Source organism: Lipotes vexillifer, unplaced genomic scaffold (assembly GCF_000442215.2).
Source record: "Lipotes vexillifer unplaced genomic scaffold, Lipotes_vexillifer_v1.1 scaffold1485, whole genome shotgun sequence".
In the NCBI taxonomy this organism is placed as follows: domain Eukaryota; kingdom Metazoa; phylum Chordata; class Mammalia; order Artiodactyla; family Lipotidae; genus Lipotes; species Lipotes vexillifer.
The window spans coordinates 30,477-84,341 of record NW_006783080.1 but is presented as its reverse complement, the minus strand read 5'-3'; the positions used below and the strand labels follow the sequence as shown (position 1 = coordinate 84,341).

Here is a 53,865-nt window from a genome sequence, read left to right as displayed (position 1 = left end):
GGAATGTCAGCCTGTGTCTTTTTGATTCTCGGCTTCTCAGGTGATAGGGCCAGTAGTGGGCCTACCAGATCATACGGTAGATCAATTTTTACCTTTAAACACACCTCCTTTCTGTTCTCACTACTGGCTGTTACCAGTGGACATCCCCCCAGCAGCTAGAGGGTACACAGTTCTCTAAAACCCCTTGAGCACTTATTGGTTAGAGATTTTTGCTTGTGATCCTTCTGACTGTTTTTAGGTAAATGTTTTTGTAGATTGCATTTGCATGTCTTTATTAATTCCTGATGTTGAGCTTTCTCCATGGCCTTTATTGTTAAACCAAAAAAAAGGAAGAAAAAAAATGTAAGCTACATACGCCTCTTGAAATTGTCTTCTTTAAAGATTGCCCTCCTTTGAATTTTTTCATCGATATTCAAACCCCAGATTTTTCTTGAGGGTAGGTGGCATTTACGGAGCTGGAATTCTTGTGAATATTAAGTGACCCATAGCACTGTGTTTAAAGCTGCTTTTGCAGGAAACGGTCACAAGTCTGCGGCATTTCTCCATTCCCACATCTAGTTACTGGGGTAAAAGAGCCTTCCTGGGTGTAATGTTCCAACTTGTAAATTAGAATGGTGTGTGGCAGGTAAAACCCCCATAAGATTATGTCTCATTACTTCTTCTTGGTTTTCATATTTTAATTTTTATTTGTTATCACAGCAAATTTGATTACAGTGTTTTGTTTGTTCTAGGTGTGTAAGATATGCTTCTTTTACACATATACATATATCTTTTCATCTTTGGATCCATGTCCCACGTGGGTTATGACACACTGTTGAGTTGTCTTCTCTTGGTATTCCGTAGTTCTTTGGTGCTTATATATTTCATATTCATTGGTATATCTCTGTTTACCCCTATATCATAGTTCATCCCATTCTCACACTTTTCCATTTGGTTAACCGTACGTTTGTTGATCAAACCTTTGATAGCCTTTCTCTGTGAAAAATCTTCATTGGTATCCATTTTTAGGTAACACCATTAAGTGATATCATAGGATATGGTTCCTTCGCTTTCTGACTTACTTCAAGTTGTGATGACCTCTAGACTCAACTATGGTGCTGCAGACGGCATTGTTCCATTTTATTCCTCGTCCAATATTCCACCTGTACGTGGACCAGTTCTTCTTTTCCATTTATCTCTTGATGGACTTTTTGGTAGCTTCCCTGTCTTGGCTATTGTAAAAGTGCTGCAGTGCAGTTTTGCCTGCCTGTGTCTTTCTAATTCTGTCCTCTTAGGTCATAGTCCCAGGAGTGGGCCTGATGAAATCACATGGTAGCTCAATGTGTACCCTTTAAAAGCGCCTCCATTCTGTATTCATTAGTGGCTCTTACCAGTTTAGTCCCACTTAGAGCTGAGGGCAGGCATTTCTCCACAGCCCCTTCAGCATTTATTGTTTGCAGAAGTTTTGCTGACGATCATTCTCACGGGTGAGAGCTGATACATTTTTGTAGATTGGATTTGCATGTCTTTAATAATTCCTAATGATGAGCATTTTTCCACGCCTTTTTGTTGTTGTTAAAAAAAAAAGTGCAAGTGAATGAAATATACCTGTTGAAATTGTCTTCTTAAAACCTTGCCCTCTTTTGAATTGTTTGGTCGATTTTTCGACTCCAGGATTTTTTTTGAGGGCGCCTGTCACTTACAGGCTTGCAATTCCTGTTAATATTTTGTTAATAATTAGCACTGGGTTGAAAGCTGCTGTTGTGGGAAACGGCCACACGGCGGCAGCGTTTCTCCATTCCCAAGTCTGGTTACTAGGGCAGCAGAGCTTTCCTGGAAGTCGTGTTCCTGGGTTGTCAATTAGAATGGAATGTGCCAGGAAAACCCCCTTAAGTTTATATCTCAGTACATCTTCTTCGTTCTTTGAATTTAATTATTTTAATCAGGGTAATGATTAGAATACTCTTCGTTCTAGGTGTACACAACCTGGTTCATTTCTACATTATATGTATCTATTCATGTATAGAGCCTCTTCCCATGTAAATTAATACAGAGTGTTCAGTAGACCTCCCTTGGTATATGGTCAGTCTTTTTTTTTTCTTTTTTGCAGTATGCAGGCCTCTCACTGCTGTGGCCTCTTCCGTTGTGGAGCACAGGCTCCGGACACGCAGGCACACCGGCCATGGCTCAGGGGCCCAGCCGCTCTGCGGCATGTGGGATCCTCCTGGACCGGGGCACGTACCCGCGTCCCCTGCATCGGCAGACGGACTCTCACCCACCCTGCCACCAGGAAAGCCCTAGTCTTTTTGCTATATGTATTGGTATACATATGCAACCCTAATCTTAATTTGTCTATTGCTCCCACCTTTCCTTTTAGATAACCATAGTTGTTTTCTAAGTCTGGGAGTGTCTTTCTCTGTGGAAATAAGTTCATTTGTGTCAGTTGTTAGATAACACCTAGAAGTGATATATCTGTCTTTTGCTTTCGGACTTACCTTATGTTCTGTGATTATCTCTAGGATCATCTATGGTGCTGCAAAGGGCAGTGTTTCATTGTTTCCCACGGCTAATATTCCATTGTGTACATGGACCACTTCTTCTTTGTCCATTCGTCTCTTGATGGACTTTTTGGTTGCTTCCTTGCCTTGGCTATTGTAATTCTGCAGTGCAGTTTTGCCTGCCTGTGTCTTTCCATTTCTGTCTTCCTAGGTTATAGGCCAAGGAATGGGCCTGTGGGATCATATGGTATCTCAATGTTTACCTTTTAAAGGGAGCGCCATTGTGTTTTTATTAGTGGCACTTACCAGTTTTCGAGCCACTTAAAGGTGAGGGTATCCGTTTCTTCACAGGATCTTCAGCATTTATTGTTTGTATTTTTTTGCTGATGGTCATTCTGACCGGTGCGAGCTGATACCTTTTTGTGGCTGGATTTGCATATGTCTTATAATTCCTTATATTGAGCTTATAGCCATGTACTTCTTTTTTGTTTTTTAAAGAGTGCTCGTCATTTCTCCATTTCCAGAAAGTTTTGATTGGAATTAGCGTATGTGACAAATTTTGCAACTCCATTACTGGGGTCATGGCCCTTCCCACAATGAAATTTTACCCCACAGGGTAAGTGGAAGCTTCTAAAACTGCCTCTGCCAACGACCAAATCAAAAACTAATATCACATCTTGGGAGAGGGATAGTGGCTAGTAGTATTACCTTTAAAGATTTCAAGTATGCAAGGATGGTGGTTCCCATTTATCCTATCTGGTCCTACGAAAACCAGAGAGAATTTGGGGTGACTATAGATTAACAAAACCTCAACCAAGTAATAGCTCCAGTCAAAGCCATTTACCCTAACTCAGTGACTTATTGGGAGCCCTTAATTTATGCTTCTGTTTTCTGCAACTCCTGGCAAATCACAGCATGGAAAGGTCCTGGGGCCCAAAGGACTAACACTTACACAGAAGACATACCAAGCATCCCATCAAATTGTAAATTGGCTCACGGGCCTTTCCCTGTATCCAGGGGCTAGCAAGAAAGGAAAGAGTCACAATCATGACAGAGAAAACTGACCTTGATCATCAGGAGGAGATAGGACTACTTTTACACAATGTGACCCTCTTGGGCACTAAGCATTCTGTTACCCAACTTTGACAATGAATGGACAGATACTACAACCCTAGCCTGAGAACAGTATGGTAACCATGGGCTCAGACAATTCAGAGGTAAATCTATGAATAATTTAATACTTAATAATAGCCATGTCAGACTTAAATCATTGATATGATTACTATATATTCTATAACCTAGACCATAATATTGTATTGACTTCGTTTTGCTAAATTTTAGATTATTTTTATTTCCCATGAAGTTAGTTGTGAAAGTATAAACATGAATTTATTTATTTGTAAATTTTTATGACTTTTCACATCACAGCACCTCAGTTAAAGGTAGCCCATAGGGTTTTATTGTTCAGAAATATTGTCCCTCTTAAGTAGGAGGTACCACAAAAATGAGCTTGTGTTCTCACCTATTTTGTCTCTTCTCTTTGAGTTTCCGATTGTATCTATAGTGACCTTCATACTGTGACATCTGTATAAACACTGACCGGCTGTTTATCTTTTCTCTAGGGTCAGAAGATGGGGGAGGACATAGAATGAGGGAGAAGGGGCATTAGATACACATCATACTTCAATTGAGGTCCCCTAGTGGCTGAGGAAATGTTAGCCAAGTTCTTTTTTATTATTATTTATTTATTTAGGCTTTGTCGGGTCTTAGTTGCGGTGAGCAGGAGCTATTCTTCGTTGTGGTGCGCGGGCTTCTCTTGTTGCAGAGCATGGGCTCTAGGCATGCGGGCTTCAGCAGTTGTGGCACACAGCCTCAGTAGTTGTGGCACACCAGCTTAGTTGCTCCATGGGATCTTCCCAGACCAGGGCTTGAACCCGGGTACCCCGCATTGGCAGGTGGATTCTCAACCACTGCACCACCAGGGAAGCCCTTGCCAAGTTCTTCTACAGCCCAATTTCTCCAAATTTTATTAGAAGTTTGGTGGAGGTGCAGCTGTCTCCACTTCATATTTCATTTCATGGATCCTCTCACCATTTGCTTTCATTGCAGTACAAATCTTCTGCACATTCTTGGGGCATCTTGAAACTTCCATCGCAGACCCACTGATTATTTACAGACTAGGGTCATCTCCCCTCCTTACCAGAAATACACAAGTAGTGCTCTCTCTAGGGTTATTTTCCCAGGCCCTTTATCTAGGTTTAATAGTTGAGGATAATATACACATTTACTGTTACTTCAAAGTCATCTCCTGACCAAGCTTTCATGTCCTTGAAAATGGATTTTCAACTTCTTTTCCTTGGCTTCTATCTAATTTTCCTCATTCTGGGCTCAGTATATCCCATACATTGACTAGAGAATTATAATACAGTAGTTTTATCTTTGGTATACTGCTTTTGACTTTAATAGCTTTCTGTTTCAAACAAGAATTCAACAAAACCCATGGTTCATGTTGAATGGAGTTTGATTGAACAACCCTAATGCACAGTACTGTAAAAATATTGATTACTGTACCTTCAAACGATAACATATTCAAACAATGAGCTCTTCTTGGGCAAATGACCTATCTTCAAAACTTCACCAACTTCTGCTTAAGAGAAAACTTCAAGGGGCAAAGTAATTTCCAAGATACTGATCTTTAAGAAGAACTTCCTGTATTCTAATCAAACCAAAGATATAGTCTAAAACATCAAAGATGCATATCCTTTGAATACCAGCATGATTAAAGACTCATTCATTGTTACTGATTTCTGTACCTTGCCGTGACAGAAAGAGCCTTCGAAGGGACATGTGGCAAGCAGTAATCAGCAGTAAGGACACCCTGACAGTGTTACCATGGCAACCTGGGGACCAGATAAGATGGAAATGGAAGAGATTCAACACTGATAAGAGGTCAGCTATTACTCCTACAACTCCCGCTTGATCAATAAACCAGTAACCTCACATCTTTACCAAATTTTCAGCTTACTGGCTAGTACGGGTGAATATTAGTTATGATCCTTCTAAGTAGCCTTCAACCAGCTAAGAGCAATACTATAACAGTTCAAAGTTAGATGTTTTTGAGAATGAAGGAATAAAATTTCAACGTGGTGTTATTTAGTTAGAACAGGTTAAGCTGCACAGATACTGTAGGTTCACTGAGAATTCACATTTTTCTCTTACTGTAAAGAACCACCTGACAAGTTTTTCATGCCCTTTCCCCACCATTTAAAACTGGATCCTTATTGTTGTAAGTGGTTAATAGCAGAAAAAGAGAACTCATTTATTATATTCATAATTAGTTAATGAGTCAGAATCATTCTGAGCATCAGTAGATGATCCATTATATTCATAATTAGTTAATGAGTCAGAATCATTCTGAGCATCAGTAGATGATCCTTCCTGAGCTGTAGGTATTTATCCAGTCAACATTCAAATGTTGTAAACTCCCAGTACCTATCACAGTTCGTCTCAAAACTTCCCAACCCACCATAGCCCCTGGGGACTCATGCCTCCCCTAAACTATCAGTTAAATTGCCAGGACAGAGTGGCTGGTACAGCTGAGGTTCCTTGTGAATCCTAGCATCTAGCCAACAAAAAGCATCAAATGTTTGAGCGAAATTTGGCACTTGATGATATCTTTCTACTCACAGAATCGTGTAATGTTAAACTTGAGTGGACCTGAGTTCATCTAATCTACTTACCCTCTTTGCATAAAAGCTTATTTACACATAAAGTGAATGACTTCCCTTAGGTCAAAAGATCATTGCATAGCAAACATATACTAAAAACATAGACTCAGTCCTGAGACAGGTGGCAAGTACTTTGTCATTTCTGAATCAGATCTTCTGAAATCCTCCAAGAAGTAGTCCTCTATTACCTGATGATGATTTTTGTAATCCATGACTGTATCAACATGCTACAGACCTGCAAAACAAATTTGCTTTGACTCTATACACTATTTGTGGCACAAAAACTATTTGCCTGCTTCTTCCAGCCCAGGCTGTAGTGCCAGATTTATGGTGCTTTTAGATTCTGCCTCTCATCCCTTGCTACTCTGCTTTTCCAAATCAAATTTAGTCAGACTTATCTATCTCTGTCTGAATGTGTCCCTTGATTGAGTGATGTTAGTTCAAGAAAAAACACTCAAATCAATTTAATGCAAATTCCCATTCACAGCCTGGTTGACCCATCAGGATACTGACAATAATAGATTGGAGTACTTAATTCCTAAGGCATGTGACTCATCGAAGGCTCAGTAATCAATTTCTATTGCAGTGACTGCATAATTCATCTTCGGCGCTCTTAAGCTCTGGAATACCAAGTGCTTGTTCATTTTTTTTAAGGCTTACACATTCTTTTCCAAAAAGCGAAGACCTTTCCATGTCTCTGCAATCATTCCCTTATCTAAATTTCCATATGCTGCCCTGGCGAAGTGTCCCACCTATGAAGGCTTTAGATCAATAAAAAATAATTGGCATGTTTTGCCTTCAGTTGCAGATGCCTGGAATAGATTACATGCTACTCTGGCAGACAATGGAAAGGTGAAATGGAGGCTGGCCTCCATCCACGTAGCCATTAACTGTATATAGGACAGCCAGCAGGGGTTCTTATAGCCTGAACCCCATTTCCCAAAGGTCCCCAATCTGTTTTGTACTCTAAACATTGAAGTAAAGGGAAGCACATACAAATAGGCAACTTAGCAGATGTCCTTTCCATTTTAAGAAAAGCATGCTATGTTTCATCCAGACTGCATTTGCCACGTTTTGTGTCTATTTCTCTGACAAAAGCAATATGTTGAGAGCTGATTATGCCCTGAGAGTTCTCTCTGGCAACCAAATTTTTGCCTCAATTCTTGAATCTACAAATAAGAAAATCCATAAGAAATTAGGTCAAATAAATCTGTAGAAGAGAAGGAATTTTTGTACTGACTTTTTTTCTATAGGAGCCAAGTTCTTACCCATAACTTTGTTCTTGCTGAAGTAGGAGAAAAAAGCAGGCATATTTCCTCTACGCACTGGTGTTCTCTAAGTCCAGAAAACAATATGCACTGTCAAGTCATCCATGGGAGCTGCAATGGATATTGCACTAGGATATTTCTGTACTTTTCTAAATAACCAATGCAAATAACCTCTGAGAACATTTCTTTCATACCCTTGGCCCTATCTCTTCTGATATGAATCTATATCTTCTCATTTTATCAATGAGGAAATTTTGCCTAGAAGAAGAATTAGAGTAAGACAAGGATGTTAGTGAATCTTTAAGGTTCTTCTCTACTGAGTCAGTAGGGAAAACATGAGAAGTTTGAAGAAAGCACTTGTGGAAGTATAAGGAATAAACATGCTTCTCAAACTTCAGAGGACTCCATTAATGGGAAACATTCTTGTAGTCACCCAGAGTTAACTTAAATTTATGTATTGATATATGTACATATACACATTTTATATGCTAAATGTATGCATCATATATATAACATCCTAAGAATTTAGCTAAGAATAAATCCCTTCCTCATAAAACTTACTGTCTTAGTTCAGGCTGCTATAAGAGAACACCATAGACTGACTAGCTTACTAACACAACAGTTATTTGTTTCTCACCGTTTTGGAGGCTGGAAAGTCCAAGATCAAGGAAGTGGCAGATTCAGTGTCTGGTAAGGACTCACGTCCTGGTATAAATGGCTGTCTTCTTGCTATGTCCTCACATGCAGAAGGGGTCAGACACTTCTGTGGGGTCTTTTTATTGGGAGCACTAATTCCATTTATGATCTAATCACCTCCCAAAATCCCCACCTCCAAATACTCTCTCATTTGGGGATTGGGCTTCAATATATGAATTTGGGGAGGACACATTCAGTCTATAGCACTTACAATATAGTGAATATAAGCTTAAAGAGATTTCTGTGCTATATATTTGGTATTTAGTGACACACAAAGCAGTGTCCTACACATTATAGAAATGTAGCAAATATTGGAATCAAGACTTCTTATGTAATTGTAAAACCAAAGCAGATTTACAAGTTGATTTTAAAACCTACTAAATAATAACATGCTAATTAACAATATTAATGTAATGTGATTTGGGCTTAAAAGTTGTTCTATCATTAACCGCGTTGAAGATTTTTCACTTGCCAAGTTGAATCTTTGGAATTTGAGCATAATGGACCATTATTTTTCATTGTTAGGGAAAATTAACTAATAGTAAATTTATTTTAATTCTTAGGTATGGGGTACATTATAAACTCAATGCTTTTGAACGTCACAAGTTTGTACATGCTTGTTGAGATATGAGTGTGGTATTGACTGTATACTCAGATTCATTCTTTAGTTTTTATACATCAAAATTGATATGCCATCCTTGAAGATGTTAGTTCTAATACCAGCAAGAGAAAAAAATGAACATAGTCAGCTACCCTTTAAAAGCACACAAAATACAGAAGATCTACACAAAGTTACATCACTAAACAACACAGATGTTTACTTACATCACTAATCAACACAGATGTTTAGTTACATCACTAAACACCACAGAGAGTAAGATCCTAAAATTTTCCAGAGGGGAGAATAAGTTACAAAAAAGGAATGAGAATCATAGTGTCTTCAGAACTTTCAACAGAAACACTAGATGCCTGAAGGCAATAGAACAATGCCCTTAAAATTCTGAGGATAAAAACAAGTATTGTTCTACCCTCACACTTGATGGGTGGTTTGTATAGGCAGAGAAATACAGGTTGAAAAAGACATTTTCAGGTCTAAAACTAAAATATACCTTTCCTGTACCTTTTCTCAGATGCTACTGGAATATGGAGTCCATCAATCAAGGTTATAAACAATGATGGCAACAACAACAAAAATGGTAAGATATATGATTTAGGAAATGGGAGCTCAAACACGAGAGCAGGAAAGGAAAGTCGCAGATGAGTCATACGTCATGCTCAGAGAATAATCAATCCCAATTGGTGCCAGAGCACACAGGCTGCAAGAGGAATTTATTTAGGAAATAAAGGGAACTGATGGATTTGTATTTTGGCATTTAAAAAACTCTGTTGGTATTTGACAGCTCACTTGAACTTTTTAAACAACAGATACATAGAAAACTAAACATTTTATGGGAAGAGAGTATGGTACCCTACCTGGCTCAGCAGAGAACAATATTTTTATAGTTATATTGTAAATGCTGTCTTGACCTGACTGATAATTTTGTTGAGAAAATCATGGGAATGGGCAGACTAAGGCCAGGGGTAGGAGGTTGAAGTAAATAACCAACATCCATAATAAGATACAATATCCCAACTGATAAAGAAATAGAAGGAAATCATCAATGCATAGGTAAATTCCAGATAAAACAGCTAAGAATTAACAGTGGTTCCCTCTAGAGAACACTAGTGGAATAGGAGGTATGGGTAGAGAAAGGGATCATTGTTTTTAAGTCTTTTAGCACTATCTGACTTTTTTTTAACTCCATAAATGCATTACTTCAAATAATGCTTTATAAATTAAAGACATTCTGATTGAAAGGATCCCCCACGTACTGAATAGGATGAACAAAATATGACTCATACCTAAACACACAGAACTTCCATCACCCTTGGAATTTCTAAATTATACCAGCTTTTAGAAAGAAACGCCTTTGTAAGTAACAGTTCTACAGATATTTTAGTGACAACAATGTTGTTTTGTTGTTTTGCATCAAAGTTCTGAGTGAAAATTTTGGATTTACACCTTTACACATAGATTGACTGTGACTAGACTTAAAAGGATCCTAATAAGAACAAGCTGACCCACCCAATCAGGTATTCTATTGATAGTCCCTCTATTAAGAGTTCCTCAGAGTATGGACAGGGTACAGAGAGACCAAAAAAAAAAAAAAAAAGGATATGCAATATTTCCTGGGTCTAGCAACAGAAGGAGACATTCCAACACTAGGTCTGAGGGAGAGAATAGTTATAAGAACCCAGGAAAGTTAGATAAAAGGAAATTAATGGATCTATTAGACCTTAACACATGGAAAAGTCTCCTAAAAACAGCAATGTTTCAGTATTCTAGGACTGCCTACTTCAGAAAGAATCCATTCATAATAACTTGTTTTAAAAGAACATTTACATAATATGGTAAATGCCATTCATTATCTATGGATGGAATCTATAAACCAGAGCATGGAAGACTTAGTTATAATTTATTTTTAAATCAAGCTTTGACATTTACAATCTTTTATGTAACTATAATTAACAGATTTGGTAGAAGAGACAAGAGGTTGGGTAAATGTAGTAAGTTCTTCATCTTTCCCAGCAGAGACAATAAGTCCTGTCTAAACAGGAAGGAACCCAGTGGACAATGTAGGAGGCCAGGAAGAAAAGATGGGTGACTGACCTTCATAAGGAAGCAACATAGTACCATGATGCACTGAATGAGAAAAAACCTGATAAACATGAGCAGGTTCCCTCTTATCATATAAGCCCCAACAAGCCTGTGAAGCCAGCACAGGGAATAGCCTCATCATTTAAATGATGTATATATAAGTCTTCACATATACCTCATGAATACAAGGTCCTTTGAGAGCTGAGTAGTAAAAATAGTGTAGATGCCTACTGCTGTGGATTGAAGTGTGCCCCTCGCTCCAAACACATGTGTTGAAGCCCTAACCTCCAATGTGATGGTATTTGGAGATGAGAACTTTGGGACATAATTATGTTTAGATGAGGTCATAGCAGTGGGGTCCTCATGGAGGGATTAGTGCCCTTGAAAAAGAAAAGTAGTGGTACCAAAGCTCTCTGTGTGACATATGAGGCGCAAGAAGGTGGCCATCTGTAAGCCAGGAGGAGCACACGACCACACTGACACACTGATCTCAGACTTGCAGCCTTCAGAAACGTGAGAAAATAAATCTCTGTTGTTTAAGCCACACAGTGAATGATAATTTACAACGGCAGCCTGAGCTGACTAATATGATTTAGACAAAGTTTGACTGCTGTCTAATGATACCCAGCCACGGTGGAAAACACTAGTTCTAAAAAATACTGTTCTGGCTATGGAGAATAAGATGTGGCCTGAGAATGCTAATGCCTATCAGCTACTGTATTACCTAGGAATGTTTCCTGCTACAAGAAAACCCAGCTTAGAGGTACTTTTAAAATGTAGGTTTATTTTTCTCACATAGTAAGAATTGTAAACTCAATATTGATGTCATGGGCCCAGACTCTTTATTCCTCCATCTTTAAAATGTTGGATTTTTGTCCACAAGCTTTTTAATTTGTGATAGATGACCTCCATGCATCTCATTTGACTTCTAGGCAGAAATGATGAGGAAGGAGCAAAAGCCTGTCCCTCCCAAGGCTTTGTTGAGCCTTTCTGAATAAAAATGAAAATGTTCCCCTATAGTTCATTTGCCAAAACTGAGTCATGTTCCCTGCCCTTCCTCATACTTACATCAATCTTAGAAAATAGATATCCATGAGTGGTTTAGACAAATCATGATCTATCAGTGGGGATAAGAGCCTAACCTCCATGAGATCACAGATAGAACCCTAGCTGCTCCCTGAAAATTAGGAGTTCTTTAGGAGGCAAAAAGACATGGGTAGGAAAGCAATATATCTTGCAAACCCACCTTCTCTGCCTGATGTACTTGGAATAACTTGAGAGAGGAACACATAGCTCATATACTATCAAAGTATTTAGCTTAAATTTCTATGTAGGATTTTCCCCCATTCAGTCGCCTTACAAGTAGAGCTCCCACATCAATTTCTAGATAACTTATATTAAGTTATCTATTAAAACAGAGTGACATTTGAGAAGGGCAATAGTGTAGATGACAGCTCACTGGGGGTGCTGTAGGCTCCCAGGCTGAGCTGGGAGGGTTGTTAGTAGTACAGGAAGTAAGTAGAGTCAATATAGGTGAATGCTAGTGAAACTTTTTCACTTCGTCCTGAAAAGGAGTAGGCGGCTATTAAACCCTATCAATGTTGACTTATAACCTCTACAGGAAGGAGGGGTAACAGTTACACCTACTGTGCAAAGTACTTGGAACTAATATTGCTTCAGCAAAGTTATACAAGATTAAAAAAAAAAAGCAAAATATGGCTATTGATATAACTGCCCAGTAAGTATATCGAGATCTAGACCAATAGCATTTGCTGACAGTGAATCTAATAGCCACCTGCTGTAACTTTATATGCGAAGTCAGTGAGCTTCAGGATTTGAATTGTGAGCTTTCAGAAACCCCATATGTAATATTTTCCATTAGATAGAGTTGCATGCAGAGAGATACAGAGATTTTTATAGTGCTGGGTAAGTTCAGTCTTGCTTTTTGATGGAGTTTCAGCAATAGAACTAGTTTATTACACCCTCGAGCCACATCCCTATCTGATATGGTACAGTAATGAGATTTTTAATACTTATTAACCTCATGAATTCTGCAAACTGATAAAATTGAAAGAAGGAACATCTGTTGCATCACTGAGACTTTATTCAATGACTCTGTGTCTAATATGTTAAGGATATTACCGTTGCCTCCTTTCTAAAGCTTAAAGGATAATTTTGATATATTCCTTTTTTTTTTTTTTTAACACAAATCCTTCTGACCATAAAGTATCATCCTTTGTATCCAACTTGGATACAAGTCTTAAAACAAAGCCTGATTTAAGTTCAAGCTAGAAATATACCTCCCTTTTTTCATTACTAATAAATTCTTGTTTTGAACATCAAAATAATATTTTTAAAAGTATTTTGTATAAAATGTTAATTTTATTTCCTTCCCAATATCCCAATAAAACCTTTTTTACAATTAAGGATGCAAAACTTAGATTAAATGATACCCAACATTACATACTTATGTGCCAGGCACAGTGCTAAGTGATTAAACCAATGCTCACAGCAACCCTAAGGACCCTAAGGCAGGTATTTTTAACTCCTAAGCCTCAGTTTCAGTATCTGTAAAATGGAGATATGTAATTTTGCCAATATCTATGACATCAGATAATAAGTGAAAGAGCCAAGGATTTGTACTTTATCTAAAGGTTCAGCTTTCCCAAACTCACAAGACACTTTGCACTCATGCTATGGAGACAAGACCCTTCACTCCATCTGCTTATTCCTGCAGATTTAGAAATGGACTCTGCTTCTTAGGTTTCAGATTTACAGACAGAAAACCAAAAAAAAAAAAAAAAAAATTCAGCTTTCCCAAACTCACAAGACACTTTGCACTCATGCTATGGAGACAAGACCCTTCACTCCATCTGCTTATTCCTGCAGATTTAGAAATGGACTCTGCTTCTTAGGTTTCAGATTTACAGACAGAAAACCCAAAAAAAAAAAAAAAAAACCGAACTGTATAAGCAACAGAAGCAGACGTTGATTAAACTTGTGCTGGGAGAACCAAGAAAAGATTCACAGAGTGTGCCATAAAAATGGCATTAAAAATGCCATTAAAAATGAATGAGTAAAAGTTGGTGAAATATTGAAAAATTCTCCATACTGTATGCTGTTGTAAGCCTGGCTATGAGAATTGTCTATACTTTTTGTTCTGGCAAGTCTGAATTATATAGATCAGTGCTGTTCTACAGAGTTTTCTAATAATGATGGATAACGGAAATCCTCTCTATCTATCTGTGCTGTCAAATACGGTAGCCACTAGCCACAGCTGAATACTGAACACTGGAAATGTGGCTACTGTGACTGAGGCAGTTTTAACTTTATTTAATTTTAATTAATTTAAATGTAAATAGCCATTTTTGACTAGTGGTTCCCATGTTGGGTGGCACATATCTAGAGTCTTTTTAAATACAGCCTGTTTGCATGCCTTGGATCTTTAGATGAAAGTTGAAATAGAGGAACAGCTGGGTGGAAAGTAAGGGGCTTGGAGGAAAAGGCCTAAACAAGATTTTCTACCCATGCTAACAAATCAGAATTTTTACCCTGAAGGTAAGGTAGTAATAGATAATAGAGTATTTAACATTATTTCTTTTGACGTTCTTTTAGAAATATTCTAATATACATATGTGTGTGTCTGATACATATAAGTATATATACATATATTACACACACACACACACACCACAGAGAGAGAATTTGGTTTAAGCAAGATGTGGAACACGTTTCATTTATTCAACTGCTTTTTATTAGAAAAGGGCACCTCTTTATTCCTGTCAAGCATTAAAGGCAAAAATTATTCTGATACTTAAAATGGTAAGGAAGACTTTATTCAGGACTCTTGCAACAGGTGTCAAGACTGTTGCCACGGGAGAGAGAGAGGTGGGACACAATTCAGAATACTGTAAAGATAACTGGGGATTTATGGCCATGGGGGCTGGGGTGCAGGGTACAATGGATGGAAACTTACCAAGAGGAGAAATCAAGGGTAGGGGATTCTTTCTAAACTGACTTAACAGGATTCTTGCTGAAGGCAGGCCAGGTGATCAGATATCACCTGGGGGATGGTAGGGGACGAGGAATTTGATCAGGTATGAGGGTGACCAGATATCGAGGGGTGACAGTATTCTCTCTAAACTGACTTAGTGGGATTCTTGCTACAATCAGGCTGGGAAGGCAAAGAGCTAGTCACAAAGATTGCTCAGAGGAACCTGACTAAATTTTGATCAAGGGGAGAGTCTTTGTCATAAGAAACCACAAAAGAAGATTAATGCTAAGACCTTCACTGGAATAGTAGATGACAGGTGAATGAGTAGTTCTCAGAGACCCTTATTTTCCCTAAATAATGTGAATCGTGTTGTAATCTGAAATTCCTTTACTCTAGTCACTCTTCTTAGCCCTCCCCAGAAGCAGCAGTAGGCTTAACATTTACTTAAGAAGAAACAGTCCTGAGAAAAAGGTAATCAGGAAAAACCTAAAAGGGTGGTATATATGTTCTGTTGTGAAGGGATGTCCATCATTACTTAATCCTGAGGACCAGAATTCCTGTCTGCTGCCAGGGTGCTTGCCCTCCCCACTACTTTCTTTACCACGTTCTTTGATTCTTTTCTGGTTACAATAGATTAGTTTGCCTCTGACTTGCAAATTTGGGGTATGACTTCTTTTCAAAAGAAAGAAAAAGGAATTGAGGGTTCTCACAGTGAGCAGGAAAGGAGTTGACAAGACCATGATGAACCCAGCCCAGGAGTCAGGTGGAAAATGTACTTTCATGATTCCTCCTCCAAGAACTCAACCAAATGAGCACTACAGCTGTTCTGGCTGCCTTGACATTCCAATCTCTTAGTCCTGCCGGTTTTCCTGGGGCCTTGTCTTCCTGAAGCATCCTACTTCTTCCTCAAGGACTTGTAGCATGCTCACTATGGTATCATTAGCGCACTTATCACATCGTGCTAACGAAAGCTATGAGTAGTGAAAAACTTATTTACATAAAAAGTTGAAAGAAAGGAGCCATGATTCTCCACTCCATGCAGCTTTGGTGTACCTGCCTTTTAGGGTTGCCTTGTGCATAAAAAGCATTTAAGATGACTAACAGAGACCTGCCTTCTCTTTCCCCAGCCTCTGAGAAAACCTCTCATTCCCAATGCCTCCCCCATCACTAGCTCAGCAGCTTTTAGCTGCAAAAGTGACTACTCTTCCCACCTGCTTTGCCACCTGTAATACTAAGCTCCTAAGAGCTTCCTGAGGACTAGTACTGGTTCATTTTAAAGAAGGAGACAGGCTACTTTTGTTTTACATTCCCTTGCAGAATGAGCCTGACTGCACAAGGTTAGGGATTAAGGGATGGTACATTCATTTCCTGTAGCAGATATTAGATATGCAGTTTACACTGAAGCCAAGCCGGTGAAAATAAATGAAATATTTGAGGCTGCATTGAAACCTAAAATCTTTAGAGGGTGATACATAAACTTACAGTGGATAAAAAATTAGTTTAATTGTTAATAATGACTTGGTAGCATTGTAATTTGGGATAAGGGTGAAAGAGGTTGTAGTTTAGAACCAGACCTCAAATGAAATATATTCGTACGCTTGTTCTGTTCAAACACGAAAGCAGGCGGTCAGAAAAAAATGCAGAAGCCCTGAGCAGATAATGGGATTTCTCTTAATTTGATTTGCTGTGGAGAACGCTGGCCTATTTAATACATCCATGTGGAGTTGTTGTTTATATTTTGGTTTCTAATTAGCATAGTCATTCTGAAGCCTCTAGCTGACTTCCCCTTCCATATAAATCTAATCTGGCCTTGAGGAGGGTTATTAGAGCAGCACAAGGCCCACAGATAAAGGGAAATGTCTGCCAAACAGCAGGCAGGCTCAATGCATCTGGGGCAGGCATCGAGGCTGGCAACTGGGCTGGTGTGCGGAGCTGCAGGAGGGAAATCAACCACCAGCCTCCCTCCAACCCTCCCCAGGCCCACCCTGCCCCGGCCTGAGTTGCCTGGCCAAGGCAATTGCATGAAAAAGAAAAAAAAAAAGGATGATATTGAGGGGATGTGAAAGCTATAAAGAAAAGATTTAAAATTGATTTTGAAAGTTTCTCAACTAGGCCCTAGAATGGATGGTCTGTATTGAAGTAAATGCTTAGTCTCCCTCTTAAAACTCCTTGTAAAGAGTGACATTTCAATTTTCCCTGGCTTTGGGGAGCTTGATTTTTTTTTTTTTTTTTTTTACAGCTCTATACCTCGGTCTTTGAGGAGCACCTTCTAGCAGCAATAATAAAGTATACTGAGTGGGAATATGGACAACATTGATAAAGGAGCACTAATCCTTATTCTGTGTGAAAAATAGTCTGAAGGCAGATTCTACCCCAAAGGGGAAGAAAGAAGAATGCTAAACATGACTAGCAGTGACCTGTTTTTTCACCAAGTGATTGGAGCTCAAGTACCTTTTGACTAAAATGACTTTTGTGGGGAAGAGCAAGGGACGTAAACTCTTTGTAAAGGGCATTGAAGTACTAACTTATAATTCTGTGGTGACTCTAAAGAAGAGAGATAACAAGGTTCTTTTGAGGAGATTTAGGTACTCTACTAACATTGATCTGGTGGGTCCCTTATAGGGTCTACTTTCATGGTTAGCAGTTTGTCTTAACTAGGTCCTATGTCCCTTACAAAGCTGGTAGAAGCAGCTTTCAGTGGCTCAGCGAGCCTTATTCTTAAGGGTCTGTGGGAGCTCTGATGAGCATAACTTATTGCAAAACTTTCTCCTACTGTGAGGAGAAGAATGCTAATGATCTGAATCTATTCTTTATCCAGAGCAGTGAGAATTACAGCTCCCCTTAGCACATACTGAAAAGTCTGTAGGATTAAACTTTTAAAAATGCACTTTTGTCACATTCTGCATATTCTATTTAAATACATGTCTATCAACAATTTATTGTATACTGACAGTGTTAAGAGTAGCAGACACACAAATATACATCCCTATCTAAGAAAAGGAGAAATCAGAGAGACGGAGGGAGGGAGGGAGAATGAATTTAAAAATGAAAAGAGCCTAATAACTCATAGTAATTTTTTAATGTCACAAGGATAGGGAGGGGAGGTTTCTGAAAAAGATAAATGGAAGTACCTTTTCTAGATGCTTCTAAATGGGGGTGGACATAGATTGCAAATGGAAGAAGCTAGGGACATATCCAAGACCCTTTGTCCAAGGAGATAGTGGTAATAAGATCTAAGCACTCTGCTAAAAGTTCAAAAACCTCTTATTTTGGCTTATTTACTTTCTACCCTACCCCAATCCAGAAAGACTGCTTAATCTCACTGCCCAGCTACCCATGAGATCAGGCAAGTTGCCTCCCTGCTCTTGGCATCTGTTTCTTCATCTGTCAAAACCTGACCGGAGTGAATCTTCTGGGGATTTTTCTTTTCCACCTGATTTCTGTTACAAGTTAGAATGTTTCAGGGGTCAGTCCCAGGCTCTCGTGTGTTTACTTCTCACACTTCTCCTTAGAAGATCTTTTCCACAAGTTCAAACACCATGTCCAGACTACATGCTAAGCTTTGAGCTGCCTATAAATATGTGAGTAGAAATGTTAACGAAGTGATAAATGGGTCTGGCTGTGAGAAGAGTTCTGGTATAAAGACAATGTATCTATCAGTAAAATAGAATTCATGGTCTGCTCTTACAGCCCCTAGTGTCAATGCCCATAAACCTACTCTGTCTCAAGATCCCAGGCTCAGCAAGAGCCAGCCTACCACCCTTGTTCCCTTAGAGGAAGTCTTGATAGTTTCCCCAAATGTCTCCTACCTTGTCCACCATCCCTCTGCCTCTACACCCCCATGCCCACATTATGATCTAAGACACATCACCTTCCATCCAGATCACTGTAATGGGCTGCTGCAAACTTGTCATTTCCCAAACACTCTCTACATACCATCAGCAATGGTCTTTGTAGTATGTACATGTATCATCAGTCACCCATTTAAAACTTTCAGTGGCTACCCATTTCTCTTAGGATTTGGGCCCTCATCCTAATCTGCCCTCTGTAGCCCACCTGATTTGGCCCTGCCTGCCCCTCTTTTTCCTTTGCCATTTGCGCTTGGCTCAGTGCTCTCCCTTCACAGTGGCCTTTCAACTCCTTCAACAAGTGAAGTTTCTTTCCACATTGTACGGCTGCCTGTACAGTATGATCCCAGTCACCCCTATCCTACCACCCCCCTTTCATCATGCAACAAAGTGAAAGTTTATCAGTTGGTGCCAAATTCTATAGAAGAAAATAAGACAAGGTAAGAGGGGCAGGGAATGACTGAGGGAAAGGAGGAAGTTGTCATTTTTTACTGAATGACCAAGGGAAGACCTTCTAAAAAGGTCACAAATGACAGAGACATGAAATGCATGAGTGAGCCAATCAGCTGTCTTGGTAACAGCGTTCCAGGCAAAAAAAAAAAAAAGGCCAGCAAAATCGAACCTCTCAGTGGCTATTGAGCTACAGCAAGGAGGCCAGTGTGGCTGAAGCGGAGTGAGGGGGGGCAGAGGGCAGTAGGCAACAGGTTCAGAAAGGTGGCTTATCGACCATCAGCCACCATAAAGCATTCTGGATTTTACTCCAGCTGGGAAATCATAGGAGTTGTTGGAGAGATGACTGACATGATCTGAATCATAGTTTTAAAGAATATTCTTACCACAACAGCCAGAGTCAGAGTGTAAGGGGACAAGGATGGAAGCAAGAGACAGTTAGGAGCACATTAAAATAGTCCAGGTGCTGAGGTGGTGGTATTGGAACGGCCATCACAGTATTAGCAATACAGGCAATGAAATAACTGGATTAAAGCTATTGTTTGAAGGAGAGCTCACAGGATTTACTGATGGATGGGATGAGGGCTGTGAGCCTCCTACTCATTCTTCAGAAACAGAGTTTGTGTCAATTCCTCAGATGCCTTTCTGACTGTCTTTCTCCCCCAACAAACTCAGGTTATATGTAACCCCCCACCCCAACTTGTGCTTATCCTCATAGCATTCATCACCATTGTAATTAAACAGAAATTATTCTAATGATGAACCTACTTCCCAGGTTAAGTCATAAACTTACAGGGAAGGCAATGTCTGTGCTATTCCCCACTCTACTGTGAACACAGAAGCACGGGAGACACTCATTAGATAAACTGAGTTAAACTGCAGTTGGCTTCACTACATTGGAGTCCACCTGGCCAGTCATACAAAGGTACACCTTTTATAATCATTTTGTTATATTGCTATTAAAATAGAAGTGGAGACTTAACTCCAACAAGAGTCATGATAATTATAGAAGAGTACTTCCTCGTTGGCAGCTCTTAGAGTGTGAACAATAGTGAAATGCATGGCTATTAGGCAATCTGGAGTAATCAGACCTTTTCAGACATTGAGCCAATATGTATACCCACCAAGCTGTGTCCATATTTTATTGTAATCCAATAGAATTCATTATATAAGCACTTAAAAATATGTATTAATATTACTAAGAGGCTAAAAATCTCTAACATGAAGATTTCAGAGGTACAGTTTATGAAAGCACCAGACCTTCTGGTTCAACCAATTAAACCCAACACTAATTCCAAATTACCTGCTGTCTATAGTGCTGAAATCTGGCTACCAGCTCTGGCATAAACATGGCACATTCATACAAGGCCACAAAATTAATTTTTACATGCTGTATTAGTTTCCTAGGGCTGCTGTAACAAAGCACCACATGCTTAAAACAACAGAAATTAACTCTCTCGCCATTCTGGAGGCTAGAAATCTGGTATCAAGGTGTTGGCAGGGCCACGCTCCTTCTAAAAGGTCCTTTCCTCATCCAGCTACTGGGAGCCTCAGGTGTTCCTTGGCTTGCAGCAGCATAACTCTAATCTCTGCCTCTGTCTTCATATGGCTATCTTCCCTCTGTGTTTATGTCCAACTTTCCTTCTTCTTATAAGGATAACAGTCATATGGTTAAGGATCCACCCTATATTCGTATGATCTCGTCTTAAGTAATTACATCTTCAATGACTCTATTCCCAAATAAGGTCACATTCATAGGTGCAAGGAGTTATGAATTCAAAATTTGAGGGGACACAATTCAACACATAACAGATGTGGTACAAAGTGGAGCTGGGAGCAATTTTATCCAGGGCAGAGAAATGGGCTAGAAATCAGGAAAACCTTGATCGAAGGTTCAGTTCATTAAAGGCAAAAATAGGTTGCTTTAACAAGTTAACCTCATTTCTTCTTTCCCACTCTTTAAAGAGGGTGTTAGAAGAGATGACCTCTGGTCGCTCAGGTAATTCAGATCAGATCAAGATGAAACTAAGTTAAGCATTGAGCCTGCTCAGATCATACAGAATCAACCATATGGTGAACATTGCTGGTCCTTCCATTGTTTCCTTAGAAGTTTAACAAACCATTTTTATTCCTTAAATGCCACAGGAAGTGGTAAGACTTACATCTGACATCACTTCTAGTTGAGTTGTATCAGTGTCATAGGCTCAGACTTGTAACTGGTTACTAGTTGTATCTCCTGTGCTCAATAAATCCTGTAGCCATAGCACAGAGGGTATTTCAAAACACTTTTGCAGAATTGAAATCACAATCTAAGTACTCAGTCCCCTCAGAAATTGCCTTTGTTGATAGACCCTTTACTGCACAAAACTTCAGTATTCTCTTGTATGGATGGGTAGTTTATTCTTCCATTATGCTTTGTCAGACTGATGCTAACTTGAGACTGTAAATATCTATGTCTTTCAGTTATCTCTCTATGTTCCATTAAGAAACCAATTAAATTGCCGTATCACAGTTTAAAGAGGAGTTGGTCTATCTCTGGGGATGGAAAGCCCAGAGATAAACCCACGCACATATGGTCACCTTATCTTTGATAAAGGAGGCAGGAATGTACAGTGGAGAAAGGACAGCCTCTTCGATAAGTGGTGCTGGGAAAACTGGACAGGTACATGTAAAAGTATGAGATTAGATCACTCCCTAACACCATACACAAAAATAAGCTCAAAATGGATTAAAGACCTAAATGTAAGGCCAGAAACTATCAAACTCTTAAGAGGAAAACATGGGCAGAACACTCTGTGACATAAATCACAGCAAGATCCTTTTTGACCCACCTCCTAGAGAAATGGAAATAAAATCAAAAATAAACAAATGGGACCTAATGAAACTTCAAAGCTTTTGCATAGCAAAGGAAATCATAAACAAGCCCAAAAGACAACCCTCAGAATGGGAGAAAATATTTGCAAATGAAGCAACTGACAAAGGATTAATCTCCAAAATTTACAAGCAGCTCATGCAGCTCAATAACAAAAAAACAAACAACCCAATCCAAAAATGGGCAGAAGACCTAAATAGACATTTCTCCAAAGAAGATATACAGACTGCCAACAAACACATGAAAGAATGCTCAACAACATTAATCATTAGAGAAATGTAAATCAAAACTATAATGAGATATCATCTCACACCGGTCAGAATGGCCATCATCAAAAAATCTAGAAATAATAAATGCTGGAGAGGGTGTGGAGAAAAGGGAACACACTTGCACTGCTGGTGGGAATGTGAATTGGTACAGCCACTCTGGAGAACAGTGTGGAGTTTCCTTAAAAAACTACAAACAGAACTACCATATGACCCAGCAATCCCACTACTGGGCATATACCCTGAGAAAACCATAATTCAAAAAGAGTCATGCACCAAAATGTTCATTGCAGCTCTATTTACAATAGCCCGGAGATGGAAACAACCTAAGTGTCCATCATCAGATGAATGGATAAAGAAGATGTGGCACATATATACAATGGAATATTACTCAGCCATAAAAAGAAACAAAATTGAGCTATTTGTAATGAGGTGGATGGACCTAGAGTCTGTCATACAGAGTGAAGTCAGAAAGAGAAAGACAAATACCATATGCTAACACATATATATGGAATTTAAGGAAAAAAATGTCAAGAAGAACCTAGGGGTAAGACAGGAATAAAGACACAAACCTACTAGAGAAAGGACTTGAGGATATGGGGAGGGGGAAGGGTAAACTGTGACAAAGTGAGAGAGTGGCATGGACATATATACACTACCAAATGTAAAACAGATAGCTAGTGGGAAGCAGCCGCATAGCACAGGGAGATCAGCTCAGTGCTTTGTGACCATCTAGAGGGGTGGGATAGGGAGGGTGGGAGGGACGGAGATGCAACAGGGAAGAGATATGGGAACATATGTATAACTGATTCACTTTGTTATAAAGCAGAAACTAACACACCATTGTAAAGCAATTATACTCCAATAAAGATGTAAAAAAAAAAAAAAAAAAAGATGGTTTACCAGACGCCACAAAAAACATAATCAGACAAGAAGTAGCTTTAGAGAATGGTATTGGAGAATATCATTAATGATCTAGTCCAGACTTACATCCATTCTCTTTTGATAAGAGCTAGGTGAAAGCTAAAAGCAAATAATTTAATGTGATGTCTGAAGGTGGTCTAAAAAGGCAGGGTGATGTAATGGCAAACACAGTTCTCCCTAATATCCAAGTCACTGTTCTATTTGGTATAACTGACATGGGCAGTGGTCCTTTTACCTAGGTATTAATTGGATGCAAGGTAATCCTGGAAAATTTCCATCATTTAAAATCATAATTTTTACTATCTCTGAATATTCTGATCATTAACATCTTGAGAGTATATTAAAGTCTAAAAATACTTGAATATAAAACTCTCCAATGGAGACTAGATATCAATTATAGGAAAAGATCTGTAAAAAATACAAACACATGGAGGCTAAACAATACACTACTTAATAATGAAGTGATCACTGAAGAAATCAAAGAGGAAATTAAAAAATACCTAAAAACAAATGACAATGGAGACACGATGACCCAAAACCTATGGGATGCAGCAAAAGCAGTTCTAAGAGGGAAGTTTATAACAATACAAGCCCACCTTAAGAAGCAGGAAACATCTCGAATAAACAACCTAACCTTGCACCTCAAGCAATTAGAGAAAGAAGAACAAAAAAACCCCAGAGTTAGCAGAAGGAAAGAAATCATAAAAATCAGATCAGAAATAAATGAAAAAGAAATGAAGGAAACAATAGCAAAGATCAATAAAACTAAAAGCTGGTTCTTTGAGAAGATCTAAGACTGTATTCATCACCCACCCCTTGAACTAGGTCTTCCGCCTAGCTCAGTGAATAATGGCTTATCACTTCAACTGCCTGGACAGAAACTGTTACTTATCCTTGACTCTTCCTTCACCCTCATTTCTACAACCATATCCAATCATTTCCCAAGTTAAATCGATTCTCTCTGCAGTAGCTCTCAAATCTACCCCTTCTACTCACTGCTACCACCTCTTCAAGGTCACTACCCTCTCTCCTCCAGACCACTCCAACACCACTCTCTCTCTCTCTTTTTTTTTTAATTATATGTTTGGACACGTTGGGTCTTTGTTGCTACATGCGGGTGTTTTCTTTAGTTGCAGCGAGCAGGGGCCACTCTTCATTGCGGTGCGTGGGCTTCTCATTGTGGTGGCTTCTCTTGTTGTGGAGCATGGGCACTAGGAGTGCAGGCTTCAGTAGTTGCAGCACACACGGGCTCAATAGTTGTGGCATGTGAGCCCTAGAGCGCGTGGGCTCAGTAGCTGTGGCACATAGGCTTAGTTGCTCCACGGCATGTGCGATCTTCCCGGACCAGGGATAGAACCTGTGTCCCCTGCCTTGGCAGGCAGATTCTTAACCACTACGCCACCAGGGAAGTCCCTCTGGTGTTCTCTTAATAAGTCATTCTATCTCTGGTTTTACTCCCTCTTAATCCACTGCAGAGCATTCTTCTAAAAACCCAAATCTGATCATTCCATTTTCCTGCTTAAAGCCATTCTGTGGCAGTGTGGACAGTGTGGACACCATAACAATTGTGGAAATGACCTGATGTCGGTTGTTTAGCTGTCCCCGTGTCCCCTGAGGCAGAAACTTGCAGTTGTATTTAGATTGTGGCTTAAATCACAGCAGAGCTGCCTAAGCAGCTGCCTCTGCCAGTTCTTGACTTGTACTCCTCCCAAGTGACAAATGTATATACTAACTGCATTAACTGTACCCTGGCACGCTCATCTGCTCATTTATTTATTTCTGCTCATGAACAAGGCATAAGTATTTTGTGAACTGATGCATAGGCTTATGGTTTGAAAGCCAATTCCCAAATGAGAAGATACTTGCAGACCATTGGCAGTGGCAAGTCAATTGGCTCCCAGATTAAAAGTTGGCTTGCCCATCCATTTGGCATATAGCTTTCATTGTATAAATTACTGTGTACTTTGCTTTTCCTCTCCTACACCATAAGAAAAAGAGGGCAGGCATTGTGCCTTCTTATCTTCCTTACACTTAGCAAAGGGCTAGGTATATAGTAGACATCAATAACTTTAATAACAGAATTAGGCCAATAGCCTCAGGTCTTCTGAATTGGCTTTTGACAGTAATGAATTATGAGGCCACCTTATTAATATTTTGTCAAGTCTGTCAATCAAGAAACTCACCAGGACCATTTGGAAGGGAATGTATTCCAAGAGATTCTACCAGGGAAGAATTTGTAAGTAAGGGTTTCTACAGTCAGTAGGGAGTATTTTGCAAGATTTTCAGAGCAATAGTGACATTGCAAGAGGGTAGCACTTATGCTGCAAGGTACCTAGGGATCTTAGTACCTTTTTGTGCACCTCTATATGGGTAAATACCCTGGTACAAATTACAAGGAAATTAAGGCTTTGGGGGAAGAAGAGACAAAAGCTCAACTAGAAGAAAGTCAATGTGAAGCCTTAAAGAAAAGCAAACGGTGATTCAAAGCAAGCTCAACATACAAAAATCCAGAATTAGAAAACAAATTAGAATCAGTTACTTATTTTAGCAAGAAGTTATTATTTCAAGCATAAACACTCCCACTGCATCTAAAATATGATTTTAAAATACCATTACATTATTTGTATGTGTTTTAAGAATAGTATATTTGCTATTATAAAAAGTAAAATAGTAGTGTGGCCTTTTTTTAAATTGAAGTATAGTTGATTTACAATATTGGGTAAGTTGCAAGTGTACAGCATAGTGATTATTTTTTTTGCAGATTATATTCCGTTACAAGTTATTGAATATAATTCCCTTTGCTGTACAGTAAATCCTTGTTGCTTATCTATTTTATGTATAGTAGTTTGTTAATCCCATACTCCTAATTTGTCCCTCTACCCCTCTCTCTCCTCTTTATAACCATAAGTTTGTTTTCTATGTCTGTGAGCCTATTTCTGTTTTATATATAGATTCATTTGTATTATTTGTTAGATTCCACATATGAGTGATATCATATCTGGAGGGGTGGGATAGGGAGGGTGGGAGGGAGGGAGACAAAGAGGGAAGAGATATGGGAACATATGTATATGTATAACTGATTCACTCTGTTATAAAGCAGAAACTAACACACCATTGTAAAGCAATTATACCCCAATAAAGATGTTAAAAAAAAAAAAGTCGCAATCTTTAAGGCCAAGAAAATAATAGAAGACAAAATGGAAGTGTTGGAACCAATCATAAAACTATAATCCCAGCATTTGCCACCAGCTGGGTTCCTTAACCTCTCTTGCCTGCAATGTTCCCATAGAGATGGTATTCCTCTAGAATATATTAAATATAAAATATTCTAGAACCATGCAGTGATGATAGAATAAGACTACTATAACTAATGAACTGAGGTAAAGAAAAATCCTGAAACACTAGTAATTGTTGGGGAGTCAAGCAAGATGGCTCCATTCCAGCTGTAGCTCTGAAAAGGGGATTGGAATGGGGCTGAGTGCAATTTACACAACATATTTAAGCACATCTTTAGTCACAAAAGGTCTCATATTGGTTTTCTTCTGTCTAACCAGTGAAAAGTGTATTAAAAATAAAAAAGACATATCATTATAAACTCAAGGAACAAACTTACTAAAAATTACTTTCTATAAAACTTAGAAAATTTAGGAAACCATAAACAAGATGAAAAGACAACCCTCAGAATGGGAGAAAACATTTGCAAATGAAGCAACTGACAAAGGATTAATCTCCAAGATACACAAGCAGCTCAATATCAAAAAAACAAACAACCCAATACAAAAATGGGCAGAGGACCTAAATAGACATTTCTCCAAAGAAGATATACAGATTGCCAACAAACACATGAAAGGATGCTCAACATCACCAATCATTAGAGAAATGCAAATCAAAACTACAGTGAGGTATCACCTCCCACCAGTTAGAATGGCCATCATTAAAAAGTCTACAAACAATAAATGCTGGAGAGGGTGTGGAGAAAAGGGAACCCTCTTGCACTGTTGCTGGGAATGTAAACTGTTGCTGGGAATTGCACTGTTGCTGGGAATGTAAATTGATACAGCCACTATGGAGAACAGTATGGAGGTTCCTAAAAAACTTAAAATAGAATTACCATATGACCCAGCAATCCCACTACTAGGCATATAACCCTGAGAAAGCCATAATTCAAAAAGAGTCATGTACCACAAAATTCATTGCAGCTCTATTTATAATAGCCAGGACATGGAAGCAATCTAAGTGTCCATTGACAGATGAATGGATAAAGAAGATGTGGCACATATATACAATGGAATATTACTTAGCCATAAAAAGAAACGAAATTGAGTTATTTGTAGTGAGGTGGATGGACCTAGAGTCTGTCATACACAGTGAAGTAAGTCAGAAAGAGAAAACAAATACTATATGCTAATACATATATATGGAATCAAAAAAAAAAAAAAAAAAAAAGGTTCTGATGAACCCGGGGGCAGGACAGGAATAATGATGCAGATGTAGAGAATGGACTTGAGGACACGGGGAGGGGGAAGGGTAAGCTGGGATGAAGTGAGAGAGTAGTGCTGATATATATACACTACCAAATGTAAAATAGATAGCTGGGGGAAACAGCTGCATCACATGGGAAGATCAGCTCAGTGCTTTGTGACCACCTAGAGGGGTTGGATAGGTAGGGTAGGAGGGAGATGCAAGAGGGAGGGGATTTGGGGATATATGTATACATATAGCTGAAACTTTGTTATACTTCGTTGTACAGCAGAAACTAACACAACATTGTAAAGCAATTATACTCCAATAAAGATCTTAAAAAAAAAAATCTTAGAAAATTATTTTAAACAAAATTTCATCCTCACTAAAATGCATGAAAATGTGGTTCCTAAGGAATGTAAACAACAAGTTTATAAGAAATTCTATAGGTGACAGGGGAAAAAATAATTGAAAGAAAAAACCCCTAAAAATGTAGTAGAATAATTTGAAGCCATATTGGAAGGAAAACCAAACAGCATTCAAACTGCAGATAACAGAATCAGTGACAAAGAAGACACACTTGGTGAATTCTCTTTGAATAAAGAGGAAATGGGTCAAAGTAAATGTCAACTTGAGGTGAAAGTGTCACCACCCATTTTCCCCCATTTCTATAATTATAGATCTTCAGGAATAATGAAACAGGAGCAGCAGGAAACTAACATACATGAATAAAAGTTTCCAGAGATGAAAATCTTCATATGGAATTAAAAGCATTCTCCAGGAGGAGCTTCAAGATGGCGGAAGAGTAAGACGCAGAGATCACCTTCCTCCCCACAGATACATCAGAAATACATCTACACGTGGAACTGCTCCTATAGAACACCTACTGAATGCTGGCAGAAGACCTCAGATCTCCCAAAAGGCAAGAACCACCCCCCTCCACGTACCTGGGTAGGGCAAAAGAAAAAAGAATAAACAGAGACAAAAGAATAGGGACAGGACCGCACCAGTGGGAGGGAGCTGTGAAGGAGGAAAGGTTTCCGCACACTAGGAAGCCCTTTTGCGGGTGGAGACTGCAGGTGGCGGAGGGGGAAGCTTCGGAGCCACAGAGGAGAGCGCAGCAACAGGGGTGCGGAGAGCAAAGCGGAGAGATTCCCACACAGAGGATTGGTGACGACCAGCATTCACCAGCCCGAGAAGCTTGTCTGCTCACCAGCCAGGGCAGGTGGGGGCTGGGAGCTGAGGCTCGGGCTTCGGTCTGATAGCAGGGAGAGGACTGGGGTTGGCAGCGTGAACACAGCCTGAGAGGGGCTAGGGCACCACAGGTAGCCAGGAGGGAGTCCGGGAAAAAGTCCGGAGCTGCTGAAGAGGCAAGAAAAATTTTCTTGCCTCCTTGTTTCCTGGCGCGCGAGAAGAGGGGATTAAGAATGCCACTTAAAGGAGCTCCAGAGATGAGTGCGAGCCTCGGCTATCAGCGTGGACCCCAGGGACGGGCATGAGACGCTAAGGCTGCTGCTGCCACCACCAACAAGCCTGTGTGCTATCCACACTTCCCCTCCCGGGAGCCTGTGCAGCCTGCCACTGCCAGGGTCCTATGATCCAGGGACAACTTCCCCGGGAGAACACACGCACGCCTCAGGCTGGTGCAATGTCACGCTGGCCTCTTCCAATGCAGGCTCGCCCCGCATCCGTACCCCTCCCTCCCCCCCGGCCTGAGTGAGCCAGAGCCCCCGAATCAGCTGCTCCTTTAACCCTGACCTGTCTGAGCGAAGAACAGACGCCCTCAGGTGACCAACACACAGAAGTGGGTCCAAATTCAAAGCTGAACCCTGGGAGCTGTGCAAACACAGAAGAGAAACAGAAATCTCTCCCAGCAGCCTCAGGAGCAGTGGATTAAACCTCCACAATCAACTTGATGTACCCTGCATCTGTGGAATACCTGAATAGACAACAAATCATCCCAAATTGAGGAGGTGGACTTTGGGAGCAAAGATATATTTTTTCCCCTTTTTCTCTTCTTGTGAGTGTCTGTGTGTATGCTTCTGTGTGTGATTTTGTCTGTATAGCTTTGCTTTCACCATTTGTCCTAGGGTTCTGTCCATCCATTTTCTTGTTTTGTTTCGGTTTTTTTACTTTTAAAAAGATTTTTTCTTAATAATTTTTTATTTTAATAACTTTATTTTATTTTATCCTCTTTCTTTCCTACTTGCTATTTTTTCTCACTTTTATTCTGAGCCCTGTGGATGAAAGTTTCTTTGTGTGCCATCCAGGAGTCAGTGCTGTGCCTCTGACGTGGGGGAGCCAACTTCAGGACACTGGTACACAAGAGACCTCCCAGCTCCACATAATATCAAATGGCGAAAATCTCCCAGAGATCTCCATCTCAACACCAGCACCCAGCTTCACTCAAAGACCAGCAAGCTACAGTGCTGGACAACCTATGCCAAACAACTAGCAAAACAGGAACACAGCCCCATCCATTAGCAGAGAGGCTGCCTAAAATCATAATAAGGCCACAGACACCCCAAAACACACAACCAGACATGGACCTGCCAACCAGAAAGACAAGATCCAGCCTCATTCACTAGAACACAGGCACTAGTCCCCTCCACCAAGAAGCCTACACAACCCACTGAACCAACCTAGCCACTGGGGACAGACACCAAAAACAATGGGAGCTACAAACCTGCAGCCTGTGAAAAGGAGACCCGAAACACAGTAAGTTAAGCAAAATGAGAAGACAGAAAAACACACAGCAGATGAAGGAGCAAGGTAAAAACCCACCAGATCTAATAAAGGAAGAGGAAATAGGCAGACTACCTAAAAAAGAATTCAGAATAATGATTGTAAAGATGACCCAAAATCGTGGAAACAGAATAGAGAAAATGCAAGAAACATTTAACAAGGAACTAAAAGAACTAAATAGGAAACAAACAATGATGAACAACACAATAAATGAAATTTAAAATTCTCTAGAAGGGATCAATAGCAGAATAACTGAGGCAGAAGATGGCATAAGTGACCTGGAAGATAAAATAGTGGAAATAAATACTGCAGACCAGAATAAAGAAAAAAGAATGAAAAGAACTGAGGACAGTCACAGAGACCTCTGGGACAATATCAAATGCACCAACATTCCAATTATAGGCGTCCCAGAAGAAGAAGGGAAAAAGAAAGGGACTGAGAAAATATTTGAAGAGATTATAGTTGAAAACTTCCCTAATATGGGAAAGGAAATAGTTAATCAAGTCCAGGAAGCACAGAGAGTCCCATACAGGATAAATCCAAGGAGAAACACGCCAAGACACATATTAATCAAACTATCAAAAATTAATTACAAAGAAAACATAGTAAAAGCAGCAAGGGAAAAACAACAAATAACACACAAGGGAATCCCCATAAAGTTAACAGCTGATCTTTCAGCAGAAACTCTGCAAGCCAGAACGGAGTGGCAGGACATATTTAAAGTGATAAAGGAGACCTTACCCGCGGCCGCACCCGCCAGCGGGTGGGAGGGAGCCGAGGGCGACATGGCAGAGCCGTGGCCCTGCGCTGAAGGCCCCTGCTGCTCCCGCCCCAGTGCGGCTCCCGGCGTGCAGCAGATGCTGGACGAGATGGACTTCGAGAGAGGAATCTGGTCTGCAGCCCTGAATGGGGACCTGGGCCGAGTGAAGTATTTAATCCAGAAGGTAGCAGACCCCAGCCAGCCTGACTGCCGGCTACATGGCTCTGCACTATGCCAGCTGCAATGGGCACTATGCTGTGTGCCAGTTCCTGCTGGAGAGTGGGGCCAAGTGTGATGCCCAGACCCAAGGGGGAGCCACCGCTCTGCACCGGGCCAGCTACTGTGGGCACATGGACATCGCCCGGCTCCTGCTGTCGCACGGCTCCAATCCCAGGCTGGTGGACGATGACGGCATGACCAGTCTGCACAAGGCCACCGAGAAGGGTCACATGGACATTTGCTCCCTCCTCTTGCAACACAGCCCAGCCCTGAAGGCTGTCCGGGACCGGAAGGCACGACTCGCCTGTGACCTGCTGCCCTGCAACAGCGACCTGCGGGACCTGCTGGCCAGCTGAGTCTCTCCACTCCTGTCATAGGCTGCATGTGAGGTACACAGACTAGCCCTCCAAGCCCCTGCCTCGGTCAGTGCCCGAGCCACAGGGTGGGATCCTGAGGCTGGAGGACCCCGGAAGAGCCCCATTCTGGCCACTGGGGAGGTGAGGGCGGCGATTTGGTGGGGCTGCAAGTACTCCAGCCTGGACAGATGACCGTATTCTAAATTAGTTCATGTGGAAACATCTCTCCGTTTGGAAAAAACCAAGTTATATCCTTACCTCATCCCACGCACAAAAATAAATTTCGAGAAAAGACCCAAATCTGAAGATACAAAAGTATGTAAGCATGAGAAGAAACTGTGGAATATGTGACAAATGAACAGCTGCTTTCTAGCCGAGTGACCTTGGTACAAGTCACTTTACCCATCTGTCCTGTGTCCTCATTTTTATTTTTTTGCCTCGCGGCATGCAGGATCTTAGTCCCCCTGACCAGGGATCAAACCCATGCCCCCTGCAGTGGAAGCGCAGTCTTAACCACTGGACCACCAGGGAAGTCCCCTGCGTCCTCATCTCTAAGGTGGGAGTGACTACAGTGGGGCTACCTCAGAGCCCACATGGGGGTGAGACGAGTGAATATCTGGGGAGTGCTGTGGAGGGTGCCCGGCACCATGCGGGCAGTGTATGGGAGCTCCCACCTCCCCAGACCCTGACCAACACTTGCGTTTATAGTAATTTCATTCATTTTAACCGTCTGATAGACTACAAAGTGCTGCTGTTTTGTTGCATCGCTAATTGCTAGTGAGGTTGAACGCCTGTCTTCTGTGACCTTCCCGTCCATACCCTTCGTCCATCTAAAATTTTTCTCTTTTTTGACTCATAGGAGTTATTTATGTATTCTGGATATTGATCCTTTGTTATGTATATACGTACATAATTATCTTTTATCTTTTCTCTTTGATGCTGTTCCTTGTCTTAACTGTGTTTATCTGTTCATGGAAATTGGTTACCCCTGGTGTGGACGGCAGTTTGGCAATATCTATTAAAATTTAAGTGAACAGGGAAAAAATTAAAAAAATAAAGTGATAAAGGAGAAAAACTTACAACCAAGATTACTCTACCAAGCAAGGATCTCATTCAGATTTGATGGACGAATTAAAACCTTTACAGAGAAGCAGAAGCTGAGAGAGTTCAGCACAACCAAACCAGCTACACAACAAATGCTAAAGGATCTTCTCTAGGCAGGAAACACAAGAGAAGGAAAAGACCTACAATAAAAACCCCAGGGCTTCCCTGGTGGCGCAGTGGTTGAGAGTCCGCCTGCTGATGCAGTGGACACGGGTTCGTGCCCTGGACCGGGATGATCCCACATGTCGCGGGGCGGCTGGGCCCATGATCCATGGCCGCTGAGCCTGTGTGTCCAGAGCCTGTGCTCTGCAACGGAAGAGGCCACAATAGTGAGAGGCCCGCGTACCGCAAAAAAAAAAAAAAAACCCAAACAATTAAGAAAATGGGAATAGGAACATACATATTGATAATTACCTTACATGAAAATGGAGTATATTTTCCAACTAAAAGACATAAACTGGATAAATGGATACTAAATAAGACCCATATATATGCTGTCTACAAGAGACCCACTTCAGACCTAAGGAAACATACAGACTGAAAGTGAAGAGATGGAAAAAGATATTCCATGCAAATGGAAATCAACAGAAAGCTGGAGTAGCAATTCTCATATCAGACAAAATAGACTTTAAAATAAAGACTATTAGAAGAGACAAAGAAGGACACTACATAATGATCAAGGGATCGATCCAAGAAGAAATTATAACAATTGTAAATATTTATGCACCCAACATAGGAGCACCTCAATACATAAGGCAAAAACTAGCAGCCATAAAAGGGGAAATCGACAGTAACACATTCATAGTAGGGGACTTCAACACCCCACTTTCACCAATGGACAGATCATCCAAAATGAAAATAAATAAGGAAACACAAGCTTTAAATGATACATTAAACAAGATGGACTTAATTTATATTTATAGGACATTCCATCCAAAAACAACAGAATACACATTTTTCTCAAGTGCTCATGGAACATTCTCCAGGATAGATCATATCTTGGGTCACAAATCAAGCCTTGGTAAATTTAAGAAAATTGAAATCATATCAAGTACCTATTCCGAACACAACGCTATGAGAGTAGATATCAATTACAGGAAGAGATCTGTAAAAAATACAAACACATGGAGGCTAAACAATACACTACTTAATAACGAAGTGATCACTGAAGAAATCAAAGAGGAAATCAAAAAATACCTAGAAACAAATGACAATGGAGACACAACGACCCAAAACCTATGGGATGCAGCAAAAGCAGTTCTAAGAGGGAAGTTTATAGCAATACAATCCTACCTTAAGAAACAGGAAATACCACAAATAAACAACTTAACCTTACACCTAAAGCAATTAGAGAAAGAAGAACAAAAGACCCCCAAAGTTATCAGAAGGAAATAAATCATAAAGATCAGATCAGAAATAAATGAAAAAGAAATGAAGGAAACGATAGCAAAGATCAATAAAACTAAAAACTTGTTCTTTGAGAAGATAAATAAAATTGATAAACCATTAGCCATACACATCAGGAAGAAAAGGGAGAAGACTCAAATCAATAGAATTAGAAATGAAAAAGGAGCAGGAACAACTGACACTGCAGAAATACAAAGGAACATGAGAGATTACTACAAGCAACTCTAGGCCAATAAAATGGACAACTGGAAGAAATGGACAAATTCGTAGAAAGGCACAACCTGCCGAGACTGAACCAGGAAGAAATAGAAAATATGAAGAGACCAATCACAGGCACTGAAATTGAAACTGTGATTAAAAATCTTCCAACAAACAAAAGCCCAGGACCACATTGCTTCAAGGGGAATTATACCAAACATTTAGAGAAAAGCTAACACCTATCCTTCTCAAACTCTTCCAAATTATAGCAGAGGGAGGAACACTCCCAAACTCATTCTACGAGGCCACCATCACTCTGATACCAAAACCAGACAATGATGTCACAAAGAAAGAAAACTACAGGCCAATATCACTGATGAACATAGATGCAAAAATCCTCAACAAAATACTAGCAAACAGAATCCAACAGCACATTAAAAGGATCATACAACCATGGTCAAGTGGGGTTTATTCCAGGAATGCAAGGATTATTCAATATATGCAAATCAATCAATGTGATACACTATATTAACAAATTGAAGAATAAAAACTCTATGATCATCTCAATAGATGCAGAAAAAGCTTTTGACAAAATTCAACACCCATTTATGATAAAAACCCTGCAGAAAGTAGGCATAGAGGGAACTTTCCTCAACATAATAAAGGCCATATATGACAAACCCACAACCAACATCGTCCTCAATGGTGAAAAACTGAAACCATTTCCACTAAGATCAGGAACAAGACAAAGTTGCCCACTCTCACCACTACTATTTAACATAGTTTTGGAAGTTTTAGCCACGGCAATCAGAGAAGAAAAAGAAATAAAAGGAATCCAAATCGGAAAAGAAGAAGTAAAGCTGTCACTGTTTGCAGATGACATGATACTATACATAGAGAATCCTAAAGATGCTACCAGAAAACTACTAGAGCTAATCAATGAATTTGGTAAAGGAGCAGGATACAAAATTAATGCACAGAAATCTCTGGCATTCCTATATACTACTTATGGAAAATGTGAAAGTGAAATTAAGAAAACACTCCCATTTACCATTGCAACAAAAAGAATAAAATATCTAGGAATAAACCTACCTAAGGAGACAAAAGACCTGTATGCAGAAAATAATAAGACACTGATGAAAAAAATTAAAGATGATATAAATAGATGAAGAGATATACCATATTCTTGGATTGGAAGAATCAACATTGTGAAAATGACTCTACCACTCAAAACAATCTACAGATTCAATGCAATCCCTATCAAACTACCACTGGCATTTTTCATAGAACAAGAACAAAAAATTTCACAATTTGTATGGAAACACAAAAGACCCCGAATAGCCAAAGCAATCTTGAGAACGAAAAACGGAGCTGGAGGAATCAGGCTCCCTGACTTCAGACTATACTACAAAGCTACAGTAATCAAGACAGTATGGTACTGGCACAAAATCAGAAATATAGATCAATGGAACATGATAGAAAGCCCAGAGGTAAACCCACACACCTATGGTTACCTTATATTTGATAAAGGAGGCAAGAATATACAGTGGAGAAAAGACAGCCTGTTCAACAAGTGGTGCTGGGAAAACTGAAGAGGTACATGTAAAAGTATGAAATTAGAACACTCCCTAACACCATAAACAAAAATAAACTCAAAATGTATTAGAGACTGAAATGTAAGACTGAACACTATAAAAGTCTTAGAGGAAAACATAGGAAGAATACTCTTTGGCATTAATCCCAGCAAGATCCTTTTTGACCTACCTCCTAGAGAAATGGAAATGAAAACAAAAATAAACAAATAGGACCTAATGAAACTTAAAAGCTTTTGCACAGCAAAGGAAACCATAAACAAGAGCAAAAGACAGCCCTCAAAATGGGAGAAAATATTTGCAAATGAAGCAACTGACAAAGGATTAATCTCCAAAATTTACAAGCAGCTCATGCACCTCAATAACTATAAAACAAACAACCCAATCCAAAAATAGGCAGAAGACCTAAATAGACATTTCTCCAAAGAAGATATACAGATTGCCAACAAACACATGAAAGAATGCTCAACATCATTAATCATTAGAGAAATGCAAATCAAAACTACAATGAGATATCATCTCACACCATTCAGAATGGCCATCATCAAAAAATCTAGAAACAATAAATGCTGGAGAGGGTGTGGAGAAAAGGGAACCCTCTTGCACTGTTGGTGGGAATGTAAATTGATACAGCCACTATGGAGAACAGTATGGAGGTTCCTTAAAAAACTACAAATAGAACTACCATACAACCCAGCAATCCCACTACTGGGCATATACCCTGAGAAAACCATAATTCAAAAAGAGTCATGTACCACAATGTTCATTGCACCTCTATTTACAATAGCCAGGACATGGAAGCAACCTAAGTGTCCATCAACAGATGAATGGATAAAGAAGATGTGGCACATATATACAATGGAATATTACTCAGCCATAAAAAGAAATGAAATTGAGTTATCTGTAGTGAGGTGGGTGGACCTAGAGTCTGTCATACAGAGTGAAGTAAGTCAGAAAGGGAAAAACAAATACCGTATGCTAACACATATATATGGAATCTAAGGGAAAAAAAGTCACAAGAACCTTGGCGTAAGACAGGAATAAAGACACAGACCTACTAGAGAATGGACTTGAGGATATGGGGAGGGGGAAGGGTAAGCTGTGACAAAGTGAGAGAGGGGCACGGACATACATACACTACCAAACGTAAAATAGCTAGTGGGAAGTAGCCACATAGCACAGGGAGATCAGCTCAGTGCTTTGTGACCATCTAGAGGGGTGGGATAGGGAGGGTGGGAGGGAGGGAGACACAAGAGGGAAGAGATAATGGGAACATATGTATATATATAACTGATTCACTTTGTTATAAAGCAGAAACTAACACACCATTGTAAAGCAACTATGCTCCAATAAATATGTTAAAAAAAATAAAAAATAAAAAAATAAAAGCATTCTCCAAATTCTGAGTAAAATTAAAACATCAATGCTTAGACATATTTTAGCAGGGTTTTAAAATTACAATGGCAAGAAAATATTATTTAAAAACTGATCACATCTACTTCTTACTGGTATCATTCAACTTAAATTGGGGGATTTTTGTGACAGGTAATGAGTTTTTTTATTATTACTTTGTAATTTTGTCTGAGAAATGGCCTTGACAGGTCTCTCTGAGTCTATCTCAAAGTGACACATATGAGATAATTCCTGATATACGAGAGTTGAACAAAGAATTAATCTTGAGAAATGCCCCCAGAGAGCAGCCCAGAAATAATACAGAAAGTATGGGACAGAGGGACTTCCCTGGTGGCACAGTGGTTAAGAATCTGCCTGCCAATGCAGAGGACCTGGGTTCGAGCCCTGATCCGGAAGATCCCACGTGCCGTGGAGCAACTAAGCCCATGTGCCACAACTACTGAGCCTGTGCTCTAGAGCCCACATGCCTAGAGCCCGCGCTCTGCAACAAGAGAAGCCACCACAATGAGAAGCCCACATGCCACAATGAAGAGTAGCCCCTGCTCGCTGCAACTAGAGAAACCTATGCACAGTAATGAAGACCCAATGCAGCCAGAAAAAAATTAAATAAATTTATAAAAGAAAAAGAAAAGAAAACATGTGACAGAGAACTGGGAACATAAAAGAAGCCCCAACATGTGTTTAACAGAAGTTTCAGGAGAGAAGAATTGAAGTAATAGTCAAAAATAATCACATGCACTTTGAATACATGTGTTTTTCTTCCTCTCTAGAAAAGTTTGAACCAAAATCTAATTAAAACTAATAGAAATAAATCCACATCTAGAAAAACTATAGACTTCACTATAGTTTGTAATTATCTTACTCTATTTGCTATCCTTTTATGCATATTCTGTCTCATGTATCTCATAGATAAACAGAAGTAATCTCACCAACATAAGTAAATTACAGGTGAAAATAGACTAAAATTCCCAAAATTCTTGGGGAAAATATAAAATGTGGAGATTTTTAAACCAACCAGATTACTACTCAAGGGAACTAGGTGTTTTCAGATGGAAAAGGACTAAGCTCTTTCTTTCAGCAGGGATCTGTGGATGGTAAACACTGTTAAATAATTGCCACAGCAAGAAGACAGGAAGGAATGGAATGTAAAACAAATGGTGAGCAGAAAACTAAGTAAAATATTGGTAAATATAACTAATAACTGAAATCTTATTTCAAAGGTAGAACTAAGTTTATAAACATTAATAGAAAAAACAGAAAGGGTGACCTTGGTATCTTCAGTCTCATCCCAAGGAGAAAACACCAGCACACTCATGACACACTGTATAATTACAGACCTTATTATAAAATATAAATTTTAAATGTCTTTTTAAAATTTAAATCAGTGAGGGGGAAGAAAGAATTTTATCAAGCCAAGAGAAGGCAAGGAAGGAAAAATAATAATAAAGACAGTACAAAATAAGTTGTTAGAAATGTCTGAATATACCAGTAATTATAATAAAAATGGACAGATTAAACTCACCCCTTAAGACTATCAGATGAAAAGCAGGCAAGGAAACAAACAAAACCAACAGTTATGCTTCAAATAAGATATGTGTCAAATGAATCAAATAAAATATTTCATCTGTTAAGGTCCTTTTATTTCCCACCTAACTATATCCCCTCCACAAAAAAAAAGCAAGTTTAAGGATACTATCTTTTTAAATTGCATTTCAAAAAATTTCCCAGTATTTACACCTAATGCATGGAAAACATAAGATGAGGCATGAGTGTTGAATCTGTAGGATTATTCCTCTAGATAAGAGGAGTTTCAGAAAAGATAAGCAAAAAAGGATAAAGTTATCAAAAACTCTAGAAAAGATTTTTCCACAACTGAAGACTTTGATAGGAAAGTTATCCGCATTGAAACATCATTGTTTAAGGTTAGATACAAAACTCTACAAGCTGCTAGAAAAGAAGAGAAAAGGCCATCTACAGGGTGAACTTTAGATCTAGTTTAAGAGTTCGTTAGCACAACTCCCAAGAAGTACTAGGACACTAACTCTTATTTCAATTTTGCAGCACTGAGTTCAGGAGTGTTTTTGAATTAGGTGCTACTGTCCCAGAGAATCTGAGGACGATAAATGAATCTTAAGTGAACTGTTGTAACTGCAGTCACATTATACATTAAATTACTTAGCCTAACGTGGATATATGCTGAGACCACCTCATCCGGGCTTGGAGCCCTTCACTCTAAGTAAAATATTCGTAAATATAATTAACTATACTTCAACTTTATATGTGGAAGTCTGAACGTAGAGGGGGACAATTGTGGCTTCAAAATTTCTGATATGGCCTTCCCATCAAAGATACCTCTGCCTAAAATTAAGCCCCTGATAGCATGGGGGTCAGGAAGTACTTCTTTGTTGGAGGAAATTACTGATATTATACCTTCGGGGTATTATCTACATTGACATAGAGAAGGAGGGGAAGTCAATACAAGGATGCATTATGAAGTGGACTTACTGATGTAGGTGGTGGATGTTAAATGTTGTGGGAACCTTCCTAAGAGTATGTGGAGCACATCTCAGAACAGCTTCCCAAGGGGTGAAAGGCATTTATTGACTTCCATCCCCCATTTGGCTGAGCTTGGCTCCTTAAAGCTTTATCTCCCCCCACTTCTTAGTTGAATATGGGAATGCCCACTGGGATCTCAAGGTCCCACATGAGTGATATCAGAAGATTCAGGCAGGAAGCAAGAGACTCAGTGCAAGCCTGGGGAGAGGTGATGTTGGTACAATGCAGATCAGAATCGGTGTGAAATTCCTGGCCATGGACATTGCTAGAATCAGGTGGGGCAGAGACGATGTAAGACTTCATGCAAGAGGACTCTGATACAGGAACCCTAGCACATTCCTTGCTCTGTGTCCATAATATTTATATTAAATGAAGTCGACTAGACCTACACAAAGGAGTGAAAACATTGTAATGAGTTGGCTCTTACTGAGCCCTGGATTGCTCCAATAGCCCTTCTGGTTCTCTACCATATATTTGCAAATAGTTCCTTTGTAAATAAACCTTCCTTGAATTATCTTATTTTGTGTGTGCCATATGATCTTTGTTGGGACCCTGGCTCAAAAATGTAGAACATTATTCTAATGAAGCAAGCAGAGAATACCCTTCACATATCATACTGACCCACAACTATTTCCTATGAATAAAGTAGTGTGTGGATCTGATTTAAGTGCAATTTCATTCATGTAGCAATGCTCTTCGTTGTACTCACAAGTGGTGTTCTGACAATACTGATCCCAGTGCATCATTTTTCTCAGTTATTATTGAAAAGATTCCTCCTTGATAATACAGCTCAAAAAATGAGTTCTAGTGACAAATGAGACAAAAAAACAGTGCCTGGCATTTCTTTATGCGCTACACATCTGCTGGAATTGGTTTTATACAACAATAAAAGCAAATTATCTGCCAGGACATAAGTGACAGTAATTGCTTTTCCATGTTGTATGCCATTGATATAAGGCAATGCCCAAAATGACTTTTTAGTAAAGAAATTGTGCCTATAGTTTGTGCTTTCTGTATGAGCTTTATTTGTCCACTTTATGGGTGGTTTTACAAGATCCTTAGCTAGAGCAGGGATTGTATTTCTATAAGTATTATAACTTTACACAATGCTTCTAATGTTTTGGTCTCTTTTCTATCTTGGTGACAATCAATTTTGTAATATAAGCATTATTTTATACTTCTCCTGAAAAAAAATTTTTGTTTTGCCCTAGAGGTCGCTGTGCTTTGCTGGAAAGCCACGTAAACACTTTAAGGGTTTCATGACAATTTCATAAGACTGTATTGTGGTTCCATCCAATTCAGATTCTTCCTCATCTTTCCTTGGTTGTTTATGGAAAAATCATCACACTAGCCACATCATGGTTTTCAGTAGTCATTTTTTTATATTCACTGTAGTACTATACCATATTTACATATTAAACATTATTTTGGGTTGCAGTAATTACACCTAGTTTATCACTACTTCATTTGCTTCCATTTCTTTTTTTTTTTTTTTTGCACTATGCGGGCCTCTCACTGTTGTGGCCTCTCCCGTTGCGGAGCACAGGCGGAGGCTCAGCGGCCATGGCTCGCGGGCCCAGCCGCTCCGCGGCATGTGAGATCCTCCCGGACCAGGGCACGAACCCATGTCCCTTGCATTGGCAGGCGGACTCTCAACCACTGCGCCACCAGGGAAGCCCTGCTTCCATTTCTTAATGAACTACTTTTACACTATTGTGGAATTGAAAATGTTATATCTAACAGTAAAGATAAATTACTATTTATTTCCACAGATATCTCATGTTCTTCACAATTGTGTTTATTTTTATTGAAATACAGTTGATTTACAATGCTGTGTTATTTTCAGGTATACAGCAAGGTGATTCAGTTATACATATATATGCATGTATATATAAACACATGCATACATATATATGTATATGTATATTCTTTTTCAGATTCTTATCCATTATAGGTTATTACAAGATATTGAATATAGTTCCCTGTGCTATGCAGTAGGTCCTTGTTGGTTATCTATTTTATAAGTAGTAGTGTATATATTTTAATCCCAAACTCCTAATTTATTGCTCCCTCTCCCCTTTCTCCTTTGGTAACCATAAGTTTGTTTTCTATGTCTGTAAGTCTATTTCTGTTTTGTAAATAAGTTCATTTGTATCATTTTTTTAGATTCCACATGTAAGCCATATCATATAATATTTGTCTTTCTTGTCTGTCTGACTTACTTCACTTAGTATGATAATCTCCAGGTCCATCCATATTGCTGCAAATGGAATTATTTCATTCTTTTTAATGCCTGAGTAATATTCCACTGTATATATGTACCACATCTTCTTTATCTATTCCTCTGTTGATGGACATTTAGGTTGCTTCCATGTCTTGGCTATTGTAGTTAGTGCCACAATGAACACTGGGGTGCATGTATCTTTTCAAATATAGTTTCCTCTGGATACATGCCCAGGAGTGGGATTGCTGGATCAAGGTTTTGCACAGCAAAAGGAAACCATAAACAAAGTGAAAAGACAACCCACAGAATGAAAGAAATTATTTGCAAATGATGTGACTGACAAGGGATTAATTTCCAGAATATGTGAACAGCTCATACAGCTCAATATCAAGAAAAAAAGCCCCAAACAACCCAATCAAAAAATGAGCAGAAGACTTAAACAGACATTTCTCCAAAGAAGACATACAGATGGCCAACAGGAACATGAAAAGATGCTCCACATTGCTAATAATTAGAGAAATGCAAATTGAAACTACAATGAGATATTACCTCACATCAGTCAGAATGGCCATTATCAAAAAGTCTACAAATAAATGTTGGAGAGGGTGTGGAGGAAAAGGAACCCTTCATAATTGTGTTTTTAAATGCAGTCCATCTTAGCACATATGCAATTTATTAGTTAATATCAGCTATACCTGTTAACGAGGTCCATTTTGTATAATTTATATAACTAATACAATTAATAATCTTAAATGTAAAATTTGTAAAATATGTGAGAGAAATCATTAAAAATACAAAACTCACATGTGAACTACTTGAAAGACCACCAGGGATCATCAGCAATCTATATCCACACCAAGAAACACTGGTGTAGGTGTCAGAAATAGGGTTCTGAAGTTTGAATCCTGGCTTTTTGACTCACTAGCAGGGTGATCTTCAACAGGTTGTTACACATGAACTTTAGACACAATTACAATTCCCATTTTATGGTTGAGAAGCTCATTTAATTCACTTCATTAGCTACTATAGTAAGTCCCCTACATACGAACGAGTTCCATTCCGAGAGCTTGTTCTCAAGTCCAGTTTGTTTACAAGTCCAACAAAGTTAGCCTAGGTATCCAACTAACACAATCGGCTACATGGTACTGTACTCTAATAGGTTTATAATATTTTTCACACAAATAATACATAAAAAACAAAAAATAAACATTTTTAATCTTACAGTACAGTACGTTGAAAAGTACAGTAGTACAATACAACAGCTGGCATACAGGGGCTGGCATCAAGTGAACAGCCGAGAAGAGTTACTGACTGATGGAGGGAGAGGAGGTGGGAGGTGGTAGAGCTGAAGGATCGTCAGAAATAGGAGATGGAGGGCAAGCTGCAACTTCACTCATGCCTGACGTTGACGGCACAGGTTCTGGTTCCTTGCTGGATTCAATTCTATCTACCCTCTTGAAAAAACAATCCAGTGATGTCTGGGTAGTAGCTCTTATTTCTCGTCATGGATGACACGGTAGCACTGGATTGCATTCTGAACAGCTGCTACAACCTTCGTGTACCATTCTACGTTCAGGCCCTGTGCCTCAAAAACTAACAGTGCCTCCTCAAATAAAGAAAATCCCCTGCCATTTCCTGCATCTCAAAATCTCTTTGGCTCTTCAGTTACTTCTTCCTCTTGCCTCTCTTTGTCCTTTCTCTGGGCACGCTAGCATCTTTGAAATTTAGGGACTTGAAGGTTCGTATGTAGGGGATTTACTTACATGATTGTTGTTTTTGTTTTGTTTTGTTTTTATCCTTAGAGCAATGCTTGGTACACAGTGTTACGTGGGTGTATGTGCACATGTATGTGTTGTGACACTGTTATAACCTAGCCCATCCTGACTTGTAAACCACAGCAAACAACTGAAAAATCTCAATAGTTTAACATGACAAAGTTTATTTCTTGATAATGCTACACATTCAGTGCAGACCAAAAGGTAGGATCTGCTGATCATTGTCACTCTGAGATCCAGGTTGATGAAAAGATATATTCTCAATATTTTACAATTCCTATAGCAAGCGGGTAGAAACATGGAAAATCATGCCTTGGCCCATAACACTTGTGCCCAATCCTTTACACTTCCACCCACCTGTCATTGGTTATAGTAAGTCTTTTGTCCACGCCTAATTTCAAAGATCATAGAGAAATGCAATCCTACCAAGTCCCAGAAAGAAAGCCAGAGTATTTATAAACCTTAGGGCAAATTATTCAACAGAGAAATATTTATGCCAAGAGGCTTGTCCCAATATGTTTGACATTGTTCTATTTTTCTAAAAATCCAACTGTTTCTATAAAGACTGCACAAAAAATAGCATAGTCATAGTCATAAAAATTAAAGTTATGCTACCATTAAATGAGGCTGTGTTTGCCTCAAGACTTGATTTGGGTTGCCATGAAAGTAGAGCCTGAGTACAGGACATTAATTAGGGAATACAATCCCAGGGAGCAGGATTTTAGGACAGAAGAATGAAACAAGGAAGTGGGGAAAGGCAATATGAGGATATGTTATCTACATAACAAGACAACTGCCTGTCTGCATATTCATGCCACTTTAAGGACCACCCACTCAGTGAACAAAAGGGGTAGCATTTATCCATCACGTCCCTTCCTCCATTGCTCAATATAGGACCACAGACATTAACTCTCTTGTACTTCTAAGTTGTGCTTACAGATGTGCACTTCAGTGTCAAACAGGTGCTCACAGGCATCCCATATAATGGCATCAGGAATCCCAGGATAAGAAACAAGAGGTGAAGTTGTACCTGCACAAAGCTGACCTGTGTGAAACTAGTCATTTCAGTAGTGGCTGAAATAAAAGAAGAAGCCACAAGATCATTAAATTATGCATAAGAGGTGCTCAGTAGGAGCACGTGTGTGCTCGCAGACACACACACCTAATGGCATGGGAATAAACTTAGCTTCATGCTTATATTTTTACTTGTCTGGTTCACATAAATAATCCCTGTTATTTTGTTGCTTTTCTTGAATGTATATTATATATAAAATGTTTAAGATTTGAAAACTACTCTGAAAGACTGTCTATCTACAACATTTGAAGCTGACTTTTACAGATTAGCAACCTTTCCAAACTTCACATATTTTAACCCAAAGAGCTTGTGATGCATCTTAGGGTATGTTGCAGCCTGGCCAAAGCTTTCTCAGAGCTGCAGTTCAGTCTGAGGCTCTACCTCCCGAAGTCTCTTTCCTTCCCTCTCTCCTGTCATAGATGTCAGACCTGGATCATAGTCTGAAGCCTTCCCTCTCTCACTCTGCTTCCTCTCCTCTTTATTCTTCACAAGTTTTCCCTAATAGATTTCTTCTACATACAAGGACCCAAACTGACACAAACCTCAACATATAGATGCATTCTCTTGGATTTCTTTCCTCCTAATATATGAACTATTTGATGTAGTATATTCTTTCTCAATTGCAATTTAATGCATTGAAATAATAGTTCTTATTTCAACACTTTGATTTAATAATGTTTCAAAATTTCTAATGATGTTATAGTGGTCACTAGTAGTATACGTTATAACCTGAGCCATTTTGTATGGTAAAGATCAGTATCCTGTCACCCACTGACTTGTCATTTGCGACAGAGAATGTACACTCTTTATATTAAACAATCCATTTTGAGAAACACTGCTGTAAAAATCGAATGTTCGCTTGATCTGGGAGTGTTCTAAAATTTTTTAAGTTTATCTTCAGCATATCGAATTAACAGTGCTTACACTTAAAAAGTAGGATTATGGATAAGGGTGAAATTTTTCATGATTGAAAGCCTCGAAAGAAGGAATAATACAACAGTTTTCATTTTCACACAAAATATTAAAATATACAAATAGAAAGAGTTTTCTTAGATCTATAAAGGACCCTAGAAATGGAACTTCCTATAGAATAATGGATATTTTATTAGGAGCAGTCCTTTCAAACCCAGCAGAACTACACCTATAAAGATGCTGGTAAATAATCTCATGTTCTTTAGCATTGATATTTTGTTTATGAATAAAGTATGGCTAAATCTAATAATTAATAGAATACAATTGTACAGTGTTATTTTGTTCTAAGTCACCACTATACTTTTGGATATATAGGCCCTCTCATTGCTTCCCCTTACAAAAACAAAACAAAACAAACAAAGGAATGCTAGCCTTCTCCAGAGTTCAGGAATGGCTGTAAAATATTTCATCAACCAAATCACATCACAGATAAGTAAGCATGTTTGATTAATGCAAGTTTGGTTAGATTTTACTACACATTAAATCCAATTTTAGGAAAAAAAAACCCCTGAGAATACTGATCTCAATTTCAGGAAATTCATGTCTTAACTATCACTTACTGAGTATCTATCAGGTCAGATACTTTAAATAAATATATACCCTAATTCTCAATGTAGGCTGAAGACATGGCATTTCATCAAATTAAATGCCATTACGTTTGTCACACTACACACATCACACCTCTAATATATGTCTGTGTGTGTATGTATGTGTGTGTGTGTGTGTGTGTGTGTGTGTGTGTGTGTGTGTGTGAGGATACTGGTATATATCCATCAATACCCACATGCATCTGTAAAAAGCACCAGTTCTGAACCAGAATTTCAATATGCCTCCTTGAGGCTGGAGGACTCCACAACTGCTATTGGATGCTGATTTCTCCAAAGTGTCTCAGAAAGCTACAAGTGATCCCCCAGCAGGGGAAGCCTAATGTCTTTGCTTCTGGCCAGTCTGCAATGCTTTCGCTCGTATCTGCTGCCCTCATACTACTGGGTACCAACACCATAATTTATGTCCAGGACTCCAGTTCTCATTACTCTCACATGATAGCTGGAGCAGAAACTCAGACACCCAGCAGTAGCATAAAAAACGAAGAGAAAATGATGTAGTTCCTTCCCTTGCTTCATAAATGCCAATCAATTCACCACGACCTCCAGAAGTGTTCTATACGTACAATTTCATCCATTCTGGCGATTGACCTCTCCTTCTACTTTCTCTCCAACCCACATATCTCTCCTTCCCCCAATATGACTGGCAACTGGAAAATCTTTTTTTCCCTGAGGGCCCCAACGTAACCCTCACAACAATGTAAACTATGGAGAAGACCTTGGTAAGCACACCAGCATTCATTTTGGGGTAGGTATTGGATATATAGCACTGAAGTGTGGGCGTTGACTTAAGGAAGCTGAAGGTCCAATGTAGAGAAGTAACATAGCCCAAGACTATAGTAGTTCTCAGATTCAGGATTTAATTCCATGACAATAAAACTTTGCACATTCTACAAAATAATACTTCCTCCCATGTTTCAGACTGCTCTCCCACCAGTGTCCTGAAATGTCAGAGCAGGAAAGCCCCCATACCATTTTGTCACCTTGTTCTGCTTTCCAAACATCTAACACATCAGAGCTCACTTACCTTCTCCCACCATCTCTCCCCACTGTGTGTGTTAAGCAGAGCTTCTCCTGGAGGAATCCTACCTTCAAGTAGATCGGGTCTTTGAAGAGTGTGTGTTCCTGCATGACTACTTGCTCCAAGGTAGGCATTTCATCCCATTCCTAAGCATCTATTTAAGTGCTGACTAGACCTCTTAGCCCCAGTGACTTAGGAGAATCTCAATCTAGAAAAATGGTCTAGGTACTCAAAGATGTAAAGTAAAACAAGAGAAGTTTAACTTTCCTGAAGAGTTACAACCTATCAACTAATGGCAAGCCTATGAGCCTTCTTTGAATGTATGTAAATTACATCTAGCAACATCTTAATTACAATCCTATGCATTATTAAGTGAAATTTTGTTAGCTGTGTGGTGGACCATATCCTGTGAACAGAAGTCTAGGGCCTTCATGAGGACAGAGAGGGACTATGGCAGACTCACACTGAGGTGGGTAGGAGGGGAGCCTCAGAGACTTAAGACAACTGGCAAACTTTCTTATGGACTGGAGGAATGCCCAGCATTAAACAGTGCTTTGTCCTTCTATCCTCTAATCCAGAAGGAGTAGACTATGTACTCAAAGAGGAGGAGTACAGTAGATCCTCAAAAAAGAGACCCGTACACTGAAAACTACAAAACATTGTTGTAAGATATTAAGGAAGAGCTAATTAAACATAAAGATACCCCAAGTTTATGGACTGGAAACTTACTGTTATGACGGCAATATTCCTCAATTTGATCTACAGGTTCAACACAATCCTTATCAAAATCCCAACTGGACTTTTTTGGTAGAAATTGGCAAGCTGATCCTAAAACTCATATGCAAAGGCAAGGGACCCAGATAACCAAATGTTGAAAAAAAGAACAAAGTTTGAGGGCTCATACTTCCCAGTTTCAAAACTTGCTACAAATATGCAGTCACGTAAGTGTGGTACTGGCATAAGAACAGACATCTAAATCAATGAAACAAATTGAAAGGCCAAAGTAAACTCTTACATTTATGGCCAACTGATTTTTTACAAGGGCGGCAAGACAATTCAATGAAGGAAAGGATAGCCTTTTCAACAAATGGTGCTGGAACAAGTAGATATCCACATGCAAAAGAATGAATTTTACCCCTATATTATATTATACACAAAAATTAACTCAAAATGCATCAACAACCTGAATGTAAGAGCTAAAACTAGAAGACTCCTAGGAGAAAACACAGTGGTAAATCTATGTGACCTGGGATTAAGCAATGTTATTTATGATACCTGGAAATTAGATATGATACTATAAGCACAAACAACAAAATTAAAGATATATAAACTGAACTTTATCAGAAAGAAAAACTTTTGTGCTGCAAACAATACCATCAAAAAAGTGAAAAGACAACACATACAATAGAAGACAAATGAAAATCATATCTGATAAGAGGCTTGTATCTAGAATTCACATTTTTAAAAACTGTTATAACTCAATAATAAAAAAAGAAATAGGGGCTTCCCTGGTGGCGCAGTGGTTGAGAGTCCGCCTGCCGATGCAGGGGACGGCGGGTTCGTGCCCCGGTGCAGAAAGATCCCACGTGCCGTGGAGCGGCTGGGCCTGTGAGCCATGGCCGCTGAGCCTGCCCGTCTAGAGCCGGTGCTCCGCAGCGGGAGAGGCCACAACAGTGAGAGGCTCGTGTACCGCAAAAAAAATAAAATAAAATAAGCCGATTCAGAAATGAACAAAGGATCTGAGAAGACGTTTCTCCAAAGAAGATACACAAGTGATCGATGTGCACATGAAAAGATGCTCAACATCATTAGTTATTAGGGAAATCCAAGTTAAAACCACAATGATATGCAACTGTTACACACTAAAATCAGAAAGACAGACAATAACAAGTGTTAATGAGGATGTGAGAAATTGAACCCTCATTTGTTGCTGGTGGTAATTTAAAATGGTGCAGCAATTTGGAAATAATCTGGCAGTTTTTTAAAATAAGTAGAGAGTTACCACATAACCAGCAATTTCACTCCTAGGTACATACCAAAGAGAAATGAAAACATATGTCCACATAAAAACTTGTGCACGAATGCTCATAGCAACATTCATTATAGCCAAAAAGTGAAAACAATGCAAATATTCATCAAATGAATAATGGATTTTAAAATCTGGTACAGGGTTTATTTTAAGGATGATGAAAATGTTCTAAACTTAGATTATGGTGATATTTCTATAACTGTGAATATAGTTACAGTCCCTGAATTGTATACTTTAATCGGATTAATTTTATGGCATGTAAAGAATATCCAAATAAAGTTTTTGTTTAAGGATGCCATACATGCAAGCAGTTTTCAATTGCCATAAACTACATGAAACAAAAAGTGTATTATTAATCATTGTTGCTCTAAAATGGTTTCTGAGGAATGTATCCTGAGAGGGTAATAAGAGGACCATCTGCCTAAAAAAATTTGCCTTCACTAATTACATATTTCAACATTGATGTTTCTTAGGTCAATCACACCCTTTAACAATGCCCCAAGATCAATGGGATTGGACACAAATGCTTCTAAGTTTGTAGGGATTCTATCATTTTAGGCTCCAAAAAAAGCTACAGTTCAAAAAAATACCTACCAACTCCCTGACTCCCAAGCACCTCTAATACTGTGAGCTGACATGCAAGATTTTTTTTAAAGGAAAACATTATTCCCCCACAAAAAGAGATTAGATGTAACTGTACTCAAGGACCTGTAGCCTGGCCCTCAGGAAATTGCCCTTCTGGTGGAGGCACACTTCCCTGGAAAAGCACCTACATACATGTGTAGGTTTAGGTACTTTCTCACAGATACAGTACTAGAGTCACAAAAACTACTCTTCCAGCTCTTCTGTAATGTTTTGTAGTGAAAAGAGCATGGGTTTTGGAGTCACACCTGATTTTGAATCCTTGCTTTACCACTTACTAGTTATGTGGCCTTGGTCTACATAACTTCTCAGAGTCTCTGTCCATCATGTCTACTGTTTAATACAGGGGAATTGCCAGCAGGGTGTGGTGGAAGAGGTATTTAATGTAAAGATACATGTGAGGCAGGAGGCATAGAGCTGCTCAGTATTTAATGTCCTTCACATCCCCCCTCCTATTTCAAAAAAACAGTAAACTTCTTATGTGTGTGTGTGTGTGTGTGTGCGCGCGCGCATAACCTATGCACATCCTCCCGTATACTTTATTTATTTAACATTTTTATTGGAGTATAATTGCTTTACCATGGTGTGTTAGTTTCTGCTTTATAACAAAGTGAATCAGCTATACATATACATATATCCCCATATTTCCTCCCTCTTGCATCTCCCTCCCTCCCACCCTCCTTCTCCCACCCCTCTAGGTGGTCACAAAGCACTGAGCTGATCTCCCTAAGACAGTAAACTTCTGAGCAGAGATAAAGTGGTGCCCTTTCCTTCCCTGCTCCCTCCCACCCAACACACACCCCAGATGCGCCTGGTGCTCAGTAAATATTGTTGACTGAATTTAAATTCATTAGCATTCAGTGGAAAGACAGACCCTAAGGGACCATATCAAAGAAATATTTGCAGTATTATCACCTCCTATTGTGAGCATCTCTAGATGAACGTCACAGTCCCAGGTCTTACCTCCAAGTGGGTGCCTTCTCTGAACCCACAGATAGAACTCTGAGTAGAACCACTGCCTAAGTGTTTGCCTCTTCCTTAAATTCTAACATGAGTAGGGCAACCCTGTGCACATTTAAACCTTCCTTTTACCTTGCCCCTGAAGCAAAAGATTTGGGCATGAGACCAACTCTTGTCCCTTTACTGAGTTTCTCTATGGCTTATCTTAATTATAGTCACACAAAGCTGATTTTGCCAGGCACAGAAGAAAGAGCAAACACAGTGCAATCTTTTACATCTGTTTAAATCCTGATTAAAGTGGAATAATGTTTTCTTCCTTAACAGGTTTTGAATGTTGGAGTCTGAAAATATCTTTTGCATTACTAATTCAGATTAGCATTCTGATGCCAGTCACATAAAATCTAAAGTTCTGAGTCAGGGAGCTCTGGGCTACTGATGATCCCTCTCTATGTACAGAATGCTGAGACTCCAACATGATTTGTTTATAGTTGTATGAAGACATAGTTAAATCAGGATTCTTGGCGAATGCCTGTTACTTTTTTTTTTTTTTACATCTTTATTGGAGTATGATTGCTTTACAATGGTGTGTTAGTTTCTGCTTTATAACAAAGTGAATCAGTTACACATATTCATATGTTCCCATATCTTTTCCCTCTTGCGTCTCCCTCCATCCCACCCTCCCTATCCCACCCCTCCATGCGGTCACAAAGCACCGGAGCTGATCTCCCTGTGCGATGCGGCTGCTTCCCACTAGCTATCTGCCTTATGTTTGGTAGTGTATACATGTCCATGCCTCTCTCTCGCTTTGTCACAGCTTACCCTTCCCCCTCCCCATATCCTCAAGTCCATTCTCTAGTGGTCTGTGTCTTTATTCCTGTCTTACCCTTAGGTTCTTCATGACATTTTTTCCCTTAAATTCCATATATAAGTGTTAGCATACTGTATTTGTCTTTCTCTTTCTGACTTACTTCACTCTGTATGACAGACTCTAGGTCTATCCACCTCATTACAAATAGCTCAATTTTGTTTCTTTTTATGGCTGAGCAATATTCCATTGTATATATGTGACACATCTTCTTTATCCATTCATCTGTTGATGGACACTTAGGTTGTTTCCATCTCTGGGCTATTGTAAATAGAGCTGCATTGAACATTTTGGTACATGACTCTTTTTGAATTATGGTTTTCTCAGGGTATATGCCCAGTAGTGGGATTGCTGGGTCGTATGGTAGTTCTATTTGTAGTTTTTTAAGGAACCTCCATACTGTTCTCCATAGTGGCTATACCAATTCACATTCCCACCAGCAGTCCCAGAGTGTTCCCTTTTCTCCACACCCTCTCCAGCATTTACTGTTTCTAGATTTTTTGATGATGGCCATTCTGACTGGTGTGAGATGATATCTCATTGTAGTTTTGATTTGCGTTTCTCTAGTGATTAATGATGTTGAGCATAACATGAGAATAAGCCCCATTGCCTGGCAGAGAACCGTGCAGTATTAAGAACTCAGCCAACTGGGAGGGGTTATGAACCTAAGTGCTCCTTAATAGATCACGTTTGCCAAACATGTACATCTCAACTTGATATTTTATTTATGAATTTTAATTAGCATAACAATAAAAGAATGCTTGAAAGCCTTTCTGAATAAATTTGACTTTTGAATGTTATTACTACCCTCTCTCTAGGCACATGAAAATCTTTTATTCAGGAATGAAAATACTTAGTATTAAATGATTTTATGCTTGGGCTTTTTCATCTTGTTTTCGTATCACATATACTTTAAAGAAAACCCTTAAAAAGTAAGTGGAAGTGTTATCTTATTAACCTGTTTCTCACTTTGTGTCAGCTAGTTCACTATCTATGATAATTAAGAATTTGGGCCATGTACTCATTAGACCTTTGTCAAGGATGGAAATTCTTGCTCAATTACCAAAGGTGGTTTCAATGAAATAAATTATTGATCATGGTGTCAGTAGATTATTGCTCTGTAAAAACCACCCCAAAACATAGTAGCTGAAAAACATAATATTTTGCATTGTTCACATGTTTATAGGTTGGATGGGGATTTTTTCTGGTTTCTGGAGGCTCACAGATGTGCATTGGGTCACCTGTGACGTGAATAGGCAGGTCTGTCAATCCTGGCTTGGCTTTCCCATTTGTTTTGGGGTCAACTGGCTGTCAACTTGTCCAGGAGAGTGTCAGTTCTCCTCTCCATGGTCTCTATCCCTCTCTCCCTCCCCCACCCCTTCTGCTATGCTGCGTAAACAAACGTAGGCTAATCTGATAGAAAGTGAGAGCAGAGGGTTTCCCTGGTGGCGCAGTGGTTGAGGGTCCGCCTGCTGATGCAGGGGGCGCGGGTTCGTGCCCAGGTCTGGGAAGATCCCACATGCCGCGGAGCGGCTGGGCCCGTGAGCCATGGCCGCTGAGCCTGCGCATCCGGAGCCAGTGCCCCGCAGCGGGAGAGGCCACGGTGGTGAGAGGCCCGCGGACCGCAAAAAAAAAAAAAAAAAAAAGAAAAAGAGGGAAGGGAAC

The 53,865-nt window shown here is 39.4% G+C and overlaps 1 pseudogene; it reads left to right on the top strand.

Moving 5' to 3' along the window:
- Positions 1-31,212: 31,212 nt before the first annotated feature.
- Positions 31,213-31,762, top strand: LOC103080398 (ankyrin repeat domain-containing protein 39 pseudogene; annotated as a pseudogene).
- The last annotated feature ends 22,103 nt before the right edge of the window (positions 31,763-53,865 follow it).